The sequence below is a fragment of the Natator depressus genome, chromosome 4, assembly GCF_965152275.1.
Source record: "Natator depressus isolate rNatDep1 chromosome 4, rNatDep2.hap1, whole genome shotgun sequence".
In the NCBI taxonomy this organism is placed as follows: domain Eukaryota; kingdom Metazoa; phylum Chordata; order Testudines; family Cheloniidae; genus Natator; species Natator depressus.
Window position 1 is genome coordinate 88,868,263 of NC_134237.1, and position 72,089 is coordinate 88,940,351.

General features: G+C 42.6%; 1 protein-coding gene across 1 annotated transcript; it reads left to right on the forward strand.

Annotated features, from left to right (window-relative positions):
• Positions 1 to 11,243: 11,243 nt before the first annotated feature.
• Positions 11,244 to 53,569, forward strand: KDR (kinase insert domain receptor). Its single transcript, XM_074951391.1, has 30 exons — positions 11,244 to 11,499; positions 14,958 to 15,048; positions 15,685 to 15,881; positions 17,942 to 18,066; positions 18,388 to 18,556; positions 20,223 to 20,362; positions 21,192 to 21,363; positions 23,251 to 23,362; positions 23,458 to 23,621; positions 24,875 to 25,031; positions 26,650 to 26,773; positions 27,281 to 27,389; positions 29,176 to 29,520; positions 30,440 to 30,586; positions 31,029 to 31,160; positions 33,875 to 33,981; positions 34,377 to 34,512; positions 34,904 to 35,008; positions 36,442 to 36,555; positions 38,106 to 38,194; positions 42,846 to 43,002; positions 43,960 to 44,060; positions 45,580 to 45,702; positions 45,839 to 45,950; positions 46,188 to 46,287; positions 46,389 to 46,494; positions 48,502 to 48,653; positions 50,868 to 50,964; positions 51,071 to 51,159; positions 52,088 to 53,569. The coding sequence occupies exons 1-30, from the start codon at positions 11,442 to 11,444 to the stop codon at positions 52,305 to 52,307; spliced, it is 4,050 nt and encodes a 1,349-aa protein (XP_074807492.1). The 5' UTR covers positions 11,244 to 11,441; the 3' UTR covers positions 52,308 to 53,569.
• The last annotated feature ends 18,520 nt before the right edge of the window (positions 53,570 to 72,089 follow it).

The following is a 72,089-nucleotide window of genomic DNA, read 5'->3' on the forward strand; positions in this document are numbered from 1 at the left end:
CCAGGAAACCCTTTGGCCCTCTCTCCTGTGACTGGGGAGTTGCTTCCTTGGCCTGCTGGGTTCCTAGTTGGTCTCTGCTGACTCTGGGTAGGAAGGAGTGTCCATTCTTCTGATGGGCCCTTTCCAGCCCAACAGGGAGGGCTCATCTTGTCTAGTCTCCCACTGAGATCATGGGCAGACTGGTGCATTTCTTGCGAACACTACACCAGGCTACTGTGAAGTGGACACTTTTTGACATGTGTATCTGTAATATCAATAGCATAGCTAATAGTGGGCACGTTTCTCAGGAGTTTTGATGTGGTACAAGAAATATTCCTGTGCCTCCAAAAAGTATGCATTTGTGTATGTGAGTGTGTGTGTAGGGGGTGGGGAGAGAAGAGGGAATGGTATTTTAAAAAACTATTTTAACACAATGTTAAGATTGCATAGTTATCATTTTGGAGGACCCTAGGATTCCAGTGAAGACTGTTAGCTCTTCAAATATACAGATTATCCAATTTCTCAGTGATCTGCATGTGTATCCTGAAAGCAGGATCAAGCCACTAGTAAATATACCATCCCCTCCAATCTTCCCTCCCCTTTTTTTTTACAGAGTTTCTAGTCAAAAGATTATCACTGGTGTTCCAAATAGAATTCCCCAGATGGATTCCCATGCTGTCTATGGCTTTATGTTATACAGGAGATCAGACTGATCTAATGGGCCCTTCTGGTCTTAAAAATCTACGAATCTATGACTCTCATATATTGCTTGCTCTTAGACCTACGTCCCTCTCCAATGAACAAAGTGGAACATATTTTTAACCTTTGAGTGGCCTCACAAGCTACACAAACCCAGTGGGGAATTCAGTAACTGTACTGTCACTTCCTTTCCTGCTGAATCTGCAACCCTGGCAGCACCACTATCTTGTGTCAGTTACTGAGTGTCCAGAGGAGATAATTCAACTCTGGCAATAGCAGGAAGCAGTGAAAGGGTAATATGTTATTAGCAATGATGTTCCTGCTTGGCTATGGGATGGAGAATGGTCACATGTGAAAAAAAGGTGGTCATAAATAGATTGACTAATTGATTTACAAAAGAAAAAATGTGTAGAAAACTCAGTATTTCTTTCTAGTTAGGCTTCTGATTGCAAGAGCTCAGTGAGTCCACTTTAATGGACTGAAAAATGACTCCACACACCACAGTAAATCAAGGACTGTCTCTTCAATCTGATAAACTAATTAGATAATCCATCCTTCCTGAAATCCAGCTCTGTTCTTTTCCAAACCTCATCCATTTACCATTCCGAATGGGGTTTGAACAGAAGCAGAACCTGTCTCTAGTGGGACAATTCTTTCTTTAGGAAGAAAAAGTGGTCACCACCTGGTTAAGTGAGGGGTGAAGGAAGAGGAAAGAAATTAACAGGCAAATAAGCCATTATTTAAGATAAACTTGTACATTTAGTAAGAAAAAGGCTTCTTGTTTTTCAGTAAAGGATATCATTAGCCAGCAGCAGTTGACTTCTTGCTCGGCAGATCAATAGCCATAAATCATGCATTTAGGGAATTTTTAACTCCTTGAAATGTATTGCTTCTCAGTGGATTTGAGGTTTGTAAGTTAAAAGAGGTCCATCATACTTACAGTGTTAGCAGTGTAAATGGATTTTGAGTACACTACACTTGTAGCAAGCCTTCAGCTCCCAACCAAGATACATACCTTTGCAATAACTGCCAAAGATCATGCAAATCTCAGATTGGACTATTCAGTCACATGAGACATTGCAAACCATCTATATCATAGGCTGCAACTCCCACCGTCTCTTGCAGATGAAAGGATGCCAACAATATTCACCATTGGGATGACCTGTGTCAGGGTTCCCTCCTCACTCTGAACTCTAGGGTACAGATGTGGGGACTCACACGAAAGACTCCCTAAGCTTATTTCTACCAGCTTAGGTTCAAAACTTCCCAAAAGCACAAATCCTTCCTTGTCCTTGGAACGGTATCGCTGCCACCACCAAGTGAGTTAGACAAAGATTTAGGAAAAGCACCACTTGGAGTTCCTGTTTCCCCAAAATATCCCCACAAGCCATTTTACCCCCTTTCCTGGGGAGTCTTGAGAGTAAACAAGGTGAGCACAGACCAGACCCTTGGGTTTTTAGGACACTAAAAACCCCAGTCAGATTCTTAAAAAACAGAACTTTTATTATAAAGAAAAAAAGTAAAAGAAACACCTCTGTAAAATCAGGATGGAAGATAATTTTACAGGGTAATAAGATTTAAAACACAGAGGATTCCCCTCTAGGCAAAACTTTAAAGTTACAAAAAAAACAAAACAAAACCAGGAATGAACCTTCCTCTTAGCATAGGGAAAATTCACAAGCTAAAACAAAAGATACTCATTTGCTTGGTATTACTTACTATTTCTGTAATTTTAGATGTATCATTCAGTAGGAGCTGGATTACTTGCTTGGTCTCTCTCTTTGTCTCTGGAGAGAACACCAAAAGCACAAACAAAAACCTCCCCCGCCCCCGATATTTGAAAGTATCTTCTTTCCCCATTGGTCCTTCTGGTCAGGTGCCAACTATGGAACTGATTAACCCTTTACAGATAAAGGAGGGATTTTATGCTACCCTTAGCTGTATGTTTATGACAACCTGTGACATTCAGTCAGATCTAGTCTAGTATCCAAGAAAATTCAAGAGGTTTCAGTCTTTAAAATAATGATTGGTATTTCTGGACCTTAAAGTTCCCCAACTTCTTCTTGCTCTACACATTTTAGGGTCATGTCATATAAGCCTGGTGGTTCAGAAAGACTGGACAGGAGTTCTGTCAAGATCTCCTAGCACCACTGATTACTTGGCTGTAGAAATCATTGTAAAGGAAATTGTTTGAACATTTCCCAAAGAGTTATGTAAATAGAATATTTTCCCCTACTGGCAAAGGTTGACTGAAAAGAATACAAGTGCTACTCACAGCCAATCAGCAGGCTGAGATACTTGCTGACAGAATAGAGTTGTGTTGTTTGCAAATGACATTTTATATCATTTTGAAGTGTAGTACTAACAGGGCGCTTAACACTTTTCAAGTCTCTGGAAGCTGTAGGCCTATGAGATGTAGGCAGTTACATGGCACCCTACTATGCTAGGGGCACCATACATATGTATAGGACTCAGCAGCCACAGTGCTACCCCAGATTCCTCATCCACCTTGCTGTCTGACTCCAGTTCCAGTGAGCCACAACAGAGACAGTTGCATCCCATGAAGTGAGCTGTAGCTCATGAAAGCTTATGCTCAAATAAATTGGTTAGTCTCTAAGGTGCCACAAGTCCTCCTGTTCTTTTTGCGGGTACAGACTAACAGGGCTGCTCCTCTGAAACAGAGACTGAATTACCTAATTGCCTTCCCTGTGCTTACTGCCCTGAAAGTTGTGCTTCAGCTCCACCTCCTGACTTCCTGTTCCAAACAGGAAGGAGATGACCGGAGGTCACAGCCTCATCAAGTAGTACTAGATAAACAAGTGAGGGCTTTTTGTTGTTGTTGGTTTTTTTGCCACAGCCTGAAAGGGATTGCAGACACATACTGCAGGATGAGCGAAGGGTGTGTTGCTGTTAAAACTGCAGTGGTGGAGGGGGGAAGAATGGGACAGGAGCAACAGTCCCAGGAGGGAAGGACACTGGATGGAGCCCTGCATGTGTTGCTTGGCATAGGGCTTTGAAAAACCGAATCCTCAATGTACTACCAAGACTCACAGCCTCTAGGCAAGTGTTTAGGACATGAAGGGAATGGGCTTAACAACTCAAGACCTGAAGCCAAACTTTTCAAATTTGGGTGCCTAAAGTTAGAAGCGCCTAAATCCATACTTGGCAACTAAATGAAATTGGCCGAGGCGTTGAGCATTCACACATCCCAGTCAAGTCAATGGGAAGTTTTGATGCTCAGCACCTCTGAAAATCAGACCAGTTTTAATTAGGTAAAATGTGTGTGCCTAACCTTTGGCACCCCAATTTGAAAAGGGGTGGCCTAGGCCCAGATCCTCAAAATCTGGGCTTTAGGTGTCTAAATACCACTGAGGATCTGGGCCCTAGTGCTTAGCCACACTTGTGTTCATGCACAGTCTGGTTTGTGCTACAGTGCTTTAGCCTTACATTCCCTGCTGAGCAAGGTGCTGAGCAAGGTGCTGCTGGATTGAAGTGGCCCACTGGGAAGATATACACAGAGGCCATTTATAAAGCTCCTGGGTTAAAGCAGCAAAGGCTACGAACCTCAGCGCCAGCCCATATCTCCCCCAGGATGTTGTTTGGAATAATTAAGGAAACAAAAGGCTGCCTGTCTGCCCTGCTGCTGCTGGTTGTCCTGGCCAGGCTCCTAAAGCCAGGGTCCTGGCTGCCTGGGAGGTGCTGATGGCAGCTCTGGGGAGAGGAGTCGTGACTGAGTCAGAGGGGAGAGGGAAGGGGGAGAGACTGGGAGCTGACAGCCTCTTGCCCGATCCCTTTCCAAGAGGCTTTACTGTTTCTTTGTGTCTTGTATTTAATGAGATTTTGGCCACCAAAGTAGCAGATGTATAAACAAAAGCGTGTTGGCCCCCTGTTTAGCTAAGGGGAGACATTCAGCCCCCACTCCCTTTATACAGATCTTGCCCACTGATTAATTTCAGAAAACAGGATTTTCCTAGTTCAGAGGCTGAGGGAGCGAGAAGTAGTTTTATTAGATAAACTACTGCAGGGAAACAAGATGATTCTCCCGGGAATAAAAACAAAACAGAGATGATTTGTTGGGAGTCTCCAGTGCTTCCCATCAAGGTGTGGACAATGAGTTTAAAGCTCAGATCTCATCTGTGCCACTCTCTAAAGAGCCTACTAGCTCCTCTGCTCAGGGGAAACTGAATCAGGGGATCAGGCAATCTGCGTCTATAGGATCCCTCAGTTATGAGCTCTCACATGAAGGGCCAGATCCTCTGCTGTGGCCAAGATCTGTTCAGTGTAGCAGTGGGGCGGGCACTCAGGGAGCCAGTTATAGCCCCGGAATCTCTGGCAGTTTTGCCTGAGACAAAGCCATGGCAGGCTGCTCTGGTCCATGCTAAGAATTGAGTCCCCGAGGGACTGTCCACCAGTTGAGCACAGTTGGGGATGCAGGGAGAGGGCTTTAGGAGTTATCTATGTTGGCTCTATGATTGCTAGGACTCCTGTTGAAATAATATTCCCCAACTGGGGGAAATCCCACTCCCTTTGCATCACTTGAGTGGCTTCATTAGGAGTTAGAGCAATATGCACAGTATAATTTTATGCAAGTGAATCCAAAATGTGTCCTGGCCATATAAACCAAATCTATGCAAATTTAGATTTGGGATTTTATTCTGCATGTTGTTTTAATTTCATTTTAACTCCCCCCTCCTCTCTCTTCCCCATATGTCAGGCTGCTGTCAAATCTCAGTTCTTCCTTTACAACATCTTTAAAATTATTCTTTTCCTCTCCATTCTTCCTGCTAAGACCATATCCAGGCCTTCATCATCCTTGGCCATGACTACTGCAACTTCCTCCTCACTTCTCATAAGAACATAAGAATGGCCATACTGGGTCAGACCAAAGGCCCATCTAGCCTAGTGTCCTGTCTTCTGACAGTGGCTGGTGCCAGATGCTTCAGAGGGAATGAACAGGGCAATTTATTCAGTGATCCATCCCCTGTGATCCAGTCCCAGCTTCTGTCAGTCAGAGGTTTAGGGACACCAGAGCACGGGGTTGTATCCCTGACCATGCTGGGTAATAGCCATTGAGGGACCTATCCTCCATGAACGTATCTAATTCTTTTTTGAACCCCGTTATACTTTTGGCATTCACAACATCCCCTGGCAACAAGTTTCACAGGTTGACTGTGCGCTGTGTGAAAAAGTATTTCCTTATGTTTGTTTTAAACTTACTGCCTATTAATTTCATTAAGTAACCCCCTAGTTCTTGTGTTATATGAAGGGATAAATAATACTTCCTTAATTTGTTCCCTTCCAGGACATCTGAAAAGCTGTGGCAAAAGTCACCTTCCTTTCCTGCTATTCAGCCCACATCACTACCCTGCTTGGATCCCTTCACTGGCTTCTACATTCTTATCATTGGCTTATTGTTATTATTTGCTTCTGGTGATGGCCACCGTGTGCTAGACACTGTACAAACATAAAGGAAGGCACAGCTGCTGCCCTCACTACAAAGATTTTACAATCTAAAAAGAGAGCCAGACAGACAAAGGCTAAGGGAAAGTGGCACGACACACAAGCAAAGTGCCCAAGGTGATGATTGGCCTTGCCTTGTGTTGCTTGGCTTTTTTTGTTTCACAAACATGTACTCTGTCTCCAATTGCCTCTCAACCTTGTCCGGCAAGAAGGAGCCTGTGAGAAGGTGAGAAGGAACCATATGCAGAACCATGTGTGGAACAGGCTGTGACTGCCAGACATTACAGGTCTATGTGGGACTTGTGAGGGAGCAGCAGTGGCTGGGCAGGGAGTCAGTGCAGAGGGGCCCAATGAGAGACACTAGCTGAATCTGGCCTGGAAACCCACAAAATCCTATGTGCTTTGAATAGAAACTGGACTGGAGAGAGCAGCCCAGGGGCTAGGTCTGAAGAGCCCTGGCTCTTGACTGGACTGCCTCCAGGGTCCAAACACTTAACATTATTGCTCACTTAGAATTGTAACTTTTTAAGCCTAGACTTGTACCTAGGATATTTGCAAGCTTTCAGTTTCCTTCCAGCCCAAGTAAAATACCCTTTCCATTAGCTGTGTGTCTGAGTGGTTTTGGGGACCCACGAGGGCTAGTGCATACAAAGCCTTGCTGCTGAGACCCCTACAGTGCTTGCCTCCGAGTCCTGGTACATCTGGAATGCTACTGGCACTTTAGAGATTTGGTATATTCGGGCAAAAGCAGCAGCAATAATTTAACAGTGATAGCCCACCAAGTAAAGACATGCTAAACTAAAGAAAAGTGTAAAATAAGAAAAGCTAGCTAGCAGGAAATATTTGAAACAGCAAAATTGATACAATCTGCTCTGTGTGAAAAAATTACACGTCTCACATTATTTTGAGTTGTCACCACACATACACTCATAAGAACATAAGAACAGCCATATTGGGTCAGATCAAAGGTCCACCTAGTCCAGTATCCTGACTTCCAACAGTGATCAATGCCAGGTGCTTCAGAAGGAATGAACAGAACAGGTAATCATCAAGTGATCCATCCCCTGTCGTCCACTACCAGCTCCTGGCAAACAGAAGCTAGGGCCACTTCAGAGCATGAATTTATATCCCTGCTCATCCTGGCTAATAGCCATTGAGGGACCTATTTTCTATGAACTTATCTAGCTCTTTTTTGAACCCTGTTATAGTCTTGACCTTCACAACATCCTCTGGCAAAGAGTTCCACAGGTTGACTGTGCATTGTGTGAAGAAATACTTCCTTTTGTTTGTTTTAAACCTTCTGCCTATTAATTTCATTTCATGACCCCTAGTTCTTGTGTTATGAGGAGTAAATAACACTTATTTACTTTCTCCACACCCATCATGATTTTATAGACCTCGATCATATCCCCCCTTAGTTGTCTCTTTTCCAAACTGAAAAGTCTCAGTCTTATTAATCTCTCCTCATACGGAAGCTGTTCCATACCCCTAATAATTTTTGTTGCCCTTTCCTGTACCTTTTCACCAAACCAATGACTGGTTTCAGAGTAACAGCTGTGTTAGTCTGTATTCGCAAAAAGAAAAGGAGTACTTGTGGCACCTTAGAGACTAACCAATTTATTTGAGCATAAGCTTTCGTGAGCTACAGCTCACTTCATCAGATGCATATATTTGAGCATAAGCTTTCGTGAGCTACAGCTCACTTCATCGGATGCATATGCATCCGACGAAGTGAGCTGTAGCTCACGAAAGCTTATGCTCAAATAAATTGGTTAGTCTCTAAGGTGCCACAAGTACTCCTTTTCTTGAAACCAATGACTGTGGTCCATTGAGTAAAAAACAATACAAGAAAAATGACAGCCTCACTCAGGGCTCAATCCTGCAAACATTTATGCACATAAATAGCCCTATCGAATGAAACTACCCACGTGAGTAAAGTTACTCATCTACATAAGTATTTGCACAATTGGGGCCTTGTATTCCAAACTCCATAGTAGGGAGTTTTTATTTACCTTTTAGTGCTATGAACATCCCTGGAGCACTGTAGCAATAGTAATAAACAATATGATGATTTGTCAGTTCCTATTGAATAATTCTGTTTAACAAGGTTATATCAACATCAGTGATTGTTGCTTAGTTGCCTGAGTAAGGACTGCAGGATTGGGCCTCTGGTAAATACATTTGTGGTAGACCCGAGGCTAGATTCCTCTAGCCTTTTACCTTGAGAAACCAAAAGCCAAACCATTACTCACAGTGAGATGTCAATGGGACTATTTAAGGAGTAAGATACTACTCCATGTAAGGATGGCAGGATCTGGCCTATGGTCTAGAGCAACTTTTTGAGTCTCCTCCTGGTCCCCATTTGTGCACTTTACAAAAGCAACACACAATCTGCAGTCTTTGCTTAAGAGATGCCAATACTGAAATAATAGATGTATTGTAGGGCAGAGTTGAGATGCTTGGGCATGGCAGTGTAGGGCAGCTTACAAGAATGCTTTCTCAGACATGCTTAGGCCGAAACAGTGGTATTTGGTCCCCACCATTCTCAGGCACCAAAATCACTCAAAAACCAACCAACCAAACAAACCTAAACCTACAACCTTGACATAATACCAATATTATGGTTCAAAAGTCATATTCTGCATAGACTGACAGTCACAAACAATTATAACTGCACATCATCTCATTAAATTAAATAATTCAGTGTAGTGGTATTTTTTGTACAAACAATATTTTAGGAAGCTTGTTCTAATGTATTTGCATGCATATAGGAGCAGTAAAGTGAGTTACAAGTGATTACAATAAAATACAATAATTGGGTCTTGTAATATTTTCATGTTAGTGATTCTCATTTTCTCCCTTTATTTTGATTTGCTTTGTTAACTGGCTAAACTGTTTTTAGGACAAATGCTTTTTATGGGTTATCATCTCCAATCAGAATCTAAGCCAATCTTATTTTAGGTGTCACTTCAGTAACAGAAACAAGAAAGAAAATGCAACATTTACTTACAGCATTGGTTAGTTCTAATTAAAATTAATTTTCACTTTCAGAATTGTCATTTGGATGAAGCTCAATTAGCAATGTGCCATGGCTGATCTATTTACAATTTCCTTGAGAACTTAAATGGAATTGAAAGCTCATGAGACATGTGCTCTTAAGTCACTTAAGCATTTAAGCATCACCACTGTATCATTGGTCTATTATTTATGCAGAAAATATTATTTCGGATAAATATGAACTGCTGCACGTGACTTGTGTCAGAATTCAAATATTTAAAGGCTAGACTGCACCTGAAGGGGCAGCCCTGAGCAAGGGGTGGTATGTGAGTTGCAGCATCCCAGGGGTAGACGTGGGAGTCATTGTGCTTTTAGAGACAACTCTGAGGCACGATTTTTTGCTTCCCTGTGCTCCAGGGAGAGATTGGTAGGAATTGTCACTGATCTGTAGCAAATTATGTCCCCCCCTCCTTATGTGGGTTCAGCTGTGCAGCTCAGAAGAAGACATGGCTGTTCCCTTCCCCATCCATCTTCTCTGACTAAGGATGTGCCTTTTTACTCCTTTATGCCTGGCCTCAATATCCATGTCTTAGCCCAGGTAGGAGTTAAGGGTTGGGTGGTTTTTTTACTCCTCCTTTGTCTTCTGTGTAGGTGTGTAGTACAAGTCACAATCTAGCCCAAAGTCACCACAGCTGAATCTTCATTAGACAGATATCTATGGTTCCCTCGAGGTATTTATTCATCACTAATATGTAAATATACATCTCATTTGACAACCAACCACAGCAGTGGCCCGATATTTAGCAGTCACACCCAGAGCTCTCACAGTCACTTTTGGAAGTGCCTCTAACCCCACCTATGGGATAATGAAGATGTCTTTAAAAAGGCTGCAGATTTCCTGGCCTAACATAATAAAGTGCTGTCAGGAGAATAACAACAGTACATTTTGTTTGAGTGTTGCTCACTTCACTCTTTTTGATTCATATGTTTCTTCTTTTACTTGTAATGTGTTTCATTGGACCTGTGTGCAGAAATCAATATAGAAATTTAGCTGCTCTCACTCTGTCTTTCAGTGAGCTGCAGGGGAGCAATCTCAACGGAAATTGTATTGATCTCCAAATACAGTAAAACAGCTAGAATTGCGCAGCGCTCAAAGTAAAATTAGTGGCTCATTCACTAATTCATTTGCTCTGAGTATTACATGCAAATTTGTTGGTAAATAGAGTAATGCAAAAGGTATATGGCTCAAAATTTTTCATGAACATGCATTTGTTTCCCTAAAAGAGGACCTTTCATAAAAGAATTGCCAACACTTACTATATTTAACGCAAGTGTATCAATAATCTCTAAAAAATGCTTTTGCTAACACTCCCATTTTATATTTTATTTATGCAGAAAAACATATTTTGACAGCTTGGAGATGCTTTTCATCACCTGAATATCACTATATCCATAGTCAAGAGTGGACCAAAACCTCCAAGGCTTATTAAAGACAACCATCCCATTCCTGTCAATGGTATGGCTGTCTGAGTAAAAAGAACTTGATTTGGTCAATAGTGAGAATGGGAAATAGTTTCACCTGGCTGGAAATATCACAGTCCTGGTACAGTTAATTAAAACATCAGGGATGTACTAGACACACCAAGGAAATACTGAAATTATACCAGATCCAAGAGCATATATACTGCCATATACAGTCAGTAGTGAAATAGCGGGACACCTGAACCATAAGAATACACATACATCTAACTATACATATATTGGGGCCACTAGCTAAATGTGCTGGATCTCCTTTGTGAAGTTTTTGATTTAAAGAATCTGCAGGATCAGCCAAGTGCTTTAAGAGGCCAGTGCATCACTCCCAGTTTGAAGGCAGAGGAGGTGAGACTGGGAGGTGAGGTCACCCATATAAAAGGCCATCTGAGTGTTACAAGCGGGGAGCGAAGGGCAGGACTGGGGTGCTGCCTTGGGCTTGTCACAAGCGGAAAGGACTGCATGGGACTGAGCGGACACGTGGGCCACAGGTCCCCTGCGGAGGCGGAGCCGGGGAACGGGAGGGGTGGCACCGCAGGCGTCTGACTCCTCCCCCGGCACAAAGTAGAGGCGCTGCGGGCGGGCGGCTGCGATGCTTGGCAAAGCCCCCAGGTCGCACGGAGCGCTCGTTCCCGCACCCAGGGCGCAGCAGAGGCTCGTCCCAGCCGCAGCCCCGCCTGCGGGGCCAGGATTACCGCCCGCCCGCCGCTTGGCGGAGAAGGCAGCAGCCGGAGCCCGTGTGCGGGCGTGGGGACCCCCCTCCCAGAGCTGCGATGGAGCGCAGGGTGGTGCTGGCGCTGCTGCTGTGGCTGGGGACCCGGCCGGCTCCAGGTAAGGGGCGCTGGGCTGCAGCAGCCGAGGCGCACGGGGAGCTCCCGTGGCCGCTCGGGGCACCTCCCGCGGGGGCCAGTGGAGCGCAGATGCTGGGACACGAGGCTGAGCAGCCGCGCCTGGAACTACCTGAGCCCCGGGGCAGCTGCTCTGATGGGGGCAGGGCGAGGGCCATCCCCGGAGCCCCCCGGGATGCGATGGGAGGTTTGTCCCTGCCCCCAAAGCGAGCAGGCTGGGACGAGCCATACTCCTTACTGTCCGGACATAGGGGCGGGGGCAGGGGAGAATAAACCCACGGCGAAATCCTGCCCCTATTGAAGTCAATGGGAGTTTTGCCCTTGACTTCAGTAAGGCAAAGATTTCACCGTGTGTCCATGGACTGCGTTTGCCGGTGACCTGGGGACGATCCTCAGCTGGGGTGAATTGTGATAGGCAAGTCAAGGAAGCTATCACCATTTACAGCTCCAGGTGAGGATCTGCCCCAGAGCTATTTTTGTTGTTAAAGGTGTTAGCCTTGGCCATGCCCTCCTCCTTCCCCTGAGGTCTCCAGAGGAAGGCTGTTCCTTATCACAGTTCAGGTGCTGCAAAGGCCAGGACATCCTGACTGGTCCCTCCTCGCACGAGAGAGTAGGCAGGTGCACAGGCTGTTGCTTTACAAGGAGAGTTTGGACAGACCACGGAGTCTGATTAGCATGTCCGGCGTGGGAGCCATAATATGACCCCTGAATCTTTTCTAGAAGATACACGAAGGGAGGGACAGTTCTGCCAAACTTTCCCATGCCCAAAGCAAATCTTAATGAAAGGAAAGAAACAAGAGAGAAAAAAAGGAGTTTCCTTCTATTTGCAGAGAGTTAACAATAATATGTGCAAGACACAATGCAACCTACCCCTGCCTCTACAGCCTCAACAAGACTAACTCCAGTGGCTGGAAACATCATCTGTTCACTGTACCACTGGATGGGGAACAAGTGATACTAAATCCTTTAAATTCAGCATGATACGTTAGTGCTATTCTCTGTCCTGTTAGTGGAGGTTACAGAAACTGAGCATAAGCCAAGTAAAAACAATCATACTGAGGTTAATATATTAGCAGAAATTGCATCTTAAATATATAGGGATGACTTTAATAGTTATTATAATAATGCCTATGTTTAGAGCAAAAATAAATAGTTTGACTATTATAGTATGGATATGAATTTCATATCAGACACTTGGATGTTTAGACAATAAATAATGCTATTTTATTGATCCTAGTGTTTGTACATCATGGGTTTTTAAAATGCATTCATAAGTTATCAATGCATTTTCTTTTGGAATAGCCTCCTTAGAGATATGCATAAGAGCAATTGTATTCAATAGCATAATGACAGGTTTCAGAGTAACAGCCGTGTTAGTCTGTATTCGCAAAAAGAAAAGGAGTACTTGTGGCACCTTAGAGACTAACCAATTTATTTGAGCATGAGCTTTCGTGAGCTACAGCTCACTTCATCGGATGCATACTGTGGATGTTTCAAATAAATTGGTTAGTCTCTAAGGTGCCACAAGTACTCCTTTTCAATAACATAATGTTACACATTAAAGAAAATAATCTAGCCAGAGGTTGGTCACAGTTTGATTGAGGCTGAACATTCTTGACTAAATGGAACTTATCTTTAGCTTAGTTTTTAGGTCTAACTAAGAAACACTTATTAAGGAAAAAAAATCTCAATTGTAGTGCAGACCATATTCTGCTCTTATTTAATTGTACCCAAGTCTCGTTGAAGGCACTGGGAGCTATAGGCATGCAGATGGGAGCAGGATTTGGTCCAAGGATAATTTAATTCTGTTTACTTGATAGTTAGATTAGATAAATCATGATTTGCAATGCCTATGATAGAGAGTAAGCTGCATAGTAGACATTGATTTGATTTTCTGTCCTAATTCAAGTTTTTACATTAGTGATGGCTTTCTAGAGGAAAGTGCAACAGAAATCAATTATCGGAAACCTACTGTCAATAAAGAATCTCCCTAGGAAGTGTTTGATAAAAATATAATGAAATCCTGACAAAATATTGAAGCCCCTAGCTCCAGGGTGACTTTACTGTCATTGATAACAGCTCTATTACCATTCATCTGAACTGTCTCTCAATATAATTCACTTGGGTCCTTCCCATACCTGGCGTCATGCTGCTTTATAATCATGGACTTGAATGGTATCAGAAGCGTTGAAATGAGGAAAGAAGGGTGTAGAAGAAATTCCTGTTTGTAATGAAGAAATAATTCTTGCATTTTAAAACATGTTCCTCTTGTTAGATGGGCCTGTCTGCTAGGTATAGAAACATTTGTTTAATTTTATCACTGACAGATTGCACTATTCATAGCTGTTGTGATGGCTGGCAAACGTAAAGGGGCCTAATTCTTTACTGCATTACACTTATGTAACTTCACTAAAGATATTGCACTTACACTGGCATAAAACTGGTGTAACACAATGAAGAATCAGACTCAGTATCACATCCTCAGACTTTACAATTACTGTATTAGCTACATTTAGTTATGAAGACTAGTCAGTTTCTTCCAGACAGTTAAAAGATTAATGAGATGTGTCCCGGTATGCTCGTACCATCGCTGTTCATTTTCTTGTGTAAGTTCACTCACTGACTCCTTGTACATACGTATTTGCATCAGTTCTTCTCTTGTACAAGTGCTCCGCGTTGTCTGGCCAAGGTAATGTTTCAGAACTTACTCAGATCTCTGTACTCATCCTTTACTGACGCAGAACTCCCAAAGGGAGTGAGTATAGTAATAAATGCCGAAAACATCTCTGTGTTCTTTGAAAGATTGCGCAGACTGCCTTACTGGACAGTTACGTCAGAACAAATATTGGAAACGATCTTGCAAGCTTTAACTGACATGAGTATTCTCACTGAATGCAATGGTACCAATCACACAAGTAAGGTTTGATAGGAACAGGTTTTCTTAGGGTTTCAGGCAACGAAGGAACCACATTAGAAAATATGATAAAGGAAAATAAGATTGGGTCAGATGACCTTGAGTTTATGATGCACTATGCAAAATAACTCTTAGCAGAATTCGTTAATCAGCAGCCTTGGCAAATTTATTATTCAATTTATTATAAGACCTTTCCCAAGGGAGTGAGATCATCAGATGAAGGTTCACTTTATTTCAATGTCCCATATCCTCTTGTTAGACCTTGAAGTTGGTAATGCAAAACAACAGGAACTCCACCCGAGCTTTATGAATTGCAGAACTATTCTGCTAGCTCATGACCATCTGCCCATTCTTCCTGTTATGACAGAGCTCTTGAACTTCTGGGATGTGTGGAAAGCAGTAGAACAGTTTAAACATGAAGCAAATAGGTCAACTTAAAAGATGCTATATATACATTTAGCCAGTGCTTTTCTGAATTTTATCTGATATGTTTTTGGCACATTAATTTATTGATTTTATTTTTGCAGGCTTGTTTATTTCTCTGGATCAACCAAGTCTTAGCACCCAAAAAGATATCCTAACAATAACTGCAAATGATACTCTAAATATTACTTGCAGGTAAGGGCAACTTTGGCCTGCATTATGAGGATGACAATGATTTATTAGTTTAATTTTGATATAGAAGTGGACCCTTCCTTCTACTTCCTCTTTTCTTGTCCCCCTATCCCCTTCTCCACTGCAGGCCTTGGGCTGAGTATTAGAGGGTTACATCATGAGGAGATTAAAGAACAAAACAAAAGCTATTGGCTAATCAGGGGATGTTCTCAAGAGTCTAGTGTGTCAAGTGTGTTAAGTTAGCCCCTGGGTAGCCCTAGCCACTCCCCTCTGTGGAAAAGATGGGGTGCAAGCAGCAGGGATTGGGGAGAGTACTCTGGAACACAGTGGAGTTTGCTGGGGCAAAGCAGAGCCTTTGTCACCTCGATTGCCCCCTTTTTGGAGTCTTTGTGTGGCTTAGATTCATCACCTCTTAATACTCAAATGAAGAAACTTTCTCGTAGCCCTGTGGAATTGAGCATCTCACACTCATTTATCGGATTTCGCATGTTTCTTAATATTAAATAATTAAGTTTGTCTAATAGCTATTTGTCCTGAAGTTAAAATGGACCATTTGAGAACGAGTAGGACTGAGTTTTCCTGACATGGTGATAGCAAGCCCCATTTGCTCTAATATCTCTCCCTCCTTTGTTTTGCTAGTGGTCAAAGAGCATTGGAGTGGCTGTTGCCTAACAATCAGAGCAGTTCTGAGAAACATGTTGCAGTGACGGACTGCAGGGACGGCCCCTATTGTAAGATGCTCACTCTTACAAAAGTAATAGGGAATGACACTGGGGACTACAAGTGCTTTTACAGAGACACCCAGGCAACTACAAGCATTTATGTCTATGTTCAAGGTAGGTGGTTACAAGATTCATATGCGATTCCTACCTATCAATAAGATTAAAAAGAAACAATGGTGTAACAGGCATTTCAAAAAGCTTTGTTCTGAAGTAATGTTCATTGGATTGCCCACAGAAAAACCTATCTGACAAAGCATAAGCCTCAAGATCAACAGTTGTAAGCTGGAGACTGTCAGCTTAAGAAGAAAGCAGTTACCTGTCCAATTTTCACCAAGGTTTTAAGGAAAACAAGAAGATAAATATACATCCATTCTATAGGTGCTAGATCCTGCAGTCTCTCCTTTCATTGAACTCCAACTGAAGTTTATGGCCACTCCATGTTAGTAAATAACTGCGGAAATTGTCCCTTAAGGTACTGATAAGTGGTTAAAGTAGATTGAAACGAGAGGGAACTTTCCTCTCATCATAACAGTCAAGGAAGTGGGGGAGATCAGACTTCTTTCATGAGACTTCTAGCATTTCCCATTTGATCAAGCTACAAATTTTACATAGCATAATGGCATCTCATGGTTTTTCAATCCTTCCATTTCCAGCCAAAATGTGGAAACACAATGTGTGTGCAAAAATATGTACAAAAAGCCAGCCAAACGTATTTGACTCTCAAAAAACGTATTTGACTCTTTTGGTTTTGAGTGAAGGTGCAGCTCCGTTTGTACTTTACATTATCCTTATTAGTTCTATGCAGGTCATATCACACAAATACATTTGCCTACACCATATAAATTTGTGTGGGTGGAGCAGTAAACAGAACAATGCAGCAGCAGAAACTTAGCATATATTTTAGCTGTGATGGTAGGAACATTTTTCGAAAGTAAACTATGAGATCTTTGATCACAGCTTTTCTTCTCAGTGGCAGCTTTTGGAGATATTTTTCAGGTACAGTACAGATGATAACCTTAAGTTGTAAGTGAGGCATTTGCACCACATAAAAGATTACTTCATGCTGAGCTTGGCCTCCTGTCTTTTAGCTTCCAAAGGTTTACGTGCCTGCAGCACTTCCTCCTGTCCTGCTGACCAGGCTGGCTTTACAATTAAAATTGGGACCAATTTCCTGATATTGGAATTCTTGGCCTTGTGAAATTGACATTCTGTATGCAAATTTTTGTGTGGAATTACTACATGTCAATATGTTAGTTACCATAAATAGAAAAGTCCCTGTTCCCATAATTAATAAAATCTATATCTGCAGCAATTAGCCTAATTTACTTCCCCAGATCCTAGCCCACACATCAGTACTGGGATCTGATCTGTTTGCATGGAGAACTACTGTAGACTTCAGTAGGAGTTTCACACATGGGAGGATTACAGGGTATTTTTACATAGCACTCACATTTGTATTATCTAACAGGACAATGTTCAGATCAAGTCTGAAATTTGGTCTACCTTACAGCTGTTGAACTCTGATGGGGAAATCCAGATAGACTTCAAGAACTAAGTTTTCAGAACTCATGCTTTGAGTTGCACCCATTTAGATAGCTGCACACACAGAAAGGCATTAGACTAAGCCCCTGACTATTTTCACTGTTGATTATCTGGCATCAATTATCTGTGCACGCTTGCATGCACAGGTTAGTTACTACAATTTATGGTCAGATTTTTGAAAAGTTGGTTGTTAATATATAGTTTTGTTTATAAAGCCACTTATTTATTGTTGAGAATTTTAAAAAGAATAGCTATTATTTTAGGGGTTATGAAGCACTTAGCTACTTATAACTAATATTGAGATCCATTCCTATAGTCCTTATGCAGGCATAAGTCACCTTGACTTAAATTGGAGTTTTGACTGAGTAAAGATGTCAGGGTCAGGCTCCCAGAATGGTGTTGACACCATTAATGTGTATTTGGGCATGATGGTACTGTAAAAAGAGGAGGAGTTAAACTTAATAGTGATGTCAATTTCATCTCCATTCACAAACAAGAAAAGTATAAATGTTTGCCAACTAGAAAAGGACACCATAGATAGGAAAGGAAAGAAAAATAAGAGGGGAAAAATAGCATGTTGTGTCCTTTCAAACAAAGAGATTATAACAAAGGCAAATCAAATATTCTTTTAGATTACAGATCTCCATTTGTGACTTCAGTTAGTGACCAACTTGATGTTATATACATTACTGGGAACAAAACAGTGGTGATTCCATGTCTTGGATCCATATCAAATCTCAATGTATCACTTTATGCGGTAAGAAAAAAGCCAAATATTTCATTTCTTATCTCTAGAATTAGCGAAATGTCAATTTACATAAATACAGTGGATTAAAATAGATATCTTAAAAAGAACATCTTATCTTTGGAAATTACGAAACTTACAAACAGAATGGGAATGCTACAACTATACTAACAAATTATACTTCTTGTGTAAAGATCGGTTGACTGCAGTGAGAATGTGGCCTGAGTCAGGATGTCAAGTCTGGATCCATAATGTTGTAGTAAATATTAGACTTACAATATGAATTTGTTTAGTTTTGGAATTTTACTGAATGTTTTATTGGTCTTTTAACAGAGGTATCCAGAAAAGTTATTTGTTCCTGATGGTAAATCAATCTCATGGGATAATAAAAAAGGCTTCACTATTCCCAGTAACCTGATCAGCTATGCAGGCATGGTCTTCTGCGAAGCTAAAATAGATGATGAAAGTTACCAGTCTGTGATGTACATAGTTGTGGTTGTAGGTAAGCCAAAGATTACTCTCCATGGTCATTGTTTTAGGCAGTGCTATTTTGCTTAGTGCAACATATTGAGCAATTACATTTGATTGGACTGTAGATCAGGAATACTGAAAATGCAATTAACACAAAATGCGTGTTTTAATATGTATTGCTTTGAAAAAAAACACCACCTGAATTTAAAGGGAAAATGTTATTGTGTTCTGTTTTGGGTAGATCACCGGCATCTGTGGGGAAGGAGGGATAGCTCAGTGGTATGAGCATTGGCCTGCTAAACCCAAAGTTGTGTGTTCACTCCTTGAGGGGGCCATTTAGGGATCTGGGGCAAAAATTGGGGATTGGTCCTGCTTTAAGCAGGGGGTTGGACTAGGTGACCTCCTGAGGTCCTTTCCAACCCTGATATTCTATGTGCTTGGGATTTTATCTGCTCTGCCTTGATGCTACTTTTTTCAGCCATGCAGGGTTTTATTTTTCCTAAACTCCCTCTCTTTTGTAATGAATGTCAGCAGAGAGTGAAGGACCTTGAAAACAGGCACCCCAAAGTATCATTAGCAGCTCAGGGAAGAAGAGAGGGTTCCAGCTTGCTGTGAGGAGAAACAGGGGACCACGTCACACTAGAAATGCAAAACCTGGCCTGCCCCCAAGAAATTCTTGTTTCCCTGCATGCTAATGCCCTGGGCCTACCTGGGATGAATACAGCTCTGACACATTGAAGTTACCTGCTCCTCCAAGGGCAACATGAGGACTCCTCGTAGGCCCCCACCATGCAATGACCTCCTCTTGGACTGTTGAGCACACTCCTACCTCCAGGGTTGGAAGAGGCCAATCCCACACCTCATTGTGACACTGTGGCCTTGGCGAGGTAGGATCAGCACATTCTCATCTAGACTCAGAGATTCCCAAAGAGAGGAAGAGGAAAAATAGGGATAACTCACCACCCCATCTCACCACCCCAGCAGTTTCCCCACAATTCATCATCCTCTGCCTGGTTTTGAGTCATTTGGGATTTTTGGATATGTTTTGCCATGTTTTACATTTTTTATTACAGGCTTTATGCCTTGGACAGTTTTGCTAATGTCAAATTGTTGGTAGTAAAGTTCCAAGCACAAGTCCAGACGCCCACTTTTGGTCTATCATATTATTTGGGGAGTGGGGTTTGTTTCCATGCTGTTGTGAATTTTGTGGTTCACCATTGAGATTCTCCTCTGTGTGCTCTCTAACATTGTAAGGGACCAAGAAACCCTTTCATAAGAGTTGAGGATGCTTAGCAGGTCCCAGGATCTGGTCCAACATCTCTCTCTGAGTCCATCTTAGAAGTATTGATGTCTCACCCTGTCAGCTTCTTTTATCTTACTGTGTCTGACCATAAGGAAGCTTCTGGCAAATGGCCTCACAGTAGCCCGCTCACTCTGCATGTGCTAAAATCTGAAAGTAGACTGTACGTGCCCGAGACCCATTGTGTGTCAGTACAACTTTTGGACATCCTGACCCTCTTCATCTCCACTTTTTGAATTTGGGTGTATGCCCATCTCCCCAGTGCACTTAAGCTTCTGGGATTTCTGCTGTGTGGGTGTAACTCCTAAGGGAGAGAGTAAATGCCATTGGGAAAGCGGCACCCTTACGTCACTCCACAGAATGTTTTTTCAAACTCTGTTCCTTTTGCTTCTTCCAGGATACAGAATTTATGACTTAACTATGAACCCTCATCACCAAATAGAGCTGGCAGCAGGGGAGAAACTAGTTCTAAACTGTACTGTGAGGACGGAGCCGAATGTTGGAATTGATTTCAAATGGGACTACCCTTCTGTTAAGGTAAAACAATCATTTCCTAATACCGTGCCCTAGAGCCCTGAAAGAAGCAACCTCTTGCTAGAAACACAAAAGGATGCGCCTGTGTTTTAGCTTCCATGGTTATTTTAGCTTCCAAAGACAAAATAAAAGTTTGGGTTAACCACTTACTCTGTAAATATTAACAAACCTGCTGATGATATATGCTCTGGTGGGTGGCACCGAGTGGCACAGCTGCAGCCTGGCAGCCCCAGAGCTGCAGCTGCTTCGGAGGCTGGGGGGAGAGCAGCATGGTCAGAAGCGGGGAGAGTCTGGCCCCGCCTCTTCCCTTCTGGCTCTGCTGGCTGTGCTGCCTCTCCTTGCTCCCTCTGTTGGGGGGAGGGGCTGTGTCCCACCTCTCCCCCTCTCTATACCCGTTCAGAAGCCGACCCCCTTCTCTGGTGCTTCCCTTTTTTACTAAAAAAATTCAGCTTATGAACGAGTATATATGGTATATAGCATGGATTACAGTTCTGGGGGGCCCTGGGCCAGAGCAAGTAGGGGACCCTCCTCACCCCTTCCACCTGCACCCCAACCCTCACTGCTCCTGCAAGGGAGCAGGGTTGGGGCACAGGGGCTTGCCCCGCTCTGCCTGGGGAGTGGGATTGAGCTGTGGGGGCTTCTCCCACTCCCCAGCAGGCGTGCCAGGCAGAGCGGGTTGGGGTATAGGGGTGTCCATTTTTCCGGGGCCCCCCAGTTGGCCAGGGCCCTTGGGCATGGACCCCATTGGCCCAGTGACTAATCCGCCACTGGTGTGGAGGGTCGGGGGAAGAGCTGGAATGAACTGCTTCTCAGAGCTTTTACTCTGTTACAGGGAAAACGTGCTACAGTCAGAGACTTAAAAACATCATCAGGGAATGAGCCGAAGAAGTTCGTAAGCACTCTTACCATAGACCATGTGTCCTTAAATGATAGAGGCCGATACAACTGCACAGCATTCAGTGGCCTTATGACTAAGAAAAACAGCACGTATGTCATTGTCCATGGTATGGAATTCTCTGATTTAATTCTGGATATTTATAGGCGGGGATTGTTGGGATGGAAAATGCATAAGTTGAAAGCAATTAGCTGCACAGTATGTCAATCAAAATGTTTGCCATATAAACACTCTGCTCTGAACTGTCAGCCCCAGTGTTTCCATTGCTTCTAGTTGTTTTCAGTAGCATTGTTATAGCTCAAAGTTTTTCTATTTTCATGTTAAAGGGTTTTCTCTTAGGACCTGATATGTGAGTATCACTGAAAGCTGTTACGTAGTCTAGAAAAAACTCAGGGAGAGACTAAATAGAGGGACCGCCAGCCATTCTATGTGGTACTGTAACGCTGAAACTGTATATTTCCGGTCAGATTCTGCCACTCTTCCTCATACTGAATAGCACCTGACTCCACAGGTAGTTCCACTGAGTCCATTGTGGCTACCTGCAGAGAAAGGTGTTACTTGCATGAGTAAGGGTGACAGAATCCAGCCCTGGGCTTTTTGCATTCCGAAAATTGGATTCAGCTTTACTTTTGGTCATAAGGAAATGACTCAGAGGAAATGACTCTGGTCAAATCCTATCCTTCCTCAGTCCTCAATCAGGCAAAACTCCATTGACTGCAAAAAGCTGAGTTTGTGGAATGAGTGAGAAAGAATGGCAGGATTTGGTCCAATATTAACTCATGCAGCAGCACTGCTAGTTATGGATGTACTGTATGTCTTACACTGGAGCAGTAAGGCTGACTTGAAGTTGTGATTAAGTCTGATTCTCACCTTCAGCATTTTGATTTTTTCAATTCAAACTGACCATAGTCCATTCTTCTGCCAGGACAAGAAACAGTCCCCCCTTCTCTATCACAGCTGCATCAGATATTAAACAGATTCTCTCTTTGATCTTAGCCAAAAGGCCAATCATGCTGTTGGGTTGATTACAATTTTGCTTTCTGTGGTTGCAGAAAAGTAGTGTAAATCCTTTCAGAGTTGTGGGATTTTTTGGGTTGCAGATAGCTAGCTTCAATCTCTGCCCCATTATGTAACTGTATCATGTGCCGTTTTGAATACTGTTGTGTGCTGAAATGGAAAAATTGAGCCCTTTTTGTCTGATTGTGTAAGTGGAAATGTTGGAGAGGTTTAAATGCGATATTGTGTTACCCAACACATACATTACAAGGCTTAGTTTGCATTGCTTGTTTTGTTCCAAGACAACAGCGGCTAGGGAGGGCAGAGCATTGGGACTGAGAGTTGCTGTGTGGGTCTGAGAGCAGACTCTTGCCTCTATTGCTGTCGAGAGTCCCCTGGTAGCTGAATTATTCCACTTTTCTGTGCAAAGGGTGAAGGAGAAGGCATGGCCTAGGGAGAAGGGCTGCATACCCCTGTGTGGCACACAGGCAGGTTGGGGCTGGAGGATCCACTGCTATGTACATTGTCCTGTCCTGCCCTTCCCACACAGGAGTGCTCCATTGCTTCACTGCCTCAGAACCCCTCTGAAGCCTTGGGAGGATTCCCTCCTCCCCTTTGCCCTGAAGGATCTCCCTAGTGCTCAACCCCAGTAGTTATGCTGGGCCCTGGGCGGAGGATTTACCTCATGGATTGTAATACTGCAAGAGCCTGTGCTGGTACATGTTTCAGAGTAGCAGCCGTGTTAGTCTGTATTCGCAATTTATTTGAGCATAAGCTTTCGTGAGCTAAAGCTCACTTCATCGGATGCAAATAAATTGGTTAGTCTCTAAGGTGCCACAAGTACTCCTTTTCTTTTTGCTGGTACATGGACCACTTTGTCATTTACATCTGCTGTCTTTCATCTCCAATTCAACACTAAACCAAATGGGAGACAGTTTACATTTCTGGCAATATGGAAAGGAAATGTGTTGTTTCAAGCCCATCAATTAATTTCTTGCAGAAAAACCTTTTATCCTTTTGGACAGAATGGGGTCTGTGGTGGAGACAAGGGTAGGAGACCAAGTCAAAATCCCTGTGAGATTTACAGGCTATCCTCCACCAGAAGCAAAATGGTAAGAGTCAGAATATGATGCCTTTAAAACAGATTGTGGCATTATATGTCAAGCTGACTCGCTAAAGTATTCAAGTTACCATGTATTTTCTTTAGGTATAAAAATGGAAAAGCCATCAGCACAAATCATACCATTAAACTTGGTTACACATTAACAATTACTGAGGCAAGTGAAAAGGATGCTGGGAATTATACCATTGTACTTACAAACCCCATTAACAAGGAGCAACAGAGACACACATTTGACCTGGTTGTGAATGGTAAGTGAGGTATAAACAGTGCCTTTTCCTTTTTTGGTGTATATGTGTGTGTATAGAGTACTAACCCTTCCTGAACTAAAATTCCCTGACAGAAAGAGCTGGTAGGCGTCCTGTCTCTTAGAGCCCTATGCTTCCCTTGATCTGTGTACTATCCAGATTTAAATTGGCAAAAAAATACTAAGGAGGTGATACAAAACCACCAAGTCAGGGGCATGCAGAAAAGAAGTTCCACCTCAAACCTTGCCCGGACGTTGCTTCAACGGGATAGGGATAGCTCAGTGGTTTGAGCATTGGCCTGCTAAACCCAGGGTTGTGAGCTCAATCCTCGAGGGGGCCATTTAGGGCTCTGGGGCAAAAATTGGGGATTGGTCCTACTTTGAGCAGGGGGTTGGACTAGATGACCTCCTGAGGTGCCTTCCAACCCTGATATTCTATGATTCACTGAGTCTGGCTCCTCGTGCTGTATTTTACAATTCAGGAGGTTTCAGGTTTTCCTTGTTGTTGGATAAAAGGATTTTTGTTTTTTATTTTCTGTGTATTCTTTCTTTGCCTCTGTGTCTTGCTCTTTTCCTGTCCTCTGTGCTCTCTCCTGCTGCTTTTGTATCATGAGTCTTCCCCGTCATCCTCATCTGCCTCGCCCATCCTTCCTGCTACTGTCAGCTCTGTTCTGGCCTCCCCTTCCTCCCCCCGCCACCATTCCCCTCTCCCCGGCACCCCTCCTCCACACTACTCCGCAGGAAACATACTTGTCTAGATGCTTCCAAAATAGTAGGTCTTCAAAAGAGCAGCGCTGCTAAGTACAGTGGGGTTGAGATGGGGGCACAGTGGGAAATGGAGGCCAGACACCTAATGCTGGAAGTAATATAAATTTCTTGGCTGGGGTGGTGATGGAAGGGAAGGGCTGTCTGAAGGGTAATTTGTAAGGGGTAGCTGTAAGTAAGCGACGGAAGGATTGCTTAACATTGGCTTGTATTGAAGCTACTCTGGTGCACTTCTTCCTTGATTCTTTTGCTCCCTGCTGAGGTCAGTGGGAGTTGTGGGCCCTCAGCACCGTGTGGGAGGCTCTCAGAATCACACAAGCTCAGACCCTGGAAGGCATATGGGAGTCATGGTGAGAGAGAAGCCCCTGTGAAAGAGACTTTGTACATTTCAGAACAAACTGTGTTCTTGTTAACAAGAGACAATGGCACAAGGCAAAGAATGTCGTTCCTTTATCATGGTCTGTGCATGTAACGTGCAGGTTTTTCCTACAGTTCCACCTCAGATTGGGGAGAATGCTTTGTTGGCTCCTGTTGATTCCTACAAGTATGCGACTACTCAAGTCCTAACCTGCACAGTCTATGCCATTCCGGCCCCAGTCAATATCCAGTGGTACTGGCAGTTAGAGGAACAGTGTACTTTCCGCCCTAAGTAAGTAAAACGTGATTTGCCAGTTAATCTGCACCACTTCATTTCTGTAACTATTCCCAGATTTTTTTAAAGTGGTGTAGGCTCTTTCCAAAAAATAAAAATGCACAAAATCAAACACTAAGCAGCCAACCCGTTGGGTAGCACTTTGATAGTGCAAAAGGGTTATAAATCCAATTTAACTTGGAGATTCCTCAATGTAAGGGGACTCCCTGGGTGGTGTCGAGTCAGGTTAGTGGCTTTATATCACCCCTCTTGCAGCCCTGCATAGATGGTGTGATCAAGGGAAAGGAAGAATGGCTGGAGCCATTTCAGTGCTTTGATTATCTCCCCTGCTCCCGCTGCATTGAAACAGCCCCTTTGGGCCATTGGCAGCTGGACATGGGTTAGAGCAGCTCTAAAGCTGCTCTAACTTCTGCTCTAACATCTCTGGGATGGGCGAGCCACAGATGTGGTGTAAAGCCACCTTTCCTTGCACTGATGCAGCTCAGCCAGACTGGCGAATGAGTGGCATTTTTTACCCTGATTTTTGTCAGGTGTAAATGACTAAATGAGGTGTCAGGCACTTGAGAACCACACTCAGTAACTGTTGTTGCTGGACAGTGTTTGCAGACAAAATTCCCATTTTGCTTCCATTTAAGTCAAGCTTCTACTTATTACATCAAATAGGCCCAAACTGCCCTCAGGTTGTCAAAAATAGTCAAAATGAGCTAGATGTAGAGACTGCCAGACTTGGGGTCTGGTGGGCTGTTGCACGGAGTGAATTCTACAGGCCAGGGCTACCCACTGGTGAAACTCTACCACTGTTGTTTCTTGTGTTTGATGCTTTTTTGGCTGGCATCTTGCCTCCTTGCTGGATTCCAAACAAGTCTGTGGGCCCCATCAGTCAAACCTTGTTGGGCAGCAGCAAGTACAAAAACACAATACAACACACAGGAAATTTGCTGCTTACCCGACTTGCAGTTCTTTGTGTTTTTTCTTACACCAATCAGATGCTGAATACGATGCTGCTTGTTATCTGTGTAAAAGCGTATCTCAAAGGAACTACACTGATTGATGGTAGCCAATGATAGAAAGAGCTCCTGACCAAGATACATGCAGCTTCCCTTATCTGGGCTGAGCACAAGGCCAGACTTCCTTTAAAAAAAAAAAAAAAAAGCATTCTGCTTTCCTGTTGTTTATAAAATGACTTCCACTAGCTTCTTTTGGTGCCTGGTCACTTCCTACACAAGGGCCACTGTCCTAAAGAAATTCTTTTAAGGAGTCCAGTGATTTCTATGTCTCTCTGTCTTCTTTTGAATGAAATTAACTTGAATTGTCAATTTATGACTGGAGGTTTGTTCCCAAAATAGCTGCTTCCCTCCACATATCCTGATTGGGCTGACCTACGCAGATTAATTAGGCTATTTACCTCTAGGCCTGGGAATTCCTATTTTTATGGAGGACAAAGGTCTTGGAAGGCTGTAGAGTACAATTACATAGAAAAGTTTTCAGGAACATTCCCCAGTTTTATAAGATGGCCATTGTTCCATCTCTGATATTTTTTCTAAACTGACAAAAATGGTCTCTCGAAGGTCGAGATTTTCCTTACCTAAAATGTATCTCTCTGTCTATCTCTCAGTCAAGTTGGTTTGGGAATCAATCCTTATGCATGTAAGAAATGGAAAGACATCACAGACAGAAAGGGCGGAAATCGGATTGAAAGAATTAAAAATCAGTTTGTTGCTATTGCTGGGAAAATGAAGGTGAGCTAATGTTCGTTTGTCTTAGTTAGGAATGGCCAGCTTTTGAGAGTTCTGTTCAGCATTTCATGTATTTGTGAACTTTATATCAACTGTGTTTAACTGTAACAGAGAAAGGCCTGGAGATTAAGCAGCAGAAAAATCTGGGAACATATTGCTAATTTTAGTATAACACAGTTTAAAAATACATATATAGAAATCTACATATAGATGGTTGTTAAAAGGAGGGAGGGGAAAAAATTGTTCTCCTTAACCTCTGAGGATAGGACAAAAAGCAATGAGCTTAAACTGCAGCAAGGGAGGTTTAGGTTGGACATTAGGAAAAACTTTAATATCACATAAACCTCCAGTATGACCTGGGTACCAGAAACACCATTGATTTGTATTGTGAAGGAATGTACAGTTGTGTGGATAGCTACATGGCAATGCACCCAGCTCTTTTATGGTTTGACTCATTTAAGCCCTTTGGCACTAATGTGGTATGAAATTGCTTGGTTTGTTCTCTTGTAGACCGTAAGCACCCTTGTGATTCAAGCAGCAAATGTGTCAGCTTTATACAGATGTGTGGCTACTAACAAAGCTGGAGTGGGTGAGAGGGTTATCTCCTTTCATGTTACCAGTAAGTATAGCTTGTTGATTGCATAGCTGCGTTAAATTAGTCTCATTCCCTCTGCTTCACTGGTGATACCAGCTTCAACACATCATTTGTCTGATTCAAACCCCTCATGATGACCCATCTGTGTTGTGATGCCTACGAAATATGGTCCTTACTCAGCATTGAAACAAATATCTAACTTTAAGCATGACAAGGTGGGTGAGGTAATATCTTTTATTGGCTCAACTTCTGTTGGTAAGAGAGACAAGCTTTCGAGTTTACACAGAGCTCAAAAGCATGTCTCTTTCACCAACAGAAGTTGATCCAATAAAATATATTACCTCACAGAACTCATCTCTCTAATATGCTGGGACCAACACGGCTACAACAACACTGCAAATAACTGTAAGTATGTGAGCAGTTCCATTAAAGTCAATGGAGTTACAGTAGCATGAAACTGGTATAAAGTGAGATCCAAATCAGGATCTTTGATTGCAATGTTGGTTAGGCATTTACAGCTATAAAGACCTATAAACAAGAGAAAAATTAAATAGTGTTATGAAATGAACAGAATCCATACAGTCAGTTGCACACATACAAAATGGGAAATGACTGCCTAGGAGGGAGTGCTGCGGAAAGGGATCTGGGGGTCGTAGTGGATCACAAGCTAAATATGAGTCAACAGTGTAACACTGTTGCAAAAAAAGCGAACATCATTCTGGGATGTATTAGCAGGAGTATTGTAAGCAAGACACGAGAAGTAATTCTTCCTTTCTACTCCACGCTGATTAGGCCTCAACTGGAGTACTATGTCCAATTCTAGGTATCACATTTCAGGAAAGATGTGGTCAAATTGGAGAAAGTCCAGAAAAGAGAAACAAAAATGATTAAAGGTCTAGAAAACATGACTTATGAGGGAAGATTGAAAAAATTGGGTTTGTGTAGTCTGGTAAAGAGACGACTGAGAGGGGACATGATAACAGTTTTCAAGTACATAAAAGGTTGTTACAAGGAGGAGGGAGAAAAATTGTTCTTCTTAACCCCTGAGGATAGGACAAGAAGCAACGGGCTTAAATTGCAGCAAGGGAGGTTTAGGTTGGACATTAGGAAAAACTTCCTAACTGTCAGAATGGTTAACCACTGGAGTAAGTTGCCTAGGGAGGTTGTGGAATCTCCATCATTGGGGATTTTTAAGAGCAGGTTGGACAAACACCTGTCAGGGATGGTCTAGATAATACTTAGTCCTGCCTTGAGTGCAGGGGACTGGACTAGATGACCTCTCAAGGTCCCTTCCAGTTCTATGATTCTATAAAAACTAAGATCAACATTTTCAAAATTGGGTGACTTCCATGAGAGCATCTAGCTTCTCAGGACCTTGGAAAATCAGACAACATATTTATGTGCCTAAATATGGATTTAGGAACCTAGCTTTAGGCATTCATTTTTGAAAATCTTGGTCTAAATGATATTTTTAATCCAGTCACAAAAATTGACAGTTAATGTTGAGGATAGTGCAAGGTTGCATAGGATAATTCTATTAATTACATAGACCTTCCTTGGACTTTGCTTGTGTGTGATTTTTGTTTGTTTGTTTGTTAACGTGAATGATGGGCCTGATTCTCTAGTGCCTTGTGAAGTCATTTATGCCTGGGCAAAGTGAGTGTAAAACAAGGTGCAAAGAACTGGAGAGTCAAGCCCAATAGGTCTGTGAATGCAGATTTTCAAAATGGCTTGTTCTAATCAATATAAAGGGAAAGAACTTTATTAATATAACAGATGCATTATTTAATGAGCTTTTTTTAATTTGCAGGGGGTCTTGAAATTAACCTTCAACCTAGAAACCAACCCACCGAAAAGGATAACATGTCCTTGCAGTGCACTGCGGACAAATTCACCTTTGAAAACCTGACCTGGTATAAACTGAGTCCTCGCACCTCGCCAAGGCCCCTTGGGGGGTTGCCAATGCCTGTGTGCAAGAACCCGGATGACCTTTTGAAGCTGAATGCCACAGTTTCTAATAGCAATGGTGAAAATGTTACCTTAGAGCTCATCCTCCGTAACATTTCTCTTCGAGATCGAGGGGATTACGTTTGCATAGCCCAGGACAAAAAGACTAAAACGCAACACTGTCTTGTCAAGCACCTCACTGTTCAAGGTATGAACCCACTTACATATACCAAAGTAGATGATTATATGCACAGGCTGTGTATAGCCAGAAACAAAGATACTGCAGTTGCAGAAATCCTCAAGTGCTGTAGGACCTAGCGCGTTACCAATTTAAAGGTGTGCTGACTTGTAGAAGGGATTTAAGCAGTTGCTAATAATGAGACTGCCTTTAACATGAGTCAAGTCCAGGCAGAAGGTACCTGCTGTGCTGATGAACTCTCCAGGCACACTTAGTATTCCGTTATTATGGAACAGGAATGGAAGGGTGGAAAAGCAGGGAACTGTGCTGTGCAAGCAAATGAAGTCTCTTTACTGATGCGCACAAACAGTGGCACAAATTGATAACTGTGTGGTTTTGCCTTGCAAAACACCGACATCTATGATCTGTTTATACTTGTGACTTAAGGTGTGACTGAACCTTTGGGTTTGCAACTGTGGTCATGCTTTAAAATTGTTATAAAAGCGGGGCGGCATTTCAGCAAAAACAATGCCGGTGGCTGGCTTTGGATGTATAGAGGTCTTGCAGTCCAGCTTGGCAACTTAGGTCCTGATACAGGAAAGTACTTAAACACATGCTTATGGGCAGTCCTGAATACAGATGCTTTCCTGAATCTGAGCTGCAAGCACCATCGATATCACCCTTCTTGTAGTGGGGTTGGAGATGGAGACCAGACTCATGTTAAAGACAAAGGACTTCTCCTTATAATGTTTTCTTAGTTATTGTCCTTGTCTTGTGTACCAGGGAAGATTAAATACGATCTCTCCATGAACACCATGATTGGTGCCACTGCAGTAAGGCCATGGGACTACATTAGTGACTCAAACTTGTAAAGTAGCAGCGAGTGCTAAGGCATCACAAAAATGATTGTACTTGGAAACGCTCAATAACTTTATTTTCATGCAAACAGAGCCCGTGGCCCCCACATTGGTAGAGAGCCTGGAGAATCAAACAGCAAACCTTGGTGAAACCATAGAAGTATCATGCCCAGCAAATGGAATTCCTCCTCCACACATCACATGGTTTAAAAGCAATGAAACCCTTGTTGAAGACTCAGGTGAGGAACTGCTCCTTCAGTATGACTTATTTCACCTGTCATGTGTTTTACACAGGACTCCCCATTGATTTTAATGCAGAGTTCAAGTGAGGAGTGGGGGCAGAATGTGGCCCTGTTTATTTTATACACTGTGTGAGGGTTTCAGAGTAGCAGCCATGTCAGTCTGTATTCGCAAAAAGAACAGGAGTACTTGTAGCACCTTAGAGACTAACAAATTTATTTGAGCATAAGCTTTTGTGAGCTACAGCATCCGATGAAGTGAGCTGTAGCTCACAAAAGCTTATGCTCAAATAAATTGGTCAGTCTCTAAGGTGCCACAAGTCCTCCTGTTCTTTGTGTGAGGGTTGTGTATGCAAAAAAAAAAAAAATTGCAACTATTGAATTCTTAACAACAGCCAAAGCCAACGCAAATAGCAGTATTAAGAAAAAATCCTTTTTTCAGGTATTGTTTTGAAAGATGGGAACAAAACTCTAACCATACGCAGGGTAAGGAAAGAAGATGGAGGTCTCTACACCTGCCTTGCCTGCAATGTCCTCGGATGCAAAAAAGCTGTAACTTTCTTTGTAGTAGAAGGTCAGTACAGATTTGCTTCTCTTATTTATTTGTGCTTGAAATGATAACTGCTAAAAAGGAAGCCTATGCATCATGTCTTGGTCACAGTTTTGAAAACGTACTAGCAGTGCCTTTGCTGAAAGTTTCCTTATGCCAAAGTGGATCAGATTTATTTATTGATAAGGCTCCTAATCAAGCTCGAAGTGGGTGAGGGCACACCACGCTGGCAACCCAGTGATTTTGGTTTTTGAGGCAGATATCTTGGTCTCCAGAATCACAGCTTTCATTATGAAATCACAGCTGGCCATTATGGTGGCAGAAAAAAACCTGAAAACATAGAGTGAGTGCAAATCAGTACAATAATACCTGCATCTGAGTCTGCAGAGAGCCTGGCACACCTCAGTGGGTATTAATGAGGATACTTAACAATGCTGATAACAATGCTCAACAATCACTGCTGTCAAGGCATCTAAGAAAGGGGAGGAAAGGAGGAAGGATCACGCACAATCTCCAATGAATGGTGTCCCATTTTGGTGGCATGAGTGGATGGCACTTGCTGGTACCCTCTCACATCCCCTCCCCCATGGGTGACCAGAGGTCCCGATTTTATAGGGACAGTCCCGATATTTGGGGCTTTTTCTTATATAGGTGCCATATATTACTCCCATCCCCCATCCCGATTTTTCACACTTACTATCTGGTCACCCTACCTCCCCCTACCTGTCCTGTGGAGATAAAAGGCCAGAAGGAAAGAGAATAGCTTTGAGGGCCTCCAAGCCTTACCAATGGGATTTCAATGTATAGAGTTCAGAGGGCATCCAAGTTTCACATCCATCCAGCATTCACTACTCTGATGGTGGGTGTGTGGCCAGGCAGCTTCCTCCCTGACTCTAGTGGCTGCTGCTCCTCCCTCTACCAGAGGTTGTCTGCAGACTCATTGTAGCGGTTACACTTGGGTCATGTTTTCAAACTCATCTATGCAACCATTAGGGCTGAAAACACCCATGAGGCAAGCATGTGGAGGGAGCTTGGGAGAGAACCACTGTTTCTCTCCTCCCCAGTCTAGAACCCTGGTTCATAATCTTTGGCTCAGCAAAGCCCTTAAGCATGTGCTTACCTTTAGGCATTTACATAAGTTGCAATGACGTCAATGGGACATAACCATATGCTTAAAGTTACGTACATGTTTACATGCTTTGCCAAATAGGTATGGACTAAAATGTGCTTAAAACGTAAGCATGCATGTGAGTTCTTTGCTGAATCAGGGCCTAACTGTTGGGCTTAGTGCCTAGATTGAAGCTACTTCTCATGGTAAGCACTACACTCTGGCAGGTAGTGTTTGTTCCATTACCATCAGGCCAAATCTGACTACATGGTGTGAAAATTAAACCCTAACAAGTGGTCAAACTATTTTGCGACAAAACCAAACTGCTCTTCGCCTTCCACCAACAGTAAGGACGCTGCCAATTAAAAGCATTGATCAGGAGCTCCTTGCTTTCGTTATTAGTATGTTACCTTTATATGTTTATGAAAATAGTCACTAAATACTTCAGGAATCTCTGTCTCATAAATCAGGGCGATCAGCCACTCTGTTATCCTGAGCTAGTGAAAGTTATCGCCTGTTGTTTTTGAGTTCTCATTAGGTTATGGAGTTGATCTATTGGGCAACATATTTTTGTTGGGTGCAAATTATCTGTAAATAACCCTAATGTAAATACTTGCTCTCAGCTGGCCCAATAAATGTGATTGTTCAGGGTATGATCAGGCAAGTCTGTGAAAACTGGAAACACATTTATGACATTGTTTCATGTGAAGAGAGTCATGATGCAGCTCATCATGGGCCATATAATGGAAAAACCCCAGTGTGCTATTGTGTGGGAGAACCTATATGATGCCAGGGCTGAAATGTACAGGAACACACTTTGAGAAATGGGGGTGGGACAGAAAGTAATTCCTCTGATGCTTGTTATCAAATGTTCAAGTGGTACCATGCTTAAACCTGGAATAAGGATTCTGATTCATGGATATATTGTCTCAGGACCACAAGAATGGCAAACAGTCCATATTTTCATATCCCAGTTTAAGAAGTTAAAGAAATAATAGAGATGTTATTTCATAATACAGAGGATCATTCTTGCAACATCTTATTTCCTACATAGCATAATCACTTTTTTCTGTGCATGAGAAAAACATATTCATTTTTGGGTGCTCAACATTCATTTAGATTTTGTGTTTTCAAAAATAGCAATTTCCTTTAAAATCTAAGATTTCACCTTTTATTTCTTAATTGCTAAGGGCCAAACGCTTCCCTCGATTATGCACATTCAGCCTCACTAAAACAAGGCTGTCTTCAACCTTGCAAGGGTGTAACTAAGGGCAAAATTTGGCCATAAGAGTCTGACTAATCCTTGCTGCCATTTCATTGTGCACTAATTTATAGGAATCAGAAAGCTTATGAGAAAACAATGCATCAAATCCTGTGCTGACCTATCTCATGCAAAATTCCATTCCTCATTGTCTTGAGTGGGGTTTCACAATGTGTAATTCAGTGTGGAACTTGGCCCAATATTCCAACCTATAAGAAACAAGCGTTGCCTTAGTTGGCTTGCTACATGTGGAATTTTTAAAATGAACCTTTGGAACAAGGAACTCTATGCAGTCCTTTAACTGATGACCTAAACCAATAAGCTTTCAGCTATCAATGCTTTCAGTATCGTTCATTTGTTTCTCCCCAGGCGCCGAAGAGAAAATGAACCTGGAGCTCATTATCCTGGTTGGGACTGCAGTGATTGCCATGTTCTTCTGGTTGCTTCTTGTAATCATTCTCCGGACCGTTAAACGGGTAACGAAACCATTCTTTTACTGTCCCACCAGCATTGGTCTTGCATGACAAATGAAAACTGACTACGGCTCTTTTGTGTTGTTCCTTTCCATTGTTCTTAAACCAACAGGCGCATTATTTCTCTCAGTACCATAACATTCCTGCCTGGAATTGAGGGCGCAGAAATTTGGTTTTAATTGACCAGGCATTCGGAGGAAAAAATGCTTGAACTGCTTTTGATTATTAAAAGTGCAAGGATCTGTGTTCATATTCATAATGATGTAGTTGGAGGAAACTACGGACTTGCATTTCTGTGAAATTTTAAAACCCAGAGGAGGGAGAAGTTAGTACATGTGACTGCCTCATTCCAGCCAGCATGTACCATTTTTGTGACTAGAACTGATATTGTTTTCCAGGCCAGTGGAGGGGAACTAAAGACTGGCTACTTGTCAATCATCATGGATCCTGATGAAGTCCCTATGGATGAGCAGTGTGAACGTCTCCCCTATGATGCCAGCAAGTGGGAGTTTCCCAGAGACAGGCTAAAGCTAGGTGTGCTTTCACTATTTTGGATGGGGGCTGAGGAAAGAATACACTGCACAGGGAGCCTGTGGAGGAATTCTGGCAGGCACACACAGAATTGCCCCTGGAACTACACCACACTCGGATAGGATGCAGTGGGTGTTCCCTTTGTGATGGCTCAGTCCTTTGGGCCAGTGCAGGAGATGGCTGGACCATGGCTTCTCCTAACCGCATCCTGAAGGAAAAGCTAGCTTGGTCTAGTTATTGTGTTTCCTGACCCCACTTTCACACCTACATAGGCGCAGCCCACCGTGTGCCAAACCATCATTTCCAACATGGGGGTTGATTTGGTTAATGATTGGCCTAGCTTTTGTCCACTGCTTTGACAATAAGTCTAAATCTGTTCATCTTCTCATACCAGGTAAACCCCTTGGGCGTGGAGCATTTGGCCAAGTCATAGAAGCAGATGCATTTGGAATTGACAAAACTGCTACCTGCAAAACTGTTGCAGTAAAAATGCTGAAAGGTAAAAATGAAGACTAAAAGCCTCCTAAAAAGACATAATGTATTTGTATTGCCAGTCTTGTATCCAGAAGCCAACAAAGCATGTTGAACTATCAGAATTTCTGTACCAATGTCCTAGAAGGGTTTAGTTAACAATTGCTGTGAGAATAATGTAACTTATGTCTAACTGTAAGGAGGTTGCTCGTTAGAGCTTCTTTACTATCACTTTATAGATCTACTCAGGTGCAGAAGTTAAATTTGCTCCTACAAGTAATCCTACACAAGTGTGATTTCTGCAGTGTTTACCTCCATACTGTACCTACAGTGTGAGCTTTCTTTCAAACCCTAAACAATGACTTAGCTGTTATCTGGGGTGGAGAAACTATTCAGCTAGCTTACTCCTTGGCTGATTTTAAAGAGCTCTTCAATATTATTGTCAGTGATGTGGATGTTTTGACATTAAATACAAAGCTGAGCTCCCAGAATCATTCCTCCTTCCCAGGACTCTGGAACCCAGAGAAGCCATTCCAGGTTTCACACTGAGACCAGTGAATAATGGGAGAGGACTTTGGGAGTTTTGTCAGTGCTGCGTGAGTAGTCACACAATACAGGCACTGCGAATAAAGCTAATTGTTTATGTGCCATGCTGTCAAGTCTCCTGGTATAAGGACATAACATTAATGAGATGGGTCCCCCAGCAAATTAAGAGAAGACCCCACCCACCTACATAAGTTCCTGGCGTTCACCAAATCTGCCGAATGCTGCTCTGTGCCCCTCCCACTAATATATTGGCTGCTGCTGCCTCCTCTGCGTGTTCAAAATGCTGGCAAATCATCCAGTGGCTGTTCTCATTGATTAGGTGAGAGGCTGTGCAGCCCCCTACCCTGCCCCGCCTCCTCCCTTTCACGGGCCAACCTAGTGCCACAGGACAAGTGGTAGTCCCTGGCAGTCAGACACCAATGGAGTAATGGTTATACCTCTGGTAACTGAAAACTCAACAGACTCTGCTTAAAATGTTGCATAGAGCAAAGAAGATTCCATGCAGTAATACACTGATTGTCTCTCCAGTCTGACATTTTACCTTTTAGGGTGACCAGATGTCCCGATTTTTTAGGGACAGTCCCGATTTTTGGGTCTTTTCCTTATATAGGCTCCTATTACCCTGCACCCTCATCCCGATTTTTCACACTTGTTGTCTGGTCACCCTATTACCTTTTGGCAGCATTTGGGAATTGTTCCAAAATAAAGCAAAACCAACCTGTAACTCTACAGCTCACCAGGGCCAGAGCATAGTTAGGAGGAATATATGTTTTGACCCTCACATGAGAACCATAGCCTAGGTTAACCTACAAGAACATTTACTCAATATGCCAAAATACTAATGGATGTGGCTAGCAAAGGGAAAACCCTTTATTTCTGTTATGCTGATCAGTTATATAATTTTTATCCTTACAGAGGGTGCTACACACAGTGAACACCGAGCACTTATGTCAGAGCTCAAAATCCTCATTCATATTGGTCATCATCTAAATGTTGTCAATTTACTTGGTGCCTGCACAAAACCAGGAGGTGAGTGACCGATTGAGAGTCCTTATTGCTCTCTGGGTATAGGATGTCTTTTCAGTGGTTGGAGGCACTACCACAAATTCAGTAAGACCATTTCTGATTAGTGGAGAATTGAGTTTCATCATTAGCAAGACCCTGATTTTCCATTATAGTTATTCCAGGGCTGTTCATTATAAGAGTCAGCATGATCCAGTGGTTAGATTAGGGGATGGAAAGGCTGGAGTTCAATCTGTCAGCTCTGTCATTGATGTGCTGTGTCACCTTGGGGAAGTCACTTTACCTTTTGTACCTCAGTTCAGCTCCCCCATCTGTAAAATGGGGTAATAATGCTTGCATATCGTTAGCAAAGCCTTTTCGATCCTTGGATAAAAGGCATGCTACGTGCAGATACAATATTATTTTTCTTTATGGTGTGGACCATTCATATTCCTCACAGGAAAAACTCAAATGCTATGTAGTTGTCCAAAGGAGGAGTAAACATAGTTTATAATTAGAGATAGGCCAGAAACAGAATTCTGAAAGTAAACACATTTGTGGGTTTGGGATCAGAATCTAGATTCAAAAATGCCACAGGTAGCCCCTATGTCTCTATTGGGCTAAAGCAAAACCACAAATTGTACCACTCTTCTCAGCTCTGGGATAAAAGGTGATTATGAGTCTGGATCCTAATTTGGATGGTTAAATCTATTTTACTTACAGTTGTAACAGTTTTGGTGTAACAAGGCCAGCATCGTTCACTAGTTTGGAAGATATTTAGAACAAGTAACTTTGTAATAACTTGCCAAAGAAGCTGACTCAGTCGTAATTTTAATATTAATACAGTTAGGCTAAGAATTTCCTTCACGCAGTTCCATAACTATAGTACATTACTGGGAAGAAGAAGAATCCCATAAATCTTTCTAAAGGTAGACATAGGGGCCAATTATTACTTATAGATGCCAAAATAAGAAGCCTATATTCAATAGTTGGATTTTAGATCAGCATTTCCAAATGTCAAATGTCCAAGTAACCCAATTTGAGCATCGGCGTACAACATTTGGGCAGCTCATTAGGGTACCTGTGTTTGCAAATTGGGCTTTAAGGACCAAATATTTTAAAACATGGAGACTCAGCTCCATGCACAAAGATGCATGAACAGTTATGTGTACATGAAAGTAGTTTACTGCAATTGGATGGTTAATTGCATGACTGTGCATGCAAATATCAGTGTATATGGATATTTGCATGCACAGTGAGCCAATTTGCATGTGTTGTCATAGCTGCTTGCACGTGTAAATATAAGCACACAATTCATACACATTTTCACATGCAAAATGAGGCCTCTGCTTTTTGAAAAATTTGGCGTGAAATGTTATTTCCCCCATCCCACATGTTAATCAGAAAAAGTGTCACTTTCCTTCTTTGAACAGAGTTTTGCTGTCTATATTGTGGATATTCTCTTTAAAATTATTTGGAAAGACGGTGGAATGATTTTTAGAAGAATACATATTTTTAGCTGGGCTGAACTGGGAAATAAATAGCCTTTCTAATTAATTGGTTTATGTTTTATGCAGGCCCACTTATGGTGATTGTGGAATACTGCAAGTTTGGAAACTTGTCAACTTACTTAAGGAGCAAGAGAAGTGAATTTGTGCCATACAAGGTACAGTCTGCTGTCATCATCAAAATTAAAAATAGAGGCTAAGGAGTGATGAAACTTTATTTTTAAAACTCTATTTATATTCTAAGTGGAAAGCTTGAGGATTATTGGGGATGTATCTTTGTATTAATATTAATTATGATAATCTTTAGCATTTACCATAGAAATTCAATATAGAAAAGGCATTACAGGTCGTCTAGTCAATCCCCATGCCCATACAATATAGTTAGTTTCTTATTCTAAGCTTTAAATGTGCAAAGAGGAGGCATCTACCATTTTTCTTGGTAGACTATTCTACAGTCTGCTGTATCTGCCAGGGAATTTTTCCTGATTATCAGCCCAATTTTTTCCCTTAATTTCAGCTCATTACTCTTAGTCAAACTAGCTTGTACCACCTTAAATCACTTCACTCCCTGCTTGTGTTTATACCCTTCTGTAAACTGCTATCACGTCCCCCTTGTTCATTGTTTAGCCAGGCTATCCATATAGAGCGCTTTTAATCTTTCCTCGTAAATCAATTTCTCCAGCCAATTTATCGTTTCATCTTCAAAGCTTTCTCCAAAGATCTAACTAATCCTCCCTGCGCCTTTTTGAGATCCCTGCTTTAAGGATGGGAAAATGGAGCAGAGAAATGAAGGCCAGTGTCTAAATCTGGACCCCTATGTCAGTGGCCTGATTTTTCAGAAGGAGTTGGTGGTGTTCATCACCTTTGAGAATCAGGACACTTCTGGGGTACATGAATATATATGGCTTTAGATTTTCCACATAGAACATTTTTGCCTAGGAGATTTACCCAGAGCCCCAGAGGAAGCCAGTGTTAAGGGGATTAGAAACTCTGGAGAGGTGCCGTGCAGTTTGCAGGTCATATATCTTTCTTCCTACATGAGAGCCTCCTTTAACTGTATCACTTTCCTGAGGGTTTTTTTCCTGTATCCTTGGGGGCAGGGAAAGGAGAGTTTTACTGTTTTATATTGGTGAGTGCAATCTACTGCTCCCTCTCTTGGGAGTTAGCAGGGTAAAGGGGATCAACAGGAATCTGTTGTGTCTGGTTACAGAGCAGGGACAGAGGAGGATGAAGTAAGGGGATGGGTTTTAAGAGGGCGTTGAATGTCATAGATTCATAGATATTAAGGTCAGAAGGGACCCTTACGATCATCTAGTCTGACCTCCTGCACAACGCAGGCCACAGAATCTCACCCACCCACTCCTGCGAAAAACCTCTCACCTATGTCTGAGCTATTGAAGTCCTCAAATCGTCGTTTAAAGACTTCAGGAAGCAGAGAATCCTCCAGCAAGTGACCCATGCCCCATGCTACAGAAGAAGGTGAAAAACCTCCAGGGCCTCTTCCAATCTGCCCTGGAGGAAAATTCCTTCCCGACCCCAAATATGGCGATCAGCTAAGCCCTGAACATATGGGCAAGATTCACCAGCCAGATACCCAGGAAAGAATTCTCTGTAGTAACTCAGATCCCACCCCATCTAACATCCCGTCACAGGCCATTGGGCCTATTTACCATGAATATTTAAAGATCAATTAATTGCCAAAATCATGTTATCCCATCATACCGTCTCCTCCATAAACTTATTGAGTTTAATCTTGAAGACAGATAGGTCTTTTGCCCCCACTGTTTCCCTTGGAAGGCTATTCCAAAACTTCACTCCTCTGATGGTTAGAAACCTTCGTCTAATTTCAAGTCTAAACTTCCCAATGACCAGTTTATATCCATTTGTTCTTGTGTCCACAATGGTACTGAGCTTAAATAATTCCTCTCCCTCTCCGGTATTTATCCCTCTGATATATTTATAGAGAGCAATCATATCTCCCCTCAACCTTCTTTTGGTTAGGCTAAACAAGCCAAGCTCCTTGAGTCTCCTTTCATAAGACAGGTTTTCCATTCCTCGGATCATCCGAGTAGCCTCTCTCTTTACCTGTTTCAGTTTGAATTCATCCTTCTTAAACATGGGAGACCAGAACTGCACACAGTATTCCAGGTGAGGTCTCACCAGTGCCTTGTATAACGGTACTAAAACCTCCTTATCTCTACTGGAAATACCTTGCCTGATGCATCCCAAGACTGCATTAGCTTTTTTCACGGCCATATCACATTGGCGGCTCATAGTCATCCTATTATCAACCAATACTCCAAGGTCCTTATCCTCCTCCGTTACTTCTAATTGATGCATCCCCAGCTTATAACTAAAATTCTTACACTTCTCACTATTAAATTTCATCCTATTACTATTACTCCAGTTTACAAGGTCATCCAAATCTTCCTGTATGATATCCCGGTCTCTCTCTAAATTTGCAATACCTCCCAGCTTTGTATCATCCGCAAACTTTATTAGCACACTCCCACTTTTTGTGCCGAGGTCAGTAATAAAAAGATTAAATAAGATTGGTCCCAAAACTGAGGATCCCTGATCCCTGAGGAACTCCACTAGTAACCTCCCTCCAGCCTGACCGTTCACCTTTCTGTAGGACCCGCTGTAGTCTCCCTGTTAACCAATTCCTTATCCACCTTTCAATTTTCATATTGAGCCCCATCTTTTCCAATTTAACTAATAATTCCCCATGTGGCACCGTATCAAACGCCTTACTGAAATCTAGGTAAATTAGATCCACTGCGTTTCCTTTTTCTAAAAAAATCTGTTACTTTCTCAAAGAAGGAGATCAGGTTGGTTTGGCACAATCTACCTTTTGTAAAACCATGTTGTATTTTGTCCCATTTACCATTGACCTCAATGTCCTTAACTACTTTCTCCTTCAAAATTTTTTCCGAGACCTTGCATACTACAGATGTCAAACTAACAGGCCTGTAGTTACCCGGTTCACTTTTTTCCCCTTTCTTAAAAATAGGAACTATGTTAGCAATTCTCCAATCATACGGTACAACCCCTGAGTTTACAGATTCATTAAAAATTCTTGCTAATGGGCTTGCAATTTCATGTGCCAATTCCTTTAATATTCTTGGATGAAGATTATCTGGGCCCCCCGCTTTAGTCCCATTAAGCTGTTCGAGTTTCGCTTCTACCTCAGATATGGTAATATCTACCTCCATATCCTCGTTCCCATTTGTCATGCTACCATTATCCCTAAGATCCTCTTTAGCCTTATTAAAGACTGAGGCAAAGTATTTGTTTAGATATTGGGCCATGCCTAGATTATCCTTGACCTTCACTTCATCCTCAGTGTTTAGCGGTCCCACTTCTTCTTTCTTTGTTTTCTTCTTATTTATATGGTTATAGAACCTTTTACTATTGGTTTTAATTCCCTTTGCAAGATCCAACTGTACTTGACTTTTAGTCTGTCTCACTTTATCTGTGCATGTTCTGACCTCAATAAGGTAGCTTTCCTTGCTGATCCCTCCCATCTTCCACTTCCTTTATGCTTTCTGCTTTTTCTTAATCACCTCTCTGAGATGCTTGCTCATACAGCTTGGTCTACAACTCCTGCCTATGAATTTTTTCCCCTTTCTTGGGATGCAGGCTTCCAATAGCTTCTGCAGCTTTGACTTCAAGTAATCCCAGGCCTCCTCTGCCTTTAGATCCATAAGTTCTTCAGTCCAATCCACTTCCCTAACTGATTTCCTTAATTTTTGAAAGTCAGCCCTTTTGAAATCAAAAACCCTAGTTGCAGATTTATTTTTGTTAATCCTTCCATTCAGTTTGAACTGAATTAGCTCATGATCACTTGAACCAAGATTGTCCCCTATAACCATTTCTTCTATGAGGTCCTCACTACTCACCAAAACCAAATCTAAAATGGCATCCCCTCTAGTCGGTTCAGCAACTACTTGATGAAGGAATCCATCAGCTATCGCATCTAGGAAAATCTGAGCCCTATTATTACTAGCACTCGTCCTCCAGTCTATATCTGGGCAGTTAGTCGCCCATGATCACGCAGTTTCCATTAGTATTTACTTAATTAAAAACATTAATGAGGGCTCTATCCATATCCAAATGAGATCCCGGCGATCTATAGCACACCCCAAGCACTATCCCAGGGGAGGCTCTAGGAGTTTTCTTCCTCAATGTAATTTTTGCCCAGACGGACTCTGTCTTATCCATTCCATCGCTTCTCATTTCTTTACGTTCTACCTCATCATTGATATACAATGCTACTCCAGATAAGCAATGGGGATTATGGGGCTGGGAATCCGTGAGGATGGAAAGCAGTGTTGTTTGGCAAGAATATAGCAAAAGTGAAGCAGGAGAGACTGGATTTGTAGAGGCGGGAGTCTGCATGGGGTTAGGCCTATCTCCAGAGGCATTTGGTGGCATAAGAGCAGAAGCAGGTAAATGAGATGGGTGGGTTTGTGGGGTGGGATGGACTTTGCAGTGGGAGAAGAAGCAAAGGAATGAATAGTGGCATGAGTGGTAGAGTGGAGGGATCCAGTAACAGAGTGAAGGGGAAGTCACCTGACAACATGCTAGTTCAGCAAGCGACAGAATGTAGTAGCACCTGCTTATAAGTGCTGCTGACTGACATATGAAGGTGGAGGGCTGCTGCACCCCCATGGAGGGGGCCACAAGCAGGTTAAGTGCCTCCTCCATGCCTTCTCTCCCCCTCTGATGCTCAGTGACTTCCCTGATTTATACACTGTGCAATATCACTTCTGCCTCGGAAACACTCTGATTATTTTTCCTTTCTAGACTAAAAATGCCAGATTTAGGCAGGGGAAAGAAAACTACGCTGGTGAAATCTCAGCGGACTTGAAGCGACGCTTAGATAGCATCACAAGCAGCCAGAGCTCGACGAGCTCGGGATTTGTGGAGGAGAGATCCCTCAGTGACGTAGAGGAAGAAGAAGGTAGGATTTGTGCTCACTTAGTTTTGGGCCATTTGTCATTGGTAGGGGCTGCCTTAGGGCTCAGCACTTTGATCAGGCTCATCTGGAGGGAGGCCACAGTTCAACTATATGTAGACTTGGCAGAATTCAACGTTATTTGATGTATAATTTCAAGGAAATTAGGGTTTATTTTAAAAGTTTTTAAAAGTTTTGCACAGTCATGGGACATGACATTGTACAGACATTGAGATTCAAAAAGTTAAGCTGCATAAGCCTTAAAACACGAGTTGTCAAAACATACAAAGTAAATATCTTTAAATCAAACCCTAATAAATTCTCAGGTAGCATTTGCTTACTTTGCCTAGCTGTACATTTCTATTATCATTGATACAAATATGGTTTTGTTGGGTTTTGTGTGTATGGTAAAATCAGTGTTTACTGATCCTTCCAAGCCTAACTATACAGTCGCGGGATTGGAGTTATAATCAGATCATTCTATCCAGTATAGCAGTTCCTACTCAGCAAATATCCTAATGATGTCATGACTGAGCAAGGACTGGGCCATTAGCAGGTGTGGTTATGGACCTTTACCCCTCCAGTTTGCTAGAGTGTGAGATTAAATGTCTCCCTCCTTCAAGTAACAATTTTTTTATGATCCACAAACCTTTGTACTTTCTTCCCTAATGGGGGCGGAATGAGAACTCCCTTCAGTTCCACTCTTAGCTCATCCACTGGGATTGCTGCAAGACTTTCCTTTCACTAGGTACTACATGAGCTGATTTTTGCAGCTCTCCCAGCTCTTGTAAACTTTGGAAACAAATAATCAAGCCTGAGATTTGAACATGGGTCTCTCGTACAGTAATGTAAAGTGCTGACTACTGGTCACGGGATTTGACAATGTATTTTAAATAAGAAACATCCGTAAGTGAAATCTGAAATAGAGAACATGTTTGATTGTTGTCATCTTGCTCCTTGCAGCAGCTTCTGAAGACCTTTGCAAGAACCCTCTGAGCATGGAGGACCTTATCTGTTATAGCTTCCAGGTGGCCAGGGGAATGGAGTTCTTGGCTTCACGCAAAGTAAGAATCTTTTCAGGGAAATGGCATTTTTCATATGGTTAACCATTGTAGAAAATGATGCTACAGGTTCATAGAAGGAAGCGATAGGTTTGTCATTGGACTGGCAACCATTCACAACATTTTCTGATTGCTCCAAAAAATGTTGGAGCCATTAATATGACAAAATGAAACAGCCCATATGAGGTGCTTTGATTGACATGAATGTTAGCAATTTGTATAAGGTTCATTGTTCTCTGATTCATAAAAGAATGATAAAGTGACTGGAGGGAATGACATCTGAGGAAAGATTAAAAGGAATGAGGGACCAATTCCTGATAAGAAGAGCCACGTTAGAATAAAAAGGCTTTGCTCTGAAGAAATTGCTCTGTAGGGCAGTGGGAAGGATGCAAACCCCTGTTCATGACACTGCACAGAGACATTGTAGACTAAGAGATGCATGTTTGTGGGCACTGTGAATCTCCCCTTGATGGATCTCCGCCTGACCTGCTAACACAAAAAAACCCACCACATTTCCCCTGCATTTCAGCCCTGAGCAGATGCCCCATCAGGATTTGATCCTAACTTTGTATAACTGGGCCAAACAATAGCTAATCATTCGCAAATATTCTGAAGGCTGTAAACACCAAAAGGAAAGAGGAATTATTAATGGTGGCACAGGGCATAAAAACAAGGAATACTAGGTAATATGCAAAAGGCAAAATTAGGCTGGATATATGACCAATGGTGGTATCTGTTAGAATGTAGAATAGTCTCCCACAGAAAGATTGGAGAGTCCCTTTGTTTTAGTCATTTAGAAGGGCATTTGTCAAGGCCTGAAAAATACATAAGAACAATCCTGCATGTGTAACCTACCGGTCAGGTAGGGTGTGTGTTATGTCCCCCTCTGTGCCTGATCTACAGAGCATGAGCGTTGGTTACAGAGCCCAGCTCCAGAGCCTGTAGGTCAAGCTGTAGAGAGGCCTGTGAGTTTAGCTATGGAAGTCCCTGGTGCATTGGCCATTATGGCGGCTATCATGCCGGCAGAGATAGAGAGATGTACTTTTCCATCTTTAATTGTTTCCAGCAGAGAATAATCTCAACATTGGGCCTGTCATATGACATTTTTCACCATTTCAAGTATATTAAAAAGGGTGAAGTGTCATAGATGCGATGGGGAATGTGGATTTGAATATAACCAAAGTAAATTTGTGGTAATCAGATCCTAACCTGTTTTGCATCAGTTTCCTGGGATAATTAATTGGCTAACCTCAAGGGCCATGGCTGTTTATTGGTTAAACAGATGTGTGTTTGGACTTGGCTCAGAAAGACTTTTGTTTTCAGGTCAGTTACAATCATCAAAAAAGCCACTTAAAAATCAGTAACTCTGTTGACGTTGGGATTTATTTTACTTAATAGGATTTACAAAATATCTGGCCTCTGAGAGTGAGGTCAGCACAGATGTGAAATAGATCAACTCTCTGAGTCTGAGCAGAGAGTTCAACAACAGCCAACCTATAAACTTGTTTTCTTCCCTTTGCAGTGCATTCATAGGGACCTTGCTGCTCGTAATATCCTCTTATCACAGAATAACGTGGTCAAAATCTGTGATTTTGGCTTGGCACGAGACATCTACAAAGACCCAGATTATGTCAGGAAAGGAGATGTAAGTTTTGGAGAATAAATGTTGGAGACCTTTAATTCGAATTAACTATTCTATTTTAACACGTTGTTTTTGGAAACAGTGTTCTCTTTTTCCTGTCTCTTACTAAAGTTTAATTATTTTTTTACACTGCTTTCAGGCCAGATTACCCCTAAAATGGATGGCACCAGAAACCATTTTTGACAGAGTATATACCATTCAGAGTGACGTATGGTCCTTCGGCATTCTGCTATGGGAGATATTTTCATTAGGTAAGTCACTTTTATTTGCTACTGAACCTCTAACTTTAATGATAGAGCTGGTTGAAAAAACAGTGAAATTTTTTTTGAAAGTTTTGACTTTGCATGCAAATTGGGTAATTGCACATGCAAACATCTCTAATTGCCTGACTTGTTCATATAATAGCAGTTATTGCATGTACAAATCATTTGGTTGAAAATCAGGCCCAGAATTTTAAGTGTCTTCTTAAAAAAAGGTTATCATTTTAGGAGCTTCGCCATATCCTGGTGTAAAAATTGATGAGGAGTTTTGTAGAAGACTGAAAGAAGGAACAAGGATGAGAGCACCAGACTATACAACACCAGAAATGTAGGAACTTACAAATATGCTTTATGGTAATAGCAATCATCTGTGTAGGTAGAATATGCCCTCCTCATTGCCCTGATATTGTCGTGGTTTTATCCCACTAGATATCAGACGATGCTGGACTGCTGGCATGGAGAACCTAAGCAAAGACCTACTTTTTCTGAATTAGTGGAGCACCTGGGAAACTTACTGCAAGCCAGTGTTCGTCAGGTACGTGAAATATAGATATTGTACCAATGCTACAATATTCTGCAGTGGTGCCTTGTTGGGCCATTGTTATACCACATCACCTTGGGGAGTTGAGGCAGATGGCTGAATAGGATGGCCCAGGTCACAGAGATTTGTGATAATAACAAAACCTGGCCCGTGTCTACCCCTCCCTCCCAGCAAGGCTTCCCACTGCCCCCTCAGATTGTCCATATGGATAGCTTTGGGGTTAGTCCAGGGAGCCAGCTGTATCCTGTACACCACTTCATTTGTCCCACTTCCCACTGACTGCTTGGTAACTACACAAATGCCAGTGGTAAGGCCATTACCCCAGAATTTAGGGCACCTGGGTTCAGTGTCCTCTTCTGCTACAGACTTCCTGTGGGACCCTAAGCAAGTCAGTTAGTTTCTCTGTGACTCAGTTCCCCATTTGTAAAATGGGGGTAGTAGCACTTCCCTACCACTCAGAGGTGTTGGGAGGAGAAATATATTAAAGACTGTGAGGTGTTCAGATACTGTGATAATGGGACCATATAAGTAACTAATTGATCTTTAAATATTCATGGTAAATAGGCCCAATGGCCTGTGATGGGATGTTAGATGGGGTGGGATCTGAGTTACTACAAAGAATTCTTTCCTGGGTTTCTGGCTGGTGAATCTTGCCCATATGCTCAGGGTTCAGCTGATCACCATATTTGCGGTCGGGAAGGAATTTTCCTCCAGGGCAGATTGGAAGAGGCCCTGGAGGTTTTTTGCCTTCCTCTGTAGCATGGGGCACAGGTCACTTGCTGGAGGATTCTCTGCACCTTGAAGTCTTTAAACCATGATTTGAGGACTTCAATAGCACGGATATAGGTGTGAGGTTTTTCGCAGGAGTGGGTGGGTGAGATTCTGTGGCCTGCATTGTGCAGGAGGTCAGACTAGATGATCATAGTGGTCCCTTCTGACCTTAATATCTATGAGTCTATGAGGTCCAGGGTGGAATTTCTGGTCAAAATCAGAGAGAAAGAGGAACCACCACCACCCTTCCTCAATAACCTATGGCTCAGTGGTTTGGGCATGCACCTGGGAACCTAAGAGTTTTATTGGCTATTCTGGGCAGGTGCTATGAATCTATGAAACTAAAATAGATAGACAGACACTCATTTCTTTGGATTTCCTGCCACTTGCCTTGTGTGTGTGTGTATTTATATATTTATAAATTCAACTGAGAAATCACGAAAGAAAAGATCATTATAATCGTCTAGGCCAATTTATTTTAAAGAATATAATCATTTGTAACACACTGCACATAATTGGTTTATCTTCTGTACTTTAATGAATTATACATTTCTTGTCAAAATAATTTGTCACCATACATCAATGAGGAGACTTCAGCAACTAGAAATTCAGCAACTAGAAATTATCTGTGACTATATTATTATCTGACGTGTACACTGTCTATAAAATTCATTTTAAAAAATCCTTATTGTTACTTATATCATTTTAGACTATTTAACACTGAAATAGTTTTATCTTTTTGTTATCTCTGCTTATTGTTCACCTTTTGCATTTCACTCAGATTGGATAATTCTTATAGACTGGTCGGTTTCACTTTCCAATTCTCATGCTCTAGAACAGTGGTTCTCAACCAGGGGTCCAAGGCCCCCTGGGGGACTGTGGGCAGGTTTCAGGGGATCCGCCAAGCATGGCCAGCGTTAGACTCGCTAGGGCCCTGGGCAGAAAGCCACGATAAGAAGCTTACAGTTGTAACTGAAATAAAAAATTAAAAAGTAAACGTTTGATTGCTTACTCAGATATGTAAAACCATTAGAAGGTCTACATTTTGGTCTAAAACTCTTTGACAATGTCCCTTTAAGTTCAAACCTTTTGATGTATGCTCCAGCAAATATAATATACTGTTTATAGTCAAATAAAGCAGCCCACAATAGCTTTAACTTTTATTGTAAGAATTCTTATTTACAATGCGTATATATATTTTACTCTGACTTTTTTCACTGTATTCTACAGGATGGTAAAGATTACATTGTCCTTCCTCTAATGGTATCACTGAACATGGATGAGGATTCTGGACTCTCTTTGCCAACCTCACCTGTTTCCTGTATGGCGGAAGAGGAAGCCTGCGATCCTAAATTCCATTATGACAACACAGCAGGAATTAGGTATTTTATATGGTGAACATCCCACTGTGGCCTCTAGGCAGTTGTGTTCAGGTTGGGGGAGGAAAAATGAAAGGAAGAGATTTCAGCTGCTCTGGTCCATATTTAACTCTGTTCATAGGGATAAGAATAAAGCCAAAGAGTCTCTGTAGGAGGATCTGCAAAACACTAGTTTCTTAGCTTCTGAAACACCTGCGTAACCTCCATTTTCCCCTGCCACCCTTTAAAGAATTCAGTCTCTCGTCCAAAAGTGCTGTGCTAGTATTGTTAGCTAGCCCTTAGAAAATGTCTAGTCGTTCTTTTCTGGTCTGTTCATATTCTTGTAACACACCCTGGTGTGGTAAGGATGATAGACCTAGTGATGGGTTCATTAACAAAAGCCTATCTTTACATAAGTCCCCTGATATTTCTACCCAGGAAATGAGCACATTGTTAGGTGGGTCATGAACTGATGGCTAATGGAAGTTTAGTTAAATGGCACTGTTACTGATTATACTTATTTATTATGTATTACTTGTGTTCTGGTATCACCTAGGGGCCCGAGTCACGGATCAGGGTTCTGTTGTGGTAGGCACTGTAAAAAAATGTACCAAATAGATGTTCCCTGTTGCAGAGAGTGTGCAATCTTATCCAACAGTGTACAGTGAAGGCTTACTTAAGACCAAACTCCAGAACCCGCACCTAGCTTGTGCATATGGGCTTAAGAAAGGGCTTATCTGCATAAGTTGTGGGGGAGGAAGGAATTTTCTCACCTAGGCGTATCTGTGGTTCCTACTGCAGCCTCAAGAGTTCAGGATGCCAGGAATGGTTGCCAGTGTCTTTCTGCTACCTCAGAAGAAGCAGGGGTGACTTGGAGGGGTTTGTTGCAAGAGACAAGAGCAGAGATAGAATCCACTGAAGAATTTCATATAAGAACCAGAAAGTCCCTTCAGACCACTCTGCCCCAGTTTAATGATTGCAGGGGTACTGATCCTGCATCCATGAAAGTCAATGACAAAGCTTCCATTAACTTTGTTGGTGCAGGATCAAGCCCTATCCTCCTTTAGTATAGGGCTAGGGAAAATAATAGATAGGAACAGTGCACTTAGGGCTTCCGTTGAAATCAAGGTACTATAACTAAACACCTAAATACCATGTTTTAATAGTGTGATGGTCAATAATATTTACATTTAAAAGATGAAAACATTTGATATAATTGAAAGCATTGCTTTTATTTTCCATTTGTAACACTTCCTATATGGCTTTCCCAACCCACTCTTCCTGTTATTCTGTAATGACTAAAAGGAAAAAAACCAACATTGGTAATATATGTTTTAAAGGGGCCTTCTGCATTTTTTTAGTCTCTTCTAATGAAACAGCAGTGGGAGTGCTGCCCTAAGAGGCGGAGAGCGGGGAATATGAAATGTGACTTTGGATAGATTTATTTTTATGTTCCTGGAGCTGGAAGCATTTTGCAGCCAACAAAGCAGACTAGGATCTCACTGTAGCATACTGAGATGCCTTTTGTCCCATTGACTCCCCCTCTTCCAGAAGTAAAGTTGGTGTGGTCCCTTCTTAGGTCAGAGCCAGTATTGCTGCAGCTCTTGTATTAGGTTTAGGCAGGCTAGCTTGGAAACAAGGTACATTTCATTACACTTATGTAGAGAGGGAACTCTGAGGTTGCTGCTGATTTGGGCATCTGTGTCCTCCGTGATAGGCCACTGCTGTTTTCTTTGTCACTGGGTTACTGAACTCCCTCCTGCTTGGAGGGCTTCTTTTGGAGAAGAGCCTTCAAGAAAGGGGAGATGTTGAACACGTAGCCCCAACTCCCACATTTTAACAGGAGACAGTTTGCGCTGTCTGCTGTAGGTGACTCAGCTTGGAGTCTCAGAAGTACAGCCCAAAGAAAGAGACATACAATTGTGGTCCAAACTTCTCTGTTCGTTAGACTTTTATGTGGAGTTTGCAGGAAATGAAACTTGCAGCATCACTCAGAAAAGGAGTTGGTTGTTTTTTAAAAGGTGTTCCTTAGGATTTGCTTGGGGATCAAGGTTTTAGCAGCCGCAGGTCAGAAACATGCCACTTTCTAGCCAGTTTCCCCTTTTCAGTTGAGGTTTGCATAATATGTTTTGACAAATGATTAACTTTGTTGTTGAAAGATAAAGGAGTCTGATATCATCTGTGTCATTTTCACCCAAAAGACGGCTCATGAAAACAAACCCATTCTTCTCTTTACAGTCCGTACCGACAAGGTAGTAAAAGAAAAAGCCGACCTGTGAGTGTGAAAACATTTGAAGATGTGCCCTTAGTACCTGCTGTAAAAGTTGTTCAAGATGTAAGTCTGTCTTTTGTTACATCCCTTCATATTCCTTGTGTTGCTTTTCCATTTTTGTGTGTGTTTCCATCTGATCAATTTCCGGCCTCTCTTTGGCTCTTTAAAGGACAATCAGACAGACAGTGGGATGGTTCTTGCATCTGAAGAGCTGAAGACACTGGAAGACAGAGCTCAGCAAGTGACAGTTCCCTTTAGGTAAGGGTCAGCCAGCAAATATGATGGAATAAGACTATCCAGTTTACAGAAGATGCTTAGGCTATGAGTTGTCTCAAAAGACAGACTCTTCTCTGAATGGCCTTCGTGTGCCATATAAAATATAGAAAATAACCCACTGCACGCCTGGTTGTCTGTGTCTTGTAACAAGTCCCAGGTCTCCTAGGATGTTGTAACTGTCACTGTGCTGTACACCACAGCTATTCAGAACTTCAAGCAGCAGCACAGAGAGAACGTGTGCTATTTTCTCCACCTTTACCCTACCAACTAGAGAATACTGGGCCAATGGCACACATTTGAGTGGTTCTGATTCTAGCCTGTTCATAACAGTATTGTGGGTTTCTCTATTTAAAAGCAGACCCATGATTTTCAAAGAGCTGGAAGGACATAAGGGGTAAATTTCAGCACATTGTACGGGATTTTAGTTCTGAGACTCAGCTAAAAGTCAGTGGGATTCACACAGCTAAAGCCTCACCTACTCCTGTGAAACCCCCTCTGAGGGTCTTATTTTTCTAGGACAACTTCATTCCAAGCAAAGGTTCACTGTAATTACAATTGCAACCTCACACTGCAATGCACGGACACATTTCCAAGCTTTCATTCCACTTCACTCTCAGAGGCCACAGTTTATATCCCACAGTCAGCCTGTACTGCCATAAGAATGCTCCCTGTACAGGATGCATATTACATGTCATAGGGGAGTGAAGGGGAAAACCATCTCTCCTATAATCCGGTGCACGTTTGAAAAAGCTTTTATATCAGCGTACAAGCCACCCTTGCTAACAACAACTCTGCTCTGCTTCATGCTGGTTTTGGAGAAGAGCGGTTTGTACAAGTTGATGTGCCTAATGATGGCCTCCAAAGGAAACTCTCAGAAGTTATTTCAACGTTGTTTCTATTTCTCTTGCAGTGTGCTGGTGCCCAGTAAAAGTAACGAATCTGTGATGTCTGAAGCCTCAAACCAGACGAGTGGCTACCAGTCAGGATATCATTCTGATGACATGGACACCACAGTTTACTCTAGTGAAGAGACAGAACTATTGAGCACCAGAGAGGACACACCTCAAACCTGCTGCACACAGACACTTACCTACGACACTGGCGTTCCACTCAGCTCGCCTACTGTTTAGAACAAAACAAACAACAGGAAATCGTATGGAACGTTCCTGTATTTCTTAGACTGGTTGTATTCAGGGCTTATGCACAGGACACCCGCTTTCACAAGAAGGACACGAGTATCACGTAGCAAATTGCGCCGTGATGAGCCACAAGACGCTTCTTCAAGAGACATCAGTTGCTCATGATAAGGTGCAGAGTGCTGTCACTGCCGTGAACATATGTATTTTGTTTCTCTGATTACAAAGTCGGGTTGTGGACGTTGAGACCTAAATGAAACACACGTTGACACTGAGTGTCTGTCCCTTTGTGGTGTAAAGACTACAGGCAGTGGTATAGCATTCAGCAGGGCGCTTTGTGCTTCCAGTTGTACGAAATAAAGCTCCAGCCAGGCCTTTTGTTTCTCCTTGCGGCTGGGCTCCAGGAAGAAAATATCACTGTGTTGGTTTCTTGTTTCAGAATGATTTTTTACTGAGACCCCTACAAAAAAAAACCCAAAAACCTTCCGATTTAAACTCTGTGTCTAACTGAAGGTTTCTGACTAAATATAGACTGAAGTAAACAAAGACAAGGTTGATGGTTGCTCTCCTTGACGGAAAACACATTTGCCTTGGTAAGACCTGATGAGCTATATTTCTTTGGGTAAGAGTTTCCCAGTGAAGTCAGTGAATTTGGGCCTGATCCAACAACCGCCTAAAGTATATGCAAATAATTCTCATGGACTTTAATAGACAATGGATCAGGCCCTGGAACAAGTAGAAATGAAAGTAGAAGTTACCTAAGGCTCATAGCGATCTATAACTTATTTTTAAACTCTTTTTCCTCCCATAGAAGGCCAAATTCTGTGCTGGTATAAACTGACACAGCTCCAATGTACAGCAGTAGAGAATTTGTGCCATAAACTCTTGAGTATCAATGACTTATTACATGGCAGCTCAAATTTCTAGGAGTGGTGATTTTTCAATTTAATTAATTGTTGGACAGGCTTTTAACTGTGTTCTTGTAGCCCAGAGCTGTAACGATAACACTGTATATGTACAAGATTTTTAAAATGTACAGCTATTTCTACTGAGTTTCTTTATGTATTTTATTTTTTTTAAGGGTTTTTGTACTATAAAGTCAAATGCTGGGAACCACGAGTATAAGGCAAATATGGCACATATAATATTTATAGCCTGTTTATGTAGAAATAAATATAATATATTAAAATATAAATATATATATTATATATATATACTGAACATTGTACTATTCACATTTTGTATCAGTGTTTTGTAGCGTTACAAGGGTCACAACGTTTTTTATAATACTGGAAGTATCTCACTTTATTAAAAGGGATTGGAAAATATAAAAGACAAGGGGACTTTGAGTAGATCTCTTTTCTCCTCTTCTCCTCATGTTCTTATACTCTGCCCGTCACCACACTCGCTGAAGGCTGTTAGTTCTACTCCTGAAGAGCAAATCATGGGGAAACAAAAACAGGAAGCTTACTTGTGTTTTACTACAAGTAAACATAAAATATACCTTTATCTATGTGTCTAACCATTTATATTGTGCACCACTATTGTGTATAAATGTTTGAGTGCATACTGCTGCTAGTAAAACATTGGCTCTGCTAATAACTAGAAAAACAATAGCGTTCAATGGAATTGTCAGTGGAACAAAATATTAGCACCTACGGAGTCTTCTGAGAAAGTGTTTTCTTGCGTTGGGAGGGGAAATAGAAGTCTAAGCAGACAAATTAATGTCCCATATAAATGCTGTTTGTAATAAACTGCATTTTCATGCAAGGCATTTTGCAGCTTGCCACATATTTCTCCCACAAATGGAGTACAGTAGCGTTCTCATATTTTCTTTTACCTGTGTGTGCTCACAAAATGGAAGAAGCAGGCACAGAGGAAGGACTGGGTGTGGAGGGGGCTGTGCCCACTCAAACCAAAACAGAGCTTGTATGGTTGGTCTAATTTTACTCTAGCTTTGTGCTGGGGAGAGGATATGTTCTTTAATGTAGTCCACCTTCTCCCATGGTGTCATATTCCTGTTTTTTCCATGTTGCTTTCTACATCTAGAATGTTGTCCCCATTCTTGTGCACCAAGCATCTCCATGCTCTTCCTTCAAGTCCAGCCTCAGAATCTCTTTTTTTTAACCTTCCTTTCCACTGCTGACCACCTCTTCTGTTCCATCTTCTGTTCCTGTCTTGCTCATTAGCAAGATTCAAAGAAGGATTGGACATTTATAGGGATATCAGGAATATCCAGAGTTTTAGTGGTTAATGCTGAAAAAAGTGTAGGGGATAGAAAGCCTCATGCTTCAGGTCTTAAGACAATCACTAATTAGTAGAGTTTAGGAGCAAATTATCCCACTTCTATCTACCGTGGGTTCTTATGCCTTCCTCCAAAGCATTTGGGGCTGGCCACTGCCAGATCCTGGAATTGATCTGGTCTGACCCACAATGGCAATTCCTATGTTCCATTTTAAATCTGTTTAAAAATATCAAACCATAGGAGTCCTTCACATAAAAGACTCATATTATTTGCTTTAACACTAGTCTCTCAGATCCATGCTCTTTCATCTGTTCTCTTCATGTTCTACCACTGCTTAATTTAAGACCCGATCCTGATACCTTTATGCACGCAGAGTAGAACCTTACACCACAAGAAGTCTTATTAAATTCAGTGGGACTGCTTGTGGTTTAAGGTATTATTCAGTCTGACTTAAGGCTATTGCAATCTGGACCTTAGATTGCAAACTCTTTGGGGCAGGGATCATCATCCTTTTAATCTCAGGAAAGCACCATACATATTTCTGGTGTTCTGTACATGTTTGTTAACAGTAACTACACCCGAGAGAATAATAGATAAATACAGTTGAAAATAAGCCCCCCTGAGAGCATGCCAATAGAGCCAAAGTGGTTTGTCACTTAAATCCTATGATGGCTTTCCTTTGAATTATATTGTACTATATATTTGTTATTTTTTATATAATGGAGGATTTCATTTTTATATACTGTAGCATTTCGTTTGGACTATGTTCCATGCCGTATTCTGACATAATGTATATCTATCAACACACAGAACATCACATTCCTGAATGACAATTTTTACACAGTCAAGTGAAGACAGCAAGTGTTATATACACAGTCGTATAATATTGTATCTGACAGGTGCCTGGAATGTACGTTGCTGATGTGTGCATGGAGGAGTCCCTGCAGAAACAAGCCTCTTAATGCCCATGGGGAAATGAGGGTGTACCATCACTGCAGCACCCATCTCCTCCAGATTTAAAATGCTCCAGGCCGTGGGAGTTTTGAAATCTGGATCTAAATGCTGCAACCTGTGTCCATCCCCAGTTCTGGTCTAATATATGTGAACCACAGTGACCAGGAGTGTCACTGGTACTCTTCCAGCATCTGAGGTGCACATATAACAAATAGAGCATTAAATGTATCAGAACCCTTTAAAAATGGCAACTTAAATATTTTGGCTAACGACTTTTGACCAGTAATGACACAGCTCCTTGCCAGCCAATCAGATTGTTCCATGGGTCCAAGCCTTTTTATGAATGACTAAGAAACACAGGAATGAGCCCCCACCTGCTTTAGGACAGGAAATCAGCCTCTTTATTTATTTTTACATATATTCAGTTTCAGGAACAAGAAAAGCTGCTATAAATGTATTCACAGATTTGGCACTTAGTTCCATAATTCTTTTCTGCGGCCATAGCAATTACATCCTTAAAGACACCTGGGCTTTTTATTATATTCTGAATGCAGCATACTTGGCTAGACACAGTCAGGTCACATCTGCCTTGGCAGATGTTTTACATTCTAAAATACATGTTTTTAAGAGACTTGCATCTCAAACAGCCCTGGCAAAGCTATGATACCTCAGAGACACAACCCCTCCCTTTGCCCATCTGCCCCCAAAGGAGACATGGGATGAAGCCTCAAAATTGGATCTGCATCCAGATCCCTGAAGTTCAGGAGTGTTTCCATTATGGAGTTTTGTTCAGCCCCATTGTAAATACAGGGCCAGTTGCAAGGTTTGGGCTTTGAATGCTCCCAGAAGTCAAGAATGTTCAAACACAGGGTCTGGGTCCAGCTCTAGACAAAAGATTTCTAATTTTTGGGGACATCTCTATGAAACACAGTCCATGCATAAGTTTTGCCTATGAACTTTTCCTCCCTCAAAAGCAACGGCACTTCATGCAGTGATGGGCAGCTCAGTTGGATAACCAAGGCTGACACCTGTATCATGCGCTCCGCTCCATTCTTCTGAAGTGTACAGCACCACATTGAGGCCTACAGGGCTTGGATACTGGAAATAGCAGGCCACTGATTTAGCTAATACCATATAGTCATTTATTTCTTTGTCCACCACTCTCCCCCGCCAAAAAAGGCAAGAAGCTGTACTGCAAGTGATAGTTTTTCCCTGGGTGCTGCTGCTCCAGTGGGAGGCTATCGTCAGGGGCTTAAATCCATCTCCATCCTGCTGTAAGACCAGTCTAACAATGGGCAAAACTTCGCTGCTTCATTTCTCAGAATTAATTCATGCATTTGTCAGAATGCTTTATAACGGCTAAACCAGGAATACAGCAGGATAAGCACATTCTCAGTTTTCTTTCTAGGCTCCCAAACAGCCACACCCACATGTGATCTGTCACACTTCAGTGACCTAGCTGTCACCTAAGCAGCTGCACATATGGCACAAAGAAAAGCCCGTGCAAAAATGCTCTGTTCCTGGAGAAAAATCCAGGCAACTGAGGAATGGCCATGCTACCTGAAAGCAAGGGCCATGCCCACCACCACAGGGCTGGAGGTGGAAAGGGCAGGCATGGCCTGTTGTCTCCTTAGTTTGGGCTTACATCCCAATGGCTTTGTGCAGTACACGTCCATGCTGTCAGACTTCCCACAATTCCTCCTGTCTGAGTGCAACTGTACACTACCACATGCAAGTCTCTCGACTGGTCTGCCTCCCATCCTTCAAAAACGTAACATTTCCACGGCATTAGGGCCCTTCTTTGGGTGCATGGGGTTGAGTTTTGTCCCTGGAGGTATCATCCTACAGTACTTACTCAGACAAAGCTCCCAGTGGTGTAAAAGCTCCAATGGGGGCTTTGGCTGAGCAAAACCAGCAAACGTAGGCCCAAAAGCTTTGGCATTCAGATGGATTAAGCTGTGGAAGTCTCCCTATGGAGGTGGCAGAACTCCATCACTTGGGTCATTTAAAACGAGTATGGAGAAAGCATTAGAAATGTACTCTTGGGACAATCCTGCAATGGCAGGGGGATGGATTGGCAAACCTAACAGGTCATTTCCAGGTCTTAGTTAAGTGGTTCTATGTATAGTGTGTTCAGAAAGTGTGGATAACCTGAAGAGAAGAAGATGGACTTTGGCATTTTCCTATGACTGAAACCCAAACCATGATTCATTTGAGGTTCACCCATCACTAATATAAAGGATGACTACATGCACTGTATTACATCACAGTATTGTGTATAGCAATAACAGAGAAAAAAAAGTTAACAATTTTGAAACTATTTGACAAATTTATTAGATATAAAAGCTAGATTATAAAGACCTTTTCTTTGGATTTCAGACCTGGGTTTAAATTCTGCTTGGCTGAATAATGTGTTGTAAGTCACAAGCTATGTTCTCAACTCCTGCCCTCCTGCCATTTCAACCTAATTAAATCCTAGAAGGCTTCCCTGGGGTCATGTGGAAACATAGCAGGAGTTCTTAACATATGGTGCTGATAAGCATCACAACATCTGAGATAAGGAGCTGTTTAATGGAATCTTTGGAAGCTTGGGTTTTGTTACTATAAAACTACAATGTAAACCATAATCCCTACATAGATGTAATTAGCTGTTAAACATATCAGATTCATGACGAGAGGTGTTCTGGTAGCCCATAAATTATTTACTGACTGCCTCTGGTGGGTTAAAATGTGAAGTATCTCAGACTTGCATCTTGTTAGGATGACATATTATGATGAATGATGAGGTTTGCTTTGGTAGCAGTTTTACTAAGCTTGAAAAATCAAACATGTACCTGCCACTCTGTCTAAAATGAACAGAAGCTCTAGTGTCATAACAGTGATCACAGAAAAGTGCTAGGCAATAGTGTCCTGCTCTCAGGATCACCAATGAACCACTGATGATTTCTTTTGATGATATAGTGCTTCTGAATTGTGTTTCATTGGCTGAATATATGCCACTCCATCCTGCGGAGGAATGACGTTGGGATGGAATGGAATTAGTGCTTTCTAGCTTCCTTGTGTAATTTTCAGTTAAGAACTGGTGAATTAAGCTACCTAATAAACTCAGTGGGTAAAACCCTGGTTTTATTGAGGTCAATGGCAAAACTCTCATAGATTTCACTAGGGCCAGGAAGCCACCCAAAGCTTTCAATTTACATCTAGGTTCTCAAATACATGTTATCACAATCTTCACAAGCCAAATTCACCCTGGGTGAAACAACTCAAAATCTGAGTTTTGAACAATTTGATATGAACTTCAAAAGTCAGTCAGTTGCACCAGAAAATTTATCACATTTCAAGAATGAGAAATGTTTTCAAAATTGAAACTCAAATTTTCACGTTTTTGATGCAAAAATAACCGTATTGTCAATTTTCTTTTTAAAATGAAACATAAGCAGCAGGGACACACCCAAAGCAAAATGATGAAAGTTTTCTTGAGACATTTCATGGGCAAGTTTTCAACAATTTTACTTAGCTCTACCCATCTTAAATGCACTAATTTCTATATTAAGTCAGTCATGCCTCTTGACATACTTCTGAGAAATAATCTTGTCTATGAAGATAGTTGACAGACTGTTAAACCATAGTGAAATGCATTGTTTTATTCTTGCTTCACTGCCCTTAGTAATAGTTTGGTATACATTTCATTTCTTTGTTAGATACAACCTAGAATTTTGGGGGAGTTTAGGTCTTCAGTTCTTAGTCATGCAAAATTTGTACTGAAGTCAATGGGAGTTTTGCATATGGTGGATAGCAGGATAAAGTCCTTGTTGCATTTTGTTAGTGCCAGAACAGTTGTTTTACAGAGTGTATTCCTGTCATGCCTTTGAGTAGGTTTGATATGACAGAAGCCAGACAACAAAAAAATACGAGAGCGTTTAACAAAGGTTATATGGCTGTTACCGTTCTGCACCAGGAGATTGTCTGAAGCCACCATTCCACAGTCACTATCCAGCACTACCCTCTGTGATGCAGTTTTTTGGCAATACCAAAGGCTGAAGCTGGGGTCTGTATGGGCCACAAGGAGTCCAGGTCAAACCTGTGCCTGCCTGAAGATGTTCTTTTTTTGTCTTCCAGTCTAATCAGGTGTCTATTAAAAATATGACTAATTAAAAAAATACCTAAGGTTGCTGGAACCATGTGCACTTGGCAATAGTATATGCTTCAGATTGGCACTAATGTTTCTGACTGGCCGGCAGATTTTGCTGTTGATTGACACAAGGCTTACCTTACTCCTCCACTTAGCGTTAAGAGCCTGCTCCAAAGTCCACTGAAGTTGATGGAAAGGTACCCACTTCTGGGTGACTTCAATGGGGGTTGAGGCTCAGTCAGCACTTCCATTTGGCCACCATGCCAGGATGTATTTGAGCCCTCAGGGCTTGATTGTGTTTCCATTCATGTCAGTGCCAAAACTCCCATTGACTTTGTGGGAGCAGGACTGTGCCATTGGTTGAGTAGGTAAAATAACCCACTAGCCAGATATACCCACAAAGTTTGCAAAGACTAGTCAGTGTTAGTGTGGCCTTTGTACTGACTCGCTGGTTTCACCTCAGCACTGATGCTTCTGGTCAAGGAAATATTTCCAGGCTTGAGCTGAAGTTGCCCCCTATGTGTTCATAACAGCCCTGTTTGCTGACAGTTTGAGGTGGCTCCTGCCTGGCTGCATGGTGGGATAAGATGCGAAACTACATTGCTGGAATACAGCACAAACAGCAGCACCATTTACTAAGGCAGACCAGCGGAACTGAGTGAAAACATAGCCTATCTTATCAGTTACTTAGTGAGCTAAGGCTCAGGGGTATAACAAAATCTATTTAAACTCTGGGTATTACTTAAGAACACAGCCCTCAGGAGATAACTTGACAATAGGAACTTTTTGGGTGCACTTATGTGTCGTTTTCAATTACAATCACAAAGACATCTTTATATTTTCTGATAAAAGTCTTAAACTGGCAACAACTAGTTAGCATTACAGTTTAGCTAAGTACTAAAGCAGCAGGGAGTGTGTAGATAAAGCAGTACAATTATAAACATACAGATTGGTAATGTTACAAAAACAATTGGTCTAGACATTTCAAACCACGTTATCATACTAATACTGCTATTCGTTTAAGAGGCTAATTCAGTTTTATTATCAATTTGCACCTCAGTATAATTATATTAGAGAAATTTTCATGATGACTATACATTTTGCTGGGTCTGTTATGTGAGGCCAGTTTAAAAGTCGATTTATCCAGAACTGTTCATCATGAAATGGCGACATCATTCAAACCCCTCAGATTTTGAGAGGGATTGTAAAATCTGGCCCTAACATTGCATCCCAATTTCACCATGATAATTTGATGTATATGATATGATAGGTTGCAGAATAATGTGATGAATTGCATTCATTTTGCACATTTACCCATATCTGTTGTGCTAGGCCTTGTACAGACATAGGCTAAGATAGTCTGTCTTGTCTATTAGATGGCAGGCTCTTCAGGACTAAGGATAGGGGATTCGGGTAGAGAAGGACTAGAACATACAAGGAGAGTGAACAATGCGATGCTCTGCAAATGTTATCTCAGTTCCACCATTTTTTGTTGTTTCCGGTTTCTGCGTTAAACTTTTTGTTTCGAGGGAGTGGGATTGTTCTGGGAGAGGATTAGCTAAACATACAGACAAAAGGAGGGAGTGGGGACACTGAAGGGAGGGAGAATAAGAGGAGCAAGTAGGACACATAGAAAGATTGAAGAGCCTGGGAGGTGCGTGGGGGGAAGAGGGAATTGAAGCAAACAGCCTATCGGTAAAAGGTAAAGAAAATACAGAGGGACCATAGTAAAGCATCATTGGGCAATAATGGTATTAGTTATTGTAGGATATTATAGCACTTCTATGTATACAGTATCTCCCTTCAAAGCCAGTATAGTTGGACTCATGCGGCTAATACAGCCTGGCTTTACAGGCAGAGGTACATAAGAAATAGTATCAATACACATTTTTGAAACCCTCTCTTAAAACATTTCTGAGGCCTGGTCTACACTGCAGAGTTAGGTCCACATAAGGCAGTTTACGCTGACCTAATAAGGTCAGCATCTACACTACAAGGCCCCTCCCATTGATGTAACTCACCTGCTACATCAACTTTATAACTCAACCTCAGCGAGAGGTGTAGCGCTTAGGTTGATGTAATTAGGTCGATAGAGTGGCAGTGTAAACACTGTGTTGCTTATTTTGCCTCATGGGAGGCAGGTATAATAAGCCAAGGGAGGCTCTGCCTCCCCTGGTGCTTGTCGCTGCCTCTGGACACCTGGTTGCAGGTTTCGGGGGAAGTTTTTCCTTTATTATATCACATGCAGGTTCCGGGGCCTCTGAGGAGCTGGTATGTGCTATTCAGCTTCCTGAGCTCACCAGTAATCTCCCTGGACTCCAGCAAGATTACTGATGAACCCAGGAAGCTGAGTAACACATACTGCCTCCTCAGCCACCCCGGAACCAGCATGGGGTATAGCAAAAGCTCAGGTTCTTCTTCTGAAAGAAATGTTGTCATACTGCGGCTTTTCCCAGGTGGCTTGGGGGCTGGGGAGGGGAGGCATGGCTGTGGCTGGCTTGGGGATCTTCTGGACAGGTGGGGGGGCCTCAGGGCTTTCGCTAGCCTGGGGCTCCTCCGGCTGAGGTGGGGGGCACTTGTTGCTCTGGCCGGGGAGGGACCGGGGGCTCGGGGCTCTGGCCCAGGTGGAAGGAACAGAGCTGGGGGCTAGTCTCCCCGAAGTCACCCGCCGCCCTTGTGTTGATCTAAGTGCCCTCCAAGAGGTCTCCCACAATGCCCACCATTACCGCTCTGGTCACCATTTTGAACTCCACTGCCCTGTAGCCAGGTACACAGGTATGCGCCCCTTCCCTTGTAAAGCCCCGGGAAGTTTTGAACATGCTCTTCTTGTTTACTGCCCAGCTGACCATGTCCGCTCCATGCAGCAATCACACTCCTGCCCGGAGTACATGGAAGGTGGTGGATCTCCCGGGTCTGTGGGGAGAGGAGGCTGTGCTTTCACAGCTCTGCTCCAGCTGCAGGAACTTTGGCATCTATGGCCAGATCGCTCGGGGCATGGAGAGAAGGGCTACAATAGGGACATGCAGCACTGTTGTGTAAAAATCAAAGAGCTGCAGCAGGCATACCAGAAGGCAAGAGAGGCAAATAGTCACTCTGGTGCGGAGCTGCAGACATGCCACTTCTACAAGGAGAGGGCTGGGGTCAGGGTGGTGGTGTATGGGTAGGGGGCTGGCAGAGGGAGCAGTAAGGGTGGGGTCACGGTGTTTACGCTGAAGGAAAAGAGGGCATGGTTTTAGAATGATAGAATACTAGGGCTGGAAGAGACCTCAGGAGGTCATCTAGTCCAACCCCCTGCTCAAAACAGGACCAACACCAACTAAATCTTCCCAGCCAGGGCTTTGTCAAGCCGGGCCTTAAAAACCTCTAAGGATGGAGATTCCACCACCTCCCTAGGTAATCCATTCCAGTGCTTCACCACCCTCCAAGTGAAATAGTTTTTCCTAATATCCAACCTAGACCTACCCCACTGCGATTTGAGACCATTGCTTCTTGTTCTGTCATTTATCACCACTGAGAACAGCCGAGCTCCATCCTCCTTGGAACCCCCCTTCAGGTAATTGAAGGTTGCTATCAAATCCCGCTCACTCTTCTCTTCTGCAGATTAAATAAGCCCAGTTCCCTCAGCCTTACCTCGTAAGTCACGTGCCCCAGACCCCTAATCATTTTTGTTGCCCTCCACTGGACTCTCTCCAATTTGTCCACATCCCTTCTGTAGTGGGGGGCCCAAAACTGGATGCAATACTCCAGGTGTGGCCTCCCCAGTGCCAAATAGAGGGAAATAATCACTTCCCTTGATCTTCTGGCAATGCTCCTACCAATACAGCCCAATATGCCATTGGCCTTTTTGGCAACAAGGGCACACTGCTGACTCAGATTCAACTTCTCGTCCACTGTAATCCCTAGGTCCTTTTCTGCAAAACTGCCGCTTAGCCAGTCAGTCCCCAGCCTGTAGCTGTGCATGGGATTCTTCCTTCCTAAATGCAGAACTCTGCACTTGTCCTTGTTGAACCTCATCAGATTTCTTTTGGCCCAATCCTCCAATTTGTCTAGGTCACTCTGGACCCTATCCCTACCCTCCAGCGTGTCTACCTCTCCCCCCAGCTTAGTGTCATCTGCGAACTTGCTGAGGGTGCAATCTATCCCATCATCCAGATCATTAATAAAGATGTTGAACAAAACTGGCCCCAGGATGGTTTTAAGGAAGAATGAACAGAAAGATAATTAAAACTTTCTCTGAACCAGTAACCAGTAAAAACCAGAGGTGGAAGTAGGGCGGTACAGTCTGGTATGCCATACCAGTAAGTTATTTATAGCTGTACCGCCCCCAACCCTTCCACGCAGCTGCATGCCCGCGTCTCCTGTCTGGGGTCCATACAGCAGCCCCACTGGAGGACAGGGCTGGGGGCAGGGCTGCCGCACCGGAGGAGCTGCTGGTGTGGGGCTGCTAGGTGGTCCCATGTTCTGCTCCTTTTGCCACTGTGGTTCCCAGGAGAGCCCTGTGGTTCAGTGATCTCCCAGGAACTGGAGCGGCGAAAGGAGCAGAACCCCACGCTGGCTGCTTCTTCAGTGCGGCTATACCGCCCCCAGCCTGTCCTCCAGCGGGGCTGCTGTACAGACCCCGGACATGAGACGCAGGCACGCAGCTGCGTGGAAGGGCTGGGGGCGGGGCTGTGGATGGCACAGCCGCACCAGAGGAGCTGCCGGATGGGGCTCGGTTGCCAGCATGTCTGAAAAAAATATTCTCTGCTGTCAGAGGGAGCTGGTTTGAAGCTCTTCGGTTGGCAATTTCCAAAGCAGGTGTGACTGTGAACTGGCTATTGTTCCGGAGAGCAAGCCCTCCTCTTCTCTTGGCAGTCCACACTGCAGCTGTGCTGTGTCCACCCATTGGGAGCGCCCCACCCCCATCCCCACCGCGTAAAGTGGGATGGATCATAGGGAGAGGAGGGGGAGAGCACAGGGCCCCAGGCTGGGGGCAGGGTGGGGTTACGTGAGGGATCAAGTGAGGAGTCATGTGGGGAGGTCATGTGTCCCCCCTACACCTTTTAGCTGGTGCAGCGTACTGGTAAGAAATGAATTCTACTTGCACCACTGGTAAAAACAGATACAACTGGCAGTCACTTTTTCATATTGAAGTAAAATGCATATAGGTAGGTAAACATAGGTGTAGAATAAAAATCTACTGAATGGGTGTAGAATAAAAATCTACTGAATTTTTAGATAAACTGAAAAGAAAAGATAAACTAAAAGAAAGATAAACTGAAATTATCTTTATTATTTGCCATCACATGGTGGCTGTTGCTAACATTCACAGACACTAGCAATAGGTGCATGTGGATTGTTAGAGTCGGGCACGCACAGCAGTCAGTACAAGGTTCATAGCATCCTGCCAACAAACAATGCCAGGCTCAGCACACTACAGCAACACGCATTCCTGTGGCTCATTGTTAAAATGCTCCTTCCAGGCCTCCCTCAGCTGAACAGCTCCTGAAATGCTGCAGGCTCTGGAGCACTGAGTTTATAACAGCACAATACTGAAGACCAGTGCAGGATCCATGCTTTCTAGCAGAGATGGCTGACATGCAGGTTTACCAGGGCAGTTGAAAAGCTGCACAAAACATAATAGATGCCCATGGAATGATGGGATTGAGAAAACTGCATCATGTGATGGTGAACTTGACCACATGAGCCATTGCAAACCCTTCCCAAAACACCCAGCTGCCAGTGGGATGGTGGGATAGCTACCCACAGTGCACTGCTCTCTGTGTCGACGCAAGAGCTGCTATTGTGGATGTGCTCCGCTGACACAAGGAGGATAGTGTGGACATGCAGCAGTGGTTTAATTACAGTGGTGGCTGTACGTTGACATAACTTAAGTCGACTTAACGTTGTAGTGTAGACAAGTCCTAACCGTGTTGCTTTAACATATGTGGACCACAAGGAGTACATGGAATAAAGACTTGACTGGCACGTGTTTGGGATGACCTGAATAACTCACTCATGACTTTGCCACTGTACGTGGCTTCTTCTTCTCTCCCGTGACTCCCTGTTAGAGTCTTTCCTCTATAGTGTTTTAGGGATAGGGCTAGAGAGTGAATCCAGATGGATAATAATGTTGCTTGAACAAGCATTAACTCTGTGACTACTACTGGCGGGGCAACTCAGCTGCAAGAGGACTCAAGCTATGGCAGCACAGTACATCTGTGCAGATAGATGTTGTGGACAGTACAGCTGCACAGAAGGAAGGCCGTCCATTGCCTTTTCCTGCATAAGCTTGGAAGCTGATTCTAGAACGGCAATCCCCTTTTCCACTCTGCAACCCAGGGAAGGATTTTTTTGTAAACTCCAAGCTATACCTTGCAGAAAACCTCAAGAGTGGGGGGTTCTCTGCAGGAAGGGATATCAGGCTTGATTTATTCATTATACTGCATAGTGTTAAGGAAGAAAAATGGTGGGAGAAGTTGGCTAATTCTTCACACAAGCAAAACACTAAGTTAATTTTAACATTATTGTCTAAGCAAAGTAGTTCTTTACTAGCCGAGTCTCAGAGCGTATGTGAAGAATGATAAAAGCCTGGGGGACAGCATTTTAAAACGTGCTAAAAGTGGAAATAACTTTCACCTGAACTGCATCATGAAACTTAATAGTGAGATCTACTAAAATTGCTCCATTTTGGTAAAAGCTTTTTAGAGATCACTGTGCCCCACTGTGGAGAAGGTGCAGATATTGCATAAAACACTATTATGCACTGATGTGGATAGTTCTTCAGCACCATAAATATACTGCATACAAGACAGTATTTGGACTGCTTGTACAATATTTCAGGTGCTTATTTGAGAGCCACTCAGGAGATCTGATAGGAGAATTTAGGCCTCGATTTTCAGTCTTTTGGCTGCAAATGAACAGCATTCCTAACATTTCAAGCGTACAGTAAGAACATCACCAGCTATACCATGCCTACGACAAGTGATACAAAGGAAATCTTCTACAGTATCAGGAACTGAGGTATTTCCTACACATTCTGAATAGACTGGAGGGTGCTATATATAGATATCCTGCAAATTTCTACTGTCTTGCCAAACAAGACAAGGAAACCTGTTTACTCTTTTTTTTTTACTGAGAGAAAAATAAGAAAATTCCTTTCATGTAAAATGGTTAAAGCGAAAAAATAAACATGCATTTTTTCCATTTTCCATTCTGCATTTGTATTTCCAAACTGTTGACTTTAGTAAATACTAAATTGGGGAAACCAGGCAGTGCCTACTCTGGGAAAACTTACTGATGCCGCTAAGAATTTTACACTGGCATGGGCTTTATAAGGGACATTTTCCAAAGGCACAAAAGGGCTGGTCAGTGCCTAACACTCATTGAAAGGCAATGGGAGTTGAGTACCTAATTCACTTTTGTGCCTGTAACAATCTCCCGACCATATTGATATTTGAGAGATGCTCAGATATGATGGTCCTCGAAAAGCCCATGTATAAATAAACAAGGAAGGCTAAAGGCTCAATCCTGTGAGTTGCAGAATGTCTTCTCTGCAAAATCTGTGCACCCTCAACTTCCATGCAAATCAGCCAGTCACTGAATCTGATCCCGAAGAAGGACTTGTTGATTTGACACTCGTAGATAAAAACAGAATGTGGCTCAGTGACCTTAAGTGACATCTATGCAAAATATGTTAACTTTAGTGAAGCTGCAAGAGTGTAACTGGGCAGAATTTGACTCTATGATTTTATAATCCGTGCGCTGTGCACATTTGTGGTAGATTTCCACAGTGTTATATGGCAGCAGGTAGCCATTGTCTGATCTCTTTTAATAGTGTTGAAGGAGCTGACCAGATCTCCTTATTAAATTTCACTCAGTGGAGGACAGTTCTTTGCTTTGATGTAGAGCACTATGTCTGGTCATTCTGCCTGACGGTACCATACTGGACCATACAGGACCCGATTCAGGAAGCTATCCACAAATATCAGTTCAGTAATAGCGGATATAGACCCTTGTCAGGAATGACATCCAATCGATTTAAAAACTGTTTTTCCTGGGTGATGGGCAAATAACAAGTGGTTTGCAAGTTTTCCCAGGAAGCACACAAAACCTTGGATGCATACCGGAACTAACTGATCCTATTGGCTGCACAAATCTCGGCTAGAAATGAGGCAAAAACAATATCTCATGAGGTGTCTGGAACTTTCTGCTTCTGACCCTGGGCACAGCTTAAAGAGTGTAGGCAATCAAAATGGAAAAATGATAGGAGGTGGGTTGTCTGAACAGTTTAAAACTTGTCGATAGTCACCTTGTCCTCCACTTCCTCCCTCTCCACCTTCAGTCTGTTTTGTCTACAGACTGTAGCCTAGACTGTAAGCTCATTAGGGCAGAGACTGTCTTTTAAATAAATGTTTTTACTATATGGTGCTTGGAACGATGGGGTCCCAATCCTGATGGCGCCCTTAGGTGTTAGCAATACAAATAAATTGTTAATTATTAGTGTTAGTGTTATTAAAACCATTTCTAAAACATATTTTCAATGCACTATATAAAGGCTCCCCGGCAGCTCATTCATTTCAAATATGTCTCAAAACCTGTGAGCTCATGTGATGAATGTGGGAATTTTTTGTAATCTTTCTATGAATGGTCTATGTGACTTTGTACTTATCCCCTTGATATCGCTACCGCATGGGGGGAAAGAATTTATTTTCTCCATGGGACCTGGGTGAGTAGGCTAGTTATTTGAGACATTTAGCTACTAGGATTGTCTGGTCTGGAAACCACACATTTGACTGGAAGACCCTACAGAAACAATGGGAACCCCAGGGACCGAAAATTAGCACCCAGCTGAAGAGGCAGCTGAGCATGAGACCACAACATGGCTGGTCTGGACAACAAGAGTCAGGGTTAACAAAAGCAGGGTATACAGATATGGGGGTGTGGGGAGCTCTCTGGGGACTGGGAGATAAAGAGGACAGAGAGAACAGAGATGGAGCTCAGAGAAGCAGGCCATGGCAAACTCCTGGCTTCCACCTAGCTTCTGCCTCTCTCATGCTAACCCAAGGACTTTCAGATTCTGTAGTCCAGGGGACTAATAAATTGTTACTTTGTTTTGGAAAAGGCTGTCTGGTGTTACTGAAGACACTTATTGGAAGCACTGCAGCCTGAAAGGGTAAAAAAACTCTCCTGCGGGAGTCTGGCATGGCTGGATTCACTACAAGGAGCGACGGACCAAGAAGGGGATTGTTGGTGCCCAAAGGCCCAGTTTTGGAGTCATGGAGGCCATCGGTCTGCCCCTGCAAAACCAGTGGGATCCTTGAAGACCAGCACACTAACGGGGTGCTCCCAAGAGTCGAGTTAAAGGCCAGAGCATAGACTAGACCCCATGAATCCATGACTGTTCCTAAATGGTTTCCCATTAAAAATGGCATGCCCTGCTGGCTGGAAAATTGTAATATATTCAGAGAAGAATGGCAACATTTTCAAATTATATTTTCCCCATTTTTCGGTCAGCTCTAAGACAACTGGGCAACAGTCCTCTATTGCCACCTGCAACCCAGAGCCTGAGGATAGTTTCTGCCGATACTCAGCCACTCTCTATGTGGCAGTGGGCCATAGAAGCCACCTGTCCTGCATTCTGCAGCTCCGATCAGTGCTCACTGCTGCCGCAAGTATTATGTTTTCCATACATTTTAATTTTAGATGAAAGAAAATAATAATAAAAAGAGCGTATATAAAAATCTCCAGGAGAGAGAGACTGAGAGAAGGCGAAGTCCCTGCCCAAAGGAGATTTCAAATTTTCAGTGGAAGCAGGATCATTTTCTAGGGCAGTTGTCCCAAAACTGGGACATGCCTGCTATGAGGGCACAGTGGACCATTCAGGGGGGAATGGTGGGGCCCGGGCCAGCCCCAACAAGGGGTGGGGATGGAGTGCCACCCAGCACTGTTCCGCCCCCAACTGTGCTCCAGCCCTGCCCCCAGTCGGGGCCTCGACTCCTGGCTGAGCGCCCGGCCTCACCCCCCATATCAGCCACAGCTCTATCCTGGCTCCAGCCTCACCCCCCGGCTGCAGCCCCACTCCTGTCCCCAGACCTGTCCCCAGTTGCGGCACTGGCCTCAGCCCCCTTACCACTCTCTGCACCGCCCCCAGGAGCCGGGCCCCTGCTGGGGGCAGGGCTGGAGCACAGCTCTAAAGCTTAATCCAAAGCTCATTAAAGTCAGTGGAAAGGCTTCAATTAACTTCAAAAGGCTTTAGATCAGTTTGTTTAACTGATAGCTCATTGAAGCTGGACCCATGTCTATTATCTGTCTGGACAATGCTACTTATCCTTACTGTGCATCATCGTCATTAGCTTCATTAATAAAGATGTGTCGGTGGCCATATCTGCATATTGAATTGCAAGCTCATTGTGCTGTCTTCAGACAAACATCAGGCATACTTCTGAAAATGTGATGCAAGGCAACAAGGTGAAATAAGCTCAGACGAATGGAAAGCAGTCATGGGGATGCATGGGGCAGTAAAATAGTATTGTGCATAAAGCAAACAGCATTTCAATACACAACTTGACAATTTCATACTTCTATATTTTATTATTTTCACTGTTGAATCTTATAACCAATGATAAGTTTTGTGTTTTCTGTTCAGCACATCAGATTTTTGCAACATCTACGAATGTTATCTCTGCAGAGAATAATGTCTTGTACTGGATGAAATTCTGGCTCTATTTAAGTCAATGGGAGATTTCCTGTTGACTTAAATGGAGCCAGGATTTCATTCGTTGCTTTGATTTCTCTGCAGGATCTCACAAACTCCACAGAAAAAAATCACCTTTCACTGGTCTCACAGTATTTGAAGCCCATGGGACATTCTCTGTGGAAAAAACAACAATGCAAATTAGACAATTACCCAGGCTTCTCTCTACACTCCTTATCCAACTAAAGGAAGCAACAAGCCATACAAGGAAGGTAAACTTGGAATCCAAAAGGAAAGGATTTCTGGTATTTATAAAAATAAGAGGTTCACACGGAAATTTAATTACAACACTGCTCCTCCCAAGTCTATTTCAGGATGCACAGCATCTTGTTGCCTTGCACATACAGGTTTGTTCCTGTTTAATTTTGAACTGTCTCTTGGTTTCATCACTCCTAATGTTGAAATCCTCACGTTGTCATTTAGTAGTACTCAATATTCATAGATAATAAACTTACAGAATCAAAGGGCCAAATCCTGAAAGTCCACTGAATGGAATGGTCATTTTGCCTGGGCTTCATTCAGGCACCTTCCCTGTGGTATTGGCAGATATTTGAGTAGTTTTGTTTGCTAATCATTTTAGTTACCCTTTTCTGAACCTTTTCTAATGCCAGTATATCTTTTTTGAGATGAGGGGACCACATCTGTACACAGTATTCAAGATGTGGGCATACTGTGGATTTATATAAGGGCAATAAGATATTCTCCGTCTTATTCTCTATCCCCTTTTTAATAATTCCTAACACCCCATTTGCTTTTTTGACTGCTGCTGCACACTGCGTGGGCGTCTTCAAAGAACTGTCCACGATGACTCCAAGATCTTTCTCCTGATTAGTTGTAGCTAAATTAGCCCCCATCATGTTGTATGTATAGTTGGGGTTATTTTTTCCAATGTGCATTACTTTACATTTATCCACATTAAAAGGCAAACAGATCAAAGCAGATTACCTAGCAAATAAAACAAACATGCAATCTAAGCTTAATATACTAAAGAAATTGGATATGTGTAGCAAATTTGCACCCTAAATGTTGTTTTAGGCAGATTGCAGAGATTCTTGAAGGCAAGCTGCACTGCTTGCAACGTAAAACTCCAGTTATTCCTTTCACAGGCTAGACAACCATCTAGCCTGTGTTCAGCCCTTCTCCCCTAGTTCAGGCTATTTGTTTCTCAGGTGTTTCCAGCAGTCTTCTTTCTTGGGCGGAGAGTCAGTGAAGAATGAACCACGATGATGTCACTCACCTGCCTTAAGCATCTTTTTCATATGGTGGGAACCCTTTGTCTCCCAGTTTGATTCCCATGCCCGGTCAGTGGAAAAACATTCGTATTATCATGGAATCCAATACGAGGTGACTTAGTCACATGTCCCTGTATGGTCACCACAGCCATGACTCAAAGGCTGTTTGCAGAATCCTCTGGAAGGCTCCCCGGTGGGAGATTAGCATCTTCTAAAACCTATAGAGTTCTCCCTAATGGCCCTTCCCAGCTAGCCATCTAGACTGATTGCATTCTGCCTAGTGGGCGTTCCCCAGGTGTAAACACTTTTGTAATAGATGCATAGACAATATTCATAACATCAGATACCAAAATGATACCTGCATACGAGTAGGATAATCATATTGAGTAAATCGTAACCGTTCCAATGATATCCTATATGCCTTATCTTACACAAAATACATCATAATTATGCCATACTCTGTCATAATATTACTATA

Excerpts from the sequence above, each read along its gene's own strand:
- KDR (XM_074951391.1), top strand. The coding sequence starts at position 11,442 with ATGGAGCGCAGGGTGGTGCTGGCGCTGCTGCTGTGGCTGGGGACCCGG. Across the intron at positions 23,622-24,874 it reads ATTTGACCTGGTTGTGAATG|TTCCACCTCAGATTGGGGAG; the intron begins GTAAGTGAGGTA and ends TTTTTCCTACAG. Across the intron at positions 33,982-34,376 it reads TTCTCCGGACCGTTAAACGG|GCCAGTGGAGGGGAACTAAA; the intron begins GTAACGAAACCA and ends ATTGTTTTCCAG.